The sequence below is a fragment of the Macaca fascicularis genome, chromosome 3, assembly GCF_037993035.2.
Source record: "Macaca fascicularis isolate 582-1 chromosome 3, T2T-MFA8v1.1".
Taxonomy (NCBI): domain Eukaryota; kingdom Metazoa; phylum Chordata; class Mammalia; order Primates; family Cercopithecidae; genus Macaca; species Macaca fascicularis.
This window is the reverse complement of record NC_088377.1, coordinates 23,704,379-23,776,467: the sequence shown is the minus strand read 5'-3', so window position 1 is coordinate 23,776,467 and position 72,089 is coordinate 23,704,379. Positions and strand designations below refer to the sequence as shown.

The 72,089-nt window shown below is 35.3% G+C and overlaps 1 long non-coding RNA gene and 2 pseudogenes across 1 annotated transcript; 1 reads left to right on the top strand and 2 right to left on the bottom strand.

Annotated features, from left to right (window-relative positions):
• Window positions 1-14,208: 14,208 nt before the first annotated feature.
• Window positions 14,209-32,286, bottom strand: LOC102127590 (uncharacterized). The gene is made up of 4 exons (XR_275251.3): window positions 32,142-32,286; window positions 31,315-31,436; window positions 17,122-17,277; window positions 14,209-15,336 (listed from the first exon to the last, which is right to left on the bottom strand). It is a non-coding gene; the product is annotated as an uncharacterized lncRNA (long non-coding RNA).
• Window positions 32,287-46,731: 14,445 nt separating this feature from the next.
• On the top strand, window positions 46,732-47,478 carry LOC102127224 (putative elongation factor 1-alpha-like 3; annotated as a pseudogene).
• A 21,473-nt stretch (window positions 47,479-68,951) lies between these two features.
• On the bottom strand, window positions 68,952-70,391 carry LOC102126851 (tubulin alpha-1B chain-like; annotated as a pseudogene).
• Between the last annotated feature and the right edge of the window lie 1,698 nt (window positions 70,392-72,089).

The following is a 72,089-nucleotide window of genomic DNA, read 5'->3' as shown; positions in this document are numbered from 1 at the left end:
TAAACATGAATATATTTTGTTTTCTGCAGATACTCCTACTGGCCCAACAATAATCAGAATGGCCAAAATATCACAAAGAAAGTTCACAGTTAAAAACCACAAAAATAAAACATTATTAGATCGTGAAAACAGACCACCACCCCATAGCACACTTCATGATTTAAGATTAGATTCAGCAATAGTATTTATATGTTTAATATGTTCTACACTTTGCTCTGTTAGTGTAGTGTAACACTATTCATTTGTGTGGTGTGTGTGTGTGTGTGTGTGTGTGTGCATGTGCATGATGACGGACAAAATTACTTGTTGCAAAGCCCTCATCTTTAAGAAGTCTATTATCTCAATCTCATTGCTAACTTGTGATGAGAGCATTTAAAATGTGAATATTAGGATCAACTCATTCCATTTAGTCCATGAAGTGACAGCAAGTCATATTTCAAGAGTAGAATTTTGAAGTATTTCAGTAATGAAACAAATATCCATAAGCTAAAGTACCCACTTACTTCAGAAGTTAAACCTCATGTAAAATAGATGAACATATGCACATGTAAGTACATTAATGCTTTTTCATACTTTCATACTGTTAATTGCCCCATAACCATAATTTATATAATAAAATTCAGTGTAGAGTTACTGGAGGTGGCTGAAGGAGTGAAAGTGTTTAAAATTACCTTTAAAAACTCTGCACATGGTATTGGGCTCAACAGTATACAGATCACATTCAAGGGAAATGATCTCTACATCTTGACAATGTATGATGTGAATCATGTTCTGTTACAAAAGCTGTGCCATAAGAGATTAATATTGTCTAAAAAATGGTACTTGTGACTTTCCCGTTTAACGCTGTTCAAAGTTACCTACACTAAGATCTACACTTCTTACTAGAGCATTTGGAAGCAAGTAAGCCCAGTTGGCTAATATAGCTTGGTTAATTTCCTGAGTTGTTCACTGGGTTTCAGCAACACAGATCCTTCTTCATGATATCAAAGTTTAGTTTATATCTTTCTTCCAGTGTATCAAACAAACTGCTTAACTTGCAAGAAAACACTTTTCCATCTCCTTCCCTTTGATTTTTCTCTCCTGATTCTTCAAAATAACTTCCAGCCTCAAATTACATTAGAAACTAACATTGCTTCACTGTCCAGACCAATCTCTTTAGTTTTTTTGTACAGGCCTTTTATTTATTTATTTTTTTTCATTTGTTTCTTTGGAACTTTTACTTGCAGACAAGAATATAAACTGCATGAAGGCAAGCATCATGTAAAAATAACTCATTCTTGATTTTCCAAATCCCAACATGCTATTTGATATACAATAGTAACTCACTAAGTATCTTTTGATTTAGTGAATAAATAAATGAACAAAAGTTAACATAAAATGTACAACAATAATAATACTGTGGAGATAGTCTTCTAAGATAGGCTTCTGTGATTTTCACCTCCTAAGATTCATGACCTTGTGTATTTACCACTCTCCTTCAAGCTGGCTGCACCTATTGAGTTACTTCGAATGAATAGAATATGGCAAAGATGATGGTGTTTTACTTCCATGTTCAAGCTATACATACATATATAGAGAGAGAAAGTTTAAATACAGTATTTATATGTAAAATGTAGATATATTGTTTTGTATACACGCACATATATACACACAATATATATACAAATATGTGTCTATAGAGTGTATATATATATACACACACAATATACAAAACAATATATAAATGCTCTGACACATAACAGTGTGTCAACACAGTGTATGTGTGTGCATATATATATAACCCTACATATATAGCCCTATATATATATATCATGCTGTATATATATTTGTGTGTGTATATATATATATTTATATATGCGCACCCCTTTATGTGTGTGTGTGTATACACAGGACTGACAAACTCTTTTGCTGTTTTGTTGAAGCAAACTGTCATGTTAAAACAAGCTGCTCATGTAACATAAATAAGGCTGACCTACGTTCAGCAGCCAAAAATGTTATAAATATTATTAAAAAATCAAAACTCTGATGTCCTCAGTCCAACACCTCCTGAGTAAATAAATCCTGCCAACAGACACATATGCGAACTTAGGGGTTACTTCCTCCCTAGTTGCACCTTCAGATGCAACTCCAGCCCTGACTCCCACCTTGATTGCAGCCTTGAAACAGAGGAACAGTTAAGCCACAACTGAACTCATAACCTACAGAAACTCTGAGATAATAAAAGTGTGTTATTTTTAGTCTTTAGATTTGGGGGTATTATTCTGTGCCATTTTAGATAACAGATAGATTTTGACTGTTGGAGAGTCTGCAAGGGAGCAAGTTTCACTATTATGAAGAAGGAAATATTACAGTAGAAAAGGTATGGAAAGAAAAATGAAGATTGGAGACAATGAATCTGTGCAAAAAAGGCCAGGTAATTTTTGCTTGTGATTATCCATTCCCTATGTCATGCAGCTTTATATTTCTGTAACTTGAAGATCAATAACATTTTCTAGTCTGTGACATATAAATTTCTGCTTTCTTCAGCTAGTCTTACTAGGTTATTATTTATTTAAATCAAATTTAAAAATTACAACAATGGGCATCATTATACAATTGAAAAAACAGGCAATATTTAAGTAATTAATTAAGAGAAAGAATGTAAAACGTGGATACTTAGGATGTGTGATCCTTGAGGGTTAAGATATAAGTCTGGAGAGATCCAGAAGCAGAAGATGTATTTAAGGGGAAAAAAGAAGCATGATATTGAACACATGAAATTTAGAGTGATGAGGGAGTGGTTCTTGGGGAGGAGACAAGGAAGTGAGTCTAATTATTTAACTTACAGGATAAATAAATCAATGCAGTGGTAATTTGGTTGATTAAGCATCATTTTCCATTTTAATGCTCTATGGATCTCAAATTAGCTGTGTATTAGTTAGACTCATTTGCATGAATGGGAAGAAATCTCAAATTGACTTAGCTTAAAAATAAAGGAACAAGATGTTCTAAGACATTGAACTTAGTATCAAACAATTTTACTAAAATGAAGCTGAGGGACAGAAGTGGGCATCAGCGGCACAGTAACTCGAGGCTTGAATAATCAGAACTGTATCTCAGGCATCTGTCTCTGAGTTTCTTCTCATATTAGTTTGATTTTAACTGCAGATATTCTCCATGGGGTAGGAAATGCATCTACCAACAAGATTATAATTTTGTATTCCATACCTTCTGGCATTGCTAGTAAGAATGTTATGTACTCAAATTCAAGTCAAAACACCGTGAAAGACACATATTGACCCAGACTGAGGTATATATATATATACACACACACACTCTTAATATAAATATATATTTATAATTATATAAATATATCTAATATATAATATAAATATATATCTATAATTATATAGATATATAATATTTTTATATTGTATAATATATTATATATAATATAGATTATATATTACACATAAATATATTATATATAATTATATATGATTAATATTTTATATTTTATATTATATACAATACAAAAATATAAAATATATAATATAATATATAATATATATCATATAGTATGCAATTATATATTATATAACTATATGATATATAAATATGTAATATATAATTATATATAAAATATACAATATATAATATATAAATATATAATATGTAATTATATAAATATATATATATTTTTGGGGGACAGAGTCTCACTCTGTCACTAGGCTGGAGTGCAGTGGCGATCTCGGCTCACGGCAACCTCTGCCTCCCAGGTTCAAGTGATTCTCCTGCCTCAGCCTCCTGAGTAGCTGAGACTACAGCCTCAAGCCACCATGCCCAGCTGATTTTTGTATTTTTACTAGAGATGGGGTTTCACCATGTTGGCCAAGATGGTCTCTATCTCTTGATCTCGTGATCTGTCCACCTTGACCTCCCAAAGTGCTGGGATTATAGGCATGAGCCACCACGCCTGGCCGGTTTACATATTTTGACCAGTTATCTGTCCCATTATATGAACACAACACTGGTGATGGCCATGTGAACTGAGTACATGAGCGTTCATATAAATAGGGAGTTCTGTGTTAGAAATAACACTAAAAGCATAGGCAACAAAAGGTAAAACGTAGATGCACTGGACTTCACGAAACTTTAAACTTTTATGTTTCAAGAAACATTATCAAGAAGGAGAAAAGACAACCTATACAGTGGAAGAAAATATTTGTTAATCATATTAGACTCATATATGATAAGGGTCCAGTATCTAGTATATAAAGAACTCTTACAACTCAACAACAAAAATGCAAAAATCCCAATGAAAATATGGTCTAAGGACTAGAATTAATGGTTTTCTAGAAATATACAAATAGCCAAGAAGCACATGCAAATGTGTTCAACATCATCAGTCAGAAGAGAAATACAAATGCAAATCAAAATCTTCATGAGATACCACTACACAATGGGATAGCAATAATTATTATTATTATCTTTAAAAAAATAACCAGTGTTGGCAGGAATGTGAGAAATTGGAATCCTGACATCTTCCTGATTGGAATGTAAAGTTGTTCAGCAGCTACAGAAAACAGTTTAGCAGTTTCTCTAAATGTTAGATATAGAACTGCCATGTGACTCATTAACTGTACTACTAAATATATGCACAAAATAATTAAAGCAAGTATTCAAATACTTCTATATAAAAATTCATAGTAACACTAATTACAATAGCCAGCATCCCAATCCAAGTGTTTATTTACTTTGTATTTTAAGTGTGTGCTAGGATTTTTTTGAAGAAAAGATTCTAGACAAGGATCAAATTTTAAAACTGATGCACTGATTCAATAATTCAGACCATATCTGACACATTTTTTCTGTATATTTTCAAAACTGTAATAATAATTTGGGTACCACTAAGAAAGAATATTTTCTCCAAAATGAAACACAGATATTGAAGGCAATTATTACAACTTGTTTTACAAACTATTTTGAGTTATATCATTATGATTATAATAAAATAATTACATACAACTTCACATGTAAAAGTTATTGTTAGCCAATGTTGGTGTGTCTGTATATGTGATGTTGCATTATTTGATAATCTTACCTTGTATTCAGCAATAGTAGTTTGATAATGTAGTCTAAAACTAATATGATCATTCATTTTTAATAATATATGGGTGTGTGTACACACTCACAGTTATTGCATTCGGGGGCCTAAGAATCACCATTTTTAACAAATATATTCTTATTGAAGAGTCTGTCTCCAGGCCAAAATCTTATGTGTGACTTTTCATGCCTGATGATAGGCAGTTACAAATGCTTTATCTCACACGTCTAATGGGCAAAACTGTCCTCCCATCCCACGCCTGATGCACAGCCGGTGTCTGGTAGTCTCTAAAGGGAATTGCAGTCAAGGACTCAGGCCACTTTGGTAGGCCATGCTCTTTGCATATCTGCATTCCTAGCCCAGGTGTCTCTATTCCTATGTCCATTCAGAGGCTTCTTTATTTGGAGTCTAGGGCCAAAAACTTCCCCAAGTGCCTGTACTAAGATCTTTTCATGAAACAGTGGGAAGGGACTTGAAAATATATTTCTTCACTTCCACTTAATACTCCGTACTTTGCCACACCTAACTCTTCTCCTCCTCTCTCCCTCTCAGATTCCAAGGTCCATAAAACAAAAGCCATTTGTTTTGAAGTCTTCCTTGACAGTGAGACAATTCCCCTATCGATGCTGACACATCTGACCCTAAATGATTTTGTAGGAGAAGGGGAACATTCGGGGATCTGATAACTTCTCTTCTTGCTTATACTATCACAATGATTGAAGGCTCAACTGTTACTTTCGTTTGGTTTGTGGTTTCATTCAACTACTCTTGACACAGGGCAGTTGTCCTCCATCTCAACTCAGCTCTTAATCCTCATTCCATCAGTAATTCTCATATATAATAGATGTGACACAGGACTTTCAAAAATGCAACAGATTAGCAGAACTTTGTGAAGTCATGATTAAAGTATGTAGTTATAGCAGCCACACTGTGTTCCCCAAACACCCTCTGATTATCTGTGCTGGGTACATGCTAAATACTTCAGCTGCAATGTCTTCCAGAAAATTTCTCAAACACTTAGATATGCTTGGGGTTTATGAAGGCTTCTCCTCCCAACTGTGCCTCCTCACCTATCCTCCGTGGTAGTTTTGACCAAGGATAGAGTGGTATAGAAGTAAGAAAAGACCTTGCTTGCCTGGCACTGGGACAATCTCAGGTATAGCTCATGCTGCAGAGCTCTCTATGAGAAGGATGCCAGCAGACATTTCAAGATATGCCCTTACTCAGCTCCTTTCCTCTTCCTCTGTCCTGGTTTACTCCCTTTAGAATTACTCTTGAGAACAGTTCTTTGATAAATCATTTGCACAGGAATTCTCCCCTTACCTTCTGCTCCTGAGAAATTTGACATAAGTGTATAAAGTATGGATAGAAAATTGAAGAGAATTGTTTCACAGCTTTTTCTTATTATCAAACTAAAACTACAGAATAAACAGAAACAAATCTGAAGAAAGGTTTAAAGAAAAGATAGGAATAAATTCTTATTAACCAATAAACAGTATCACTTCAGAAAGTAGATTTTCTCTAAAACGTCTTCTCTATTTTCTCTAAAATGATTTTCTCTATTTTCCTCTAAAATGTCACCAGTCCAAAATGTTTTACACAAGTATTTTATGAAACATATGAGATACATATTAAGTTACTTAAATCAGAGGTCCCCAGTCCCCAGGACCATGGACCAGTACTGGTCTATGGCCTCTTAAGAACTGGCTGCAAAGCAGGAGGTGAGTGGCAGGCAAGCTAAGAAGCTTCATCGGTATTTACAGTCTCTCCCCATTGCCACTGGCATTACCAAACTCCGCCCCCTGTCACATCAGTGGTGGCATTAGATTCTCATATGAGTGTAAACCCTCTTCTCAACTGCACATGCAAAGGATCTAGGTTGCGCGCTCCTTATGAGAATCTAATTTCTGATGATTTGCCATTGTCTCACATCACCCCTAAATGGTACCATCTAGTTACAGGAACACAGGCTCCAGGTTCCCACTGATTTTACATTATGGAGAGTTGTATAATTATTTCGTTATATATTACAATGTAGTAATAAGAGAAATAAGATGAGCAATAAGTGTACTATGCTTGAATCATCCCAAAACTATCCCCCCAACATCCATGGAAACATTGTCTTCCAGGAAACTGGTCTCTGATGCCAAAACGCATGGAGACTGCTGACTTAAACTATTAATTATACAAAAACCAATATCTCTTACAAATATTTTGAGGGGAAAAATATTCTAGTGATATCAAAATAGGATATCACAAAACACAACAGATCAATTGTATTAGGTTGATGCAAAAGTAATTGCAGTTTTTGCCGTTACTTACACTAGGCAAAGTAGAAGCCAAAATTTTAAATTAAATATTATCAAGCATATACATCTCCTTATTTCAAAAATTAGGACACTTAATAAAGTCAGGTAGTTTTTATTGTGAGAAGAAGTTATACTTATTCCATAGAAAATATATTACTGTATTTCACCAAATTACAGGACTAAAGGAGAAATTCCTGGTCACATTGATATATGAATTTAATAAATTTTACACTGATTTTAAAGAAAAACAAATATATTTTATATAACTGGAATGAACACATTTCTTAAGACTACCTGAAATTAAGAATAAATATATCATGTAGATTGGCAATTAAAACCTTCACCTAAAGTGAAAAAAACAGACAGTTATTTTTAATATATTATTATATATTAAATATAAATATATATTTTATTATATATTAATAAATTATTATATAATATAGTTCCGGGAGAAAGAGGTTGAGTAATGTGAATATATCATAAATGAGGAAAAAGTACTCCAAATAAGAAAAGTAAATTAAAATTATTTGCAAATAATTTCTACCCAGAAAATCGAAGAGAAACATCTGAAAAATATCATTAGAACTAATGAAGGAAGTTAATAATAGGAATAATAACTTTAATAAAAAATAGGAAAAAAGATGCACCAGCTTCGAAAAGTGTTATGAAAAGATCAGTACATATTAGGTAGAAGCCATTAAATATTCATAATAAGAAACATGGATAATATGACAAAATTTCAATTCACTAAACTTATAGTAGGTTTGCATATTGGAAAGAGAATATCAAATTCTTTACATTATATTTACACACTATTTCTCCAGATTAAATTTTTAAAGGATCAAATCCCAAAACTAAATATACTGGGAATTTGATTGGAAGATCACTGTAATAAAAGTTTCACTTGAAGAGAATTGATACCTTAATATATTGTCATTCAATGAATGACTCTCATGAATGAGTGTCAGGTAATATGTTCTCACTCATTCCGATTGTTTTATCTGTTTCATTTCCTAATTCATTCTTCAATAATTTTTTGTTCCATAGAGAACTTTTTCTTTTTCTTTTTCTTTTCTTTCTGAGACAGAGTCTTGCTCTGTGTCCCAGGCTGGAGTGCAGTGGCGCGATCTCAGCTCACTCCAAGCTCCGCCTCCCGGGTTCAGGCCATTCTCTGGCCTCAGCCTCCGAAGTAGCTGGGACCACAGGCGCCGCCACCACGCCAGGCTAATTTTTATATTTTTAGTAGAGACCTGGTTTCACTGTGTTAGCCAGGATGGTCTCGATCTGACCTCGTGATCTGCCCGCCTCAGCCTCCCAAAGTGCTGGAATTACAGGCGTGAGCCACCGCACCAGGCCTCCATAGAGAACTTTTATAAGACATGTAGCACTAAAACAGAATGGAAAATTGACCAATAGATGTAATAGAAAGTTTAAACAGAGGAGTTTGTATTTATTCATTCAATAACTATACTAAGCATATGACAAGTATTTTTCTAAGTATATGGAATCCTATTATTTGCCCATATAAAGTTTAAAGAAGAATTTCATAACATTATACAGATGATATACCTATCTGTGTGTGTTTTGGTATAAATTATTCACTTTACCTAAAATATATGTAATCCTCTATAATATAACATTCATGATAAAAAAAATTCTTAAATGATCTCAACTATATAAAAATCACAATTTAAAAAGCATAAGAAAAAAATTTTGACAAAAGTGGGGTTAGGAATAAAATTCCAAATGAGCTAGGAACCAAGATATGATATTAAAACTACTCTGTCAGCTGGTCATGGTGGCTCATGCCTGTAGTCCCAGCACTTCGGGAGAATCAGGCAGGAAGGCTGCTTGAGGTCAGGAGTTAGGGACTATCCTGGGCAACATAGTGAGACCCTGTCTCTAAAAAAATAAAAATAAAAATAAAATTAAAAAAATTTAAAAACCACATTGTCATTTAGTGACTTAATATGACAAATGTATACTTATTTTTTGTTGTAGCACTCCCTTTCATTTTCAATTATACCCTCTCATTAACATTAAATTGTATTATTACCTAACTTAATAATTAAGACTGAGGTTACACACACTTATTGGCAATTAATATTGAATATCAAGCCACAGGTGTGCTTGAAAAAATATATATTGCTTTCAAATTCATCAATAATAATATGTCTTATATGTTCAGGTGTTCCAGTTTTAGTTTACACTTTTATTGTTGAATATGTGTCAACAAATACCTGGTGAGAATATACTTAAATTTTCTAGTTATCCAATTTTGAAATTATTGTTTATTTCGTCTCATTACTCTAAATACAGAGTAAAAACAAAATAGGAAGTGTCACATTAAATAGTTCTAAGAAATAACTATCATTTTGATTTGCTTCTTTTTTATCCCCTTAGGATAAAACAGAAAGGACAATTTATATCTTGAATTGCCCTCAAAATAATCCTAATCTGAGAAGTAAAATGACTAAATGTTTAAGGAAAAACAAAAAGTATTGTATAGAATATTTAATTTGACCTGATAAACACTATGAAGAACATTCATATACTTTAAACTAATAAGTAATGCTTATTTGAAGCTTATAGAATCAGTAGTATTAGTGTGAGAATTGTAATGGTCATCAAAAATCTGACAAAATGTTTTATCCCTCTTTTGTAGGGTAAATAACCAAGTATATTTTAAGAATCTGAAAAAAAAGGAATGGAATCTGTGTAAAATGGCTTATGAATTGGTCTTGTACATTAAATGCCACCCAATTGCTTGCACTTCTCATTCCAAAGGCATTGAATAGTTTCATTCCTATCAGAAATAATAGAAGTTGGTGTAGCCAGGGAAGAAAATGAAACCCCAGATGATTGAGTCGGCTACAGAATAAAAGTTACAATCTGATTCTTCTTATTGTTTTCCTAGGAAGAAATTGGCACAAGTAAATTTCCAGAAATTTCTAGAAAAAGTTGGATATTTGGAGTGAAAATATATAAATGAATGCAAGTCATGATTATTTGGAGAGGAAAATAAACTATTATAAAAAATTGCAATTAAATAAATTCATATTATACATATCACAGCCTTATAATTTTGGTTCTTTATTCCTACGCTCCATACATAAAGTGTTTTAAGATGCAGAAATAATTGTTACATTACTTTTTATTTAATAACATATTGTTTTTCACTAAGATATAAATATAATCCTATTTTTGTTATGAAGGTATTTAAAATATATTTTTTTGTTTTGCTTTTTAATTTTCTCCTCTGACAAAATTAAATACTGTGGGGAAAGAAGTAATTGTTCTCCATTTTTCCGTTGTGCTTAGATATGGAGCTGGACATTATATTTCTTTGCAGTTAATAGGATGAGAAAATGTTATGGCAGTGACAACTTTTTATTTTGCCACCAAAAATTACCTACCAGCAGAAAGCTATACTGTGTCCCTAAATTATAATTTATTTTAGGAATAGGAGGATGTTGGTATGAAAAGAAATTCTAATTAGTGAATGTAATTGAATGTGATTAATCTATATTAATTTCAGCATCCAGAATAAGCTATTGTTTAATTAACTTCTTATACATATAAATTAAATTTTATTACATTAATTGTAATTACTAAAAATATACATGTAAATAACTATATAGGAATAAATTGCAATCAAAACAAAGTTGTTTTTTTTCAAAACTTGCTTTTATGAGTCACAGAAAGTCAAGACAAGCCAGTAAGATTTAAAGAAAGTCTCATGTTGAAATTGTTATTAAAAATTGACATATGGAAAGGTTGTATCTCATCACTGGTATGCTAGTAAAATTTAACTGTCTTTCTGAGGAAACAAAACCTATTATTGTAATGTTTGCTGATTTTGTGATACAGCTATTTCCACTGTTGACAATTTCAAACTCGTCACATGGCACCACTGATAAGGGAGTTGGGAAAGAATGTCTATGGAGGTCTCTTGTAAGCCAATGCACGCCAGTAGCTCCAGCACACCCTGTTACTGATGATTATTTTATTATGATGAAATGGCAGCAATTGATTCAATTAGGGATTGGCTGCATAGAGTTGTTAAATACAAGATGACCGCAAAGTAAAATAAGAATAAATCTCTGATGACCCAAGCATAACGCTAATACACAGAAAATCAGAAACACAGTATCATTAATTCCAAAGATCACTCAGAAAACAAAATGTCACTCACTGGCTTTGATTCCCAATGTATATACAGATAATTGGAGCTCAGCGTACAATTATTTGTAAAGTTGGGTACAACAATTAAATAGTCCACTGTGTACAAATAAAATACATCATCAAAATTAACTGAAGATTAGTTAGAAAAATAAGTATATTAGCAGAGTTTGAAAACACTGAACAATCTACAGAAATTATCTCTCAAAAATGGTCAATGCCTTTAAAATTATAACAAATAGATTATTTAAGTAGTTGAGAGTTTCAAAATGGAGAAATGAATGACTGCCATGATCTTTCGTTATCTGACCCTTTCCTTCCTGTCCAGACTCTCCCCTAGCAGACTCCCTTATGATCCCTCTAGCCATGTACGCTCTTGGCTTTGCCATGTACCTTTCTGGCTCTTTTTATAATGTGTTGACTTCCCTTGAATTTCAGCAACCTGAGGCTTCTTGCAGTTGTTACCAAAGTACCAGGAATTCAGTCTAGATCCTGCTGCTCACTGCACAGAAAACCAATGACTGAGAGGATGAACATTGCCAAAAAAGGAGCCTTTAATCGGGTGCTGCAGCTGAGGAGATGAGAGATCAGTCTCAAACCCATCTTCCTGACTGAATACAATTAGGGGTTTATATAGTAAGGAAGAAATGTGACTGTGTGGGGAACTCGGGGAGGATAAGGAACAATCATGATGAATGAGGGGCCTGGCATCTCATCATCTGAATGCAATAATCTGGCTAGTTTCAGGTTTTTTAATACTTTTTTAGAGGCCTGGGGAATCCTTTCCTGGGGAAGGAACTCAGATAAAACAAATGTAAGTTTCAAGCTTAAAGCCCAGAAGGGTCAATTTCTATGTTCATCCAACAGAACTGCGTATGAAAAAAATTGGGTGGGTTTAATGGTGTTCTGGTATCCACACTTCTATCATTGAGACACTATTCACCTTCTCTTACATGTCACCTATATTAATGTACTCCAAAGCACTTATGTTTCTGAAATTATATAATTAACTTTTTGCGCAGATATTCATAATGTGTCTCACTTAATACACTGTAAGTTCCATGAAAGCAAATGAATTATTTTTTTATTGTTGTATAAGGAACTATTACAGTGGCTTAAAAAAATGAAAATTTGTTATCTCACAGTTTGCTTAAGTGAGGATTCTGAACAAGATTCTCTGCTTATAGTCTCAACCAAGCTAAAATAAAAGTGACAGGCGAGCTCTGATCTCATCAGAGAGTCTCAGCATTCAGTTCTAAGCTCAGTATGTTTTAGCAGAATTCACTTCCTTATGTTAGTGAATGAACCAAGCATAGGTCGGCTTCCTTGGTGCAGCAAAACAAAATGCTGACATCCAAATTGCACCACCACAGTCAGGCATTTATTGCAGGGCACCAAGCAAGGAGAATCAGGCAGCTCATGTTTAAGACCCAGACTCCTGGCGGCTTACAAGCAAGGGTCTTCAAAGCCAGGGGAAATTTTCAGGAGTGCAGAAGTTATAGTCTAAATCAATACATGGAGTTTATACATTGGTTTGGCCTAATAAAAAAGGTGTGATCTATTGAAGGAGAAGCTTACAGGTCTTAGGCAAATTCGAAGATTTTCTGATTTGCAATTGGTTAAGGAAGAGAAGCTCTGTTTAAAACTTTGGGGTCAGCAGAGAAAAGGTTAGCTCTGGCTTGTGGATGTGATTTCTTCCAGGTTCACAAATCTCAATTCTTGTGTTCTGCACACCTACAGGATCAATAACATGTGGAAGCTGCTAAGGCTTGGGGTTGCACCCTCTGTGCAACAGCCTGAGGTGTACCTTGGCCCCTTTTAGTCATGGCTGGAGCTAAAGCCGTAGGGATGCAGGGCACCATATCTTGAGGCTGCATAGAGAAGGGGGGCCCTGGGCCTTGCCCCAAAAACCATTTTTCTCTCTAGGTCTCTGGGCTTGTGATGGAGGGGCTGCCGTAAAGTTTTCTTACACACCCTGAAAACATTTTCCCCATTGTCTTGGTGATTAACATTTGGCTCCTAGTTACTTATGCGGATTTCTGCAGCAGGCTTCAATTTCTCTCCAGAAAAGTGGGTTTTTCTTTTCTATCACATTGTCAGGCTGCGAATTTTTCAAACTCTTATGCTCTGCTTTCTCTCGAATACTTTGCTGCTTAGAAACTTATTCCACCGGAAAGCCTAAATAATCTCTCTCAAGTTCAAAGTTCCACAGATCTCCGGGGAAGGGGCAAAATGCCGCCAGTCCCTTTGCATAGCAAGAGTGACTTTTACTCCAGTTCCCAACAAGTTCCCCATCTCCATCTGAGACCACCTCAGCCTGGACTTCATCGTCCATATCACTATCACATTTTGGTCAAAGTCATTCAACAAGTCTTTAGGAAATTCCAAAGTTTCCCGCATCTTCCTGTCTTCTGAGCCCTCCAAGTCTCTGAGAATTTCCGTACATCCCCACATTTTCCTGTATTTTTCTGGGACCTCCAAACTTTTCCAGCCTCTGCCTATTACCCAGTTCCAAATTTACTTCCACATTTTTGGGTATCTTTATAGTAGCACCCCATTCTTGGTACCAGTTTACTGTATTAGGCCATTCTGTTGGTGCTAATAAAGACATATTTGAGACTGGGCAATTTATAAAGGAAAGAGGTTTAATTGACTCACACTTCCACATGGTTAGGGAAGCCTCAGAAAACTTAGACTCATGGTGGATGGGGAAGCAAACATGTCCTTCTTCACAAAGTGGCAGGAGAGAGAAGAATGAGTACCCAGTGAAGCGGGAAGCCCCTTATAAAACCATCAGATCTTGTGAGAACTAACTCGCTATTATGAGAATAGGATGGGGGAAACTGCTACAATGATTTAATTATTTTCACCTGGTCCTTCCCATGACACATGGGGATAATACAAACTACAATTAAAGATGAGATTTGGGTGGGGACACAGCCAAACCATATCACCATACTATGAAAATTATCCTTTTCTAGTTATTGTTGCACTTCAAAGACCTGATAAAGTCTATGGGTTGGAGGATGTGTCATTTTGTTTTCCTTTATAAGGTAAATCAAACAGCTACTGAGACACTATTTACCTGAAAAGGAATAGCCTTTGCATGCAGCAAGTCTCAACTTCAAAGTTAACAAATAAATATAGATAAATTTAAAAAGCCGTCAGAGATGGTTATTTAAGTATTAACTAAACATGTTTAATAGTTATCATGGGGGAGAATTAACATTATGTATTATATGTGTAATACATAAACACACACACATTATATGTAATTTCCTTTTATCATTATTTTCTGGTCAAGTAATCTACTACCCCATTTTTAAGACACCACAAGTTAATGATTGATAATTTGGGAGAGACAATACAGCTGAGTGTTTTTTGGCTTTAAACCTAAGGTATTGCTCTGAACATGTGGCCACTGACCCTGGGGCTTAACTATAACTCAAATTTTGCTGAGCTTCAAACACTAGTTCCAGTGACAAATGGAGCAAATTCTACCTGCTTCACACAAATAATGCTTTTGGATGCTTGTTGTACTCACTTGCAGAGCTGAGAGAACCATTTTTCTTCTAATCCTTATGGACAAAAAATGCATTAGTCTTTCCACTTCTAATCCAATCCATGACATTTTCCTCTCACGAGTAAATGGTTTTGTGGAGTCTCTGTTGGTCAATATAACCCCTGGCTTATGAAAACTTCTGTGCTATTCAGAGCTTCTATATTCTTCTGTAACCTTCAATACAGCACTTTGTCTGTCTGTAAATAAGAGTTAGATAGTTCAGGATAAAGGTATCTTAATCTTATCACTACTCAACTGTATACAGCTATTTAAACATAATGTAATATGTGCATAACTCTATAAAAATGTCAAGGATGTTAATAACAGATATAATATGTAAATAAATATCATTTTTAAAGAAGAAATTTAGTATATGCTTTAAAGATGGACTACTTGGCAATTTGACTCCTGCCTGTGTCCATATGCTTAACAATTATAAGATGTATACTCATTGAAAACCTTCACTCAGTACTGTATATATCAAACCCTATGTACTTTCAAAATTTATACAAATTAACACCCTACAAAATAGTTATTACTATTAATGTCATTTTACAGATGAAAAAGCTGAGGTACTGAGTGACTTTAAACATAACCTATAACCTCATAAAATTTCAATTTCTACATTTGCATAGAATATGTGTTTAACAAAACTTTTCAATATATCTATGTTTTACATGACATTTTAAAATTTGTAGAGAGCAAGTTCTAATAAATTACAGTGTGCATAATATTGCCTTGATCATGGTTTGTGCTCAAAGTAAGTGGCTGATTATTTAAGGATTTCAAGTAGAAAATGTATAGCTATTTTTAAGGACTGTGAAAGATTAGAAAGTTTTTACGCTACCAGAAATCTAAGTAGGTATCTTTTCAAAATTGTATGAATTACAGTAGAAGATACAAGACTCCTGAATCGGATACAAAGAAGAGTTTATTATTATCAACAATCACCATAGCTAGAGTATTGGCATTTCTGCACCAGTTCCTGAGACCCAGTTTTCAAAGGGTAATGTGAAGAGGGATAGTTAACAACCTGTGTAAGCGGTAGGCTTCCTTACTGCAAAAAAATCCCGAGTATATATATGCCCATTATTTTTAACTGTGCAGTTAGAATGTTTATTTTTTGCCCTTCAGAAGTGGATACTCTCTGTATCTTCCAAGGTTGTTATACAAACATTTTTAAAAACGTAATTTGGAAAAAGGTACAAATGTGTCCTCATTTGTAAGATAATGTATAAATGTAAGAAACAACCAAGAATTTTCTCCCTAACATTTTTAAAAAAAATTATTGGCCCTACACTGCACTGATTCGGGTAGTGTATATTTTTTTAGGTAGTCAAATATTTTTATTAGTTTTCAAAGTAGATGTCTCCTAGTCACTATCTGCCTGTGAACCTGTCTCTACAGCAGTAGAAGAATGAACGGTACATCTGTTCAAACAAGAGAAATGACATAAGAAACTACATTGGTTGGATATCTTGTGTGTCATTCTCCAGGTCCCATGCTTGTTTTAAGCATAACCATATCAGCTTAATATAAAACCATGGACTTCCTAAAATTAGAGAACTTAAAACAATGGAGACGAAGCTACACGAAAGAGACCCTGGATTATTAACTATGTGTAGCTTTAATGAAGGTTGGGTAGATAACAACTATTGCTAAAGGCTAAGTCAACAAGATTGATACACAGGTTGTTTACAGAAGCTATGTATACTGTATATCAATCCATTGTCTTGAAAACATTATACTCAAATGCATTTAGTTGAACAAATATAAGTATGTCACCATTAAGGAAACCAACAACAGATGGCACGACACCCAGAGACTAGTACCGGTGTTAAGCCACTACTCCCCTTAGGTCTAGAGTATCAAAATAAACGAGGTAGATAACATTGCAGCCCTATATTTTTCATCTTTCATGGTTTTACCGCCTTTTTCTATGTTACTAGGCAGTTCATCTTACTAGAAAAAATGGGGTCTACCTTCCAGGTCTTTGATTTTTGGTTTGACTATGTGATTTGCTTTGACCAGTTGTTAGCCCATGTGATGCAAGCAGAAATCTGAAAACACATTTGAGTGTTTGAACTTTCAGATTTGCTCTCCTGCCATCACTGTGAGGGTACTCCTGAGCCAGCCAGCTGGAGGGAAAAACAGGAGGAGCAGGGCTGAGCCGTGCCAGTCATACATGTGTGGCCATCTTGTATCATCTTTAATGCTATTTCATCTAAGCCTGAAAGTGGAGAAGTCTTGAGCAAAGGGAATTGTGCAAAGAGAGATAAGAAACATGGAAACTGAGGGAATCTAAAAAGGTAAACAGGAATTTTATCCCAATAGAGATTCTTAGTTAAAGACAATTTGTATATTTTTGTCCAATATTTTCTCCCATACCGTCGTTCGTGAAAAGTTCTGTATCATGTCTTAGGAATACTCAACTGTTTTTGCTTCAATCTTTCAAAAATGGCATGCCTTTAATTAGTCAATTCAAATTCTTCATTTAAGGAAAGTAGAAAACAGAGAAAGTGATTTACAACTTAGTCACAATCACGATCACCAGATGACCGAATCAATCAGCTCATTCTGTCATCTCCTCCTGGGTGGTAGCACTTTTACTGTGAGGTCACTATCTTTGAATCAACAGTATCTATTTCTGAATTTCAGAGAATAAGATAATTAAATGTACCTTCAATTCAAATAAAAGGCAAACTGCTTTTCAATCATTGTTTAGTAAACTAAGTTTCTTCAAATGAACTATGGTTTATTTTTATTGAAATATGTACAAAGGTTAAATATGTGATGTTTATATGTTAATCATCTATTATTTTGTAGCTTTTCTATTATAAGAAATAAGGTCTTACTCTTAGTTGTCTATGCATTTGAAGTCTGTGCAACTTGCTTCCTTAATATTGGACAGGCCGGGCGCTGTGGCTCACGTCTGTAATCCCAGCACTTTGGGAGGCCGAGGCGGGTGGATCTCAAGGTCAGGAGTTCAAGACTAGCCTGGCCAAGATAGTGAAACCCCATCTCTACTAAAAATACAAAAAAATTAGCTGGACGTGGTAGTGAGTATCTGTAATCCCAGGTAGCTGGGAGGCTGAGGCAGGAGAATAGCTTGAACTGAGAGGCGGAGGTTGCAGTGAGCAGAGATCGCACCACTACACTCCAGCCTCGGCAACAGTGCCAGACTCTGTCTCAAAAAACAAACGAACAAACAAAAATACTGGACAAAAGATAATGTACAATAGCAGTCCCTTGACCTTATTTTTTAAATAAAAAATGGAAGATTGTAGCTTAGCTAGAGAAGCAGTGTAAATGCAAGGTAGCAAGTGTGTCAGCTCAGCCTTCACATTCTCTGGTTATAGAATACCGATTGCCAAATTTTACTTTAATCTGGGAATGCACCTTGAACAACTGTCAATTACTATCTGGGAATGTGCCTTGCAGATAAACCCCGTTATTCAAGGGACGCTAGTCTACTGGCCTACATTGGTAATTTGATTGATTTTGCTCCTGTGTTTCTCCAGACCCACACAGATGTTCTGTTTCTTCACTATTTAAAAGTCTTTTTTGTTCGACTCCACATTTCTGTGATTGTAGTGGGAAATCTAACTGTCTTCTGGTTCAACCCCTCAGACTCTAATCATAGTTTTAATAACCGAAATATATGTAACCAAATTACATATATAGGTAACCAATGGTTACCGATATGTAACCATTATTGGTGCTACTGTGAAAATCACATGTCAAAATAATTTACTATCACTTCAAATTACTCCATAGGCAGAGTAATCTGAAAAGTAAGTCTATTTTGTTATAATGAGTCGGTCGCAAATACTGAGTTAGCTTAGTACTAAAAAATGGAATAGTCTGGATTACATTCCTTCCATAGTGTAGTGTATGCATCTGTATGTATATTGTCTGTTTTCTTCATACCTTTTTTGGTCACAAGCACAAGGGACAAGAGGAATTTGATGATTTCATGACCTGATCTAAGCCATTATGATTATATTGAGCTATGCCTTGCAAAAATTAATGTTGAAAATGAGATCATTTATGAGATGAAACTACGATGCAGCTTTGAAAATATAAAGCAATTTTATAAGTTCAGTATAGTTTTTAAAAAGTAATTTTACACTCAAGGGATCTGAATCTTTCTAATTGTAAAGCGGGTAAAGGAGGAAAAATAAAACATGTTCACATTCTTTTGAAAAAACCTCCGCCATAGACCATTGTATGTAATGATTCCATAGCCAAAGGCAAATTTCTTCAAATTTCTTCCTTTGGCCTCTACAATACACATAACACATACACATTGCCAGATTTTGAAAAAATTAGAACGGATTAAAGGAATTAAATAAGTTATTTAAATACTAAGTATATATATATATGTGTGTGTGTATATATATAGCAACAAAGGCTATCATATCATAAACTGAATATTAAAAGTTAACACAATTCCTTTTTATTTTAAAGCCATAAGACATATACCTAGACAACATGTGCATCAAAAGAAATTCAAGATCAAGTTTACAACTCTCGGAAGCGATGAAAAACATGATGGTTTATGATAAAACTATTGGCAAAAGCCAAGTTTTACTCAGTTTATAAACTAAAGTGTCTTCATAATCAAACAGAAAAATTAAAGTAGTTTTATATTCAAATTAAGATGTTAGATTAAAAAAGTCCCAATTAGCTAAAAGTAATTTAGAAAATTTAAGTGAAGATTTAAAATAAAATTAATAGATTAGAGAAATGAAGGTTAAAATATATATGGATGCCATATTTGCCATATTTTGAGCACCCAGTAATTGTTTCTGGTTCCTAATGAAACAGGAGTGTTCCCTGACGACCTTGCGGGACTTGTGACAAAGGTGTGGCTCCTTTGCTTGGCTGTCATTTACTCAAACCCCTTACAGAAGAGGGAGATTGCAGATGGGCAGTTCCCTAGCCTCTGGGCTCTGGCCCCACTATAGCATCTAGGGGTGTGTTACAGTTAATGCCCTTTTAGCAGTTGCTGTCCGAGGATGGCTAGGTATTAAACCAGCTCAGTGGAGAGTCAGGGTGACAGCCTTAACACCCTGCCCTCTTGGTACCAGAGTCCTTGCCTGGCATCCAGGAAGAATCAGATCACTTGGACTTGAAAGATGGTGAATGTGGGGATTTTATTGAGTGGTGGAGGTGGCTCTCAGTGGGATGGATGGAGAGCTGGAGAGAGGATGGAGAGCTGGAGAGAGGATGGAGAGCTGGAGAGAGGATGGAGAGCTGGAGAGAGGATGGAGAGCTGGAGAGAGGATGGAGAGCTGGAGAGAGGATGGAGAGCTGGAGAGAGGATGGAGAGCTGGAGAGAGGATGGAGAGCTGGAGAGAGGATGGAGAGCTGGAGAGAGGATGGAGAGCTGGAGAGAGGATGGAGTGGGAATGTGATCTTCCCTGGAATTCAGTCATCCCACAGCTGATCTCCTCTCCAACTGTCCCCAGCCGAATTCCTCCTGACGTTCAGATGCTCCTCCTCTTCTCTCCTGTGATGTGCCGCTCTGCGTTCTGCCGCTGCTCCTCTACTCCTCTGTTTGCGGAGCTTGGGGTTTATATAGGCAGAGGATAAGGACGTGGCAGGCTGGAATGGTCTTGGAAAAGGCAATATTTGAGCATGAAAACAGTAATGTCTGTTCCCATTTAGCGCCACAGGTTTCCAAGCTTGATGATGGGGTTTTTCCTGAGTACCACCCTTTTCTACCCAGTATTTTTCTGCTTCCTGTCTGTACCACTACCATTTCCTTTTTGTTTTCTCCTTTGTGTGAGTGTCCATATTTATTCTTTCCTTTTGTCCTAAATTTTTTCCTTTGTCTAATCATGCAAACTCCTGGAAAATTACTTAAACTTGTAATTCAAGGATGTGTCAAAATGAAAAAAAATTAACAATGTAGTTTGAGAATAAAAGTGTCAGTGATGAGAATGAAAGTTCTGTAAGCACGGAAATTATTTAAAATGAATGAGGAAATTCAAGTATAGTATGTAATTAAGATTATTGCCACCTCACTGAAAGCGTTTGTAATATGTAATTATCAAAAAATTAAGAATAGTTACTGAGAAAAAATATAGAGCATTGCAGAGAAAAAAAATGCAAGATGCACATACCCTAAACTTACACAATAGAAAAATTAAAAGAAGAAATCTACAAAATCTAAAAAGGAAAAAAAAAGTTTGTGCTTTTATTTATGGAAACAAAAGTAAATAAAAACACTTTCGTGTTGTATTAGTCTTCTAGTGTTTCATAACAGCTTGTCACAAAGCTAATGACTTAAAACAACGCATAGTTTTTAAAACTTTCATTTCCATTTCATGATCAAAAACAAGAAGTGCTCTCTGCAGCCCTCTAAATAGACTATTACATCATGGTGAGCTTACTTCCGCAAAGGTAAAAAGGAAGGGTGTCTCTGGTACAAGAGGCAGCTCTGTGTGTAGATACTGTAACCTAAGCACAGGAGTGACACCAATCTCCACAATATTCTATTGTTAGAAACAAGTCACAGATTCCTTCTACATTCGAGGGCAAGGATTTATACAGGACTCGAATACGGGGACCACTCTAAGTTCTATCAAATATACCTATTAAATAAATACCCTTGGTTTGGGTTAAACAATCCAATACTATAAAATTTTCTAAAGCTTGACAAAGAAGTAATATTTAAATAAAAGAAGAAAAACATGTTCTGATCGTATGTTGGTAAAACAGCATTAAACACAAAAAGCATAAAAAGGGGGAAAAATCACGAAGCTGGCTACACACTGTGAGACTGAACTGGTTGTTAGAAAAATAGAAGTTTTTCAGAAATAAAATAGGGTTCATTTGAACTCATGAATTTGAATCTCCATTTATATGTCACTTCCTGAATATTGTATCTTGTATCGCTTGATCCCCTAGCTTTTCTATGCTTTTTAGTTCTTCTTTTTGATATCTCCATTATACATATAATTAGTTGATTAATATTTGTATTCTAGCCTTAACTGCAGTTCCATGACAGGAGGTTCAAACAGTCACTATTATACAGAAATATATCTAGTATGTAACAAAAGCTTAATAAGTCTTTAGCAAATTAAATTAAAATAGGCTGGGAGCGGTGGCTCATGCCTATAATCCTAGCAGTTTGGGAGGCCAAGTTTTGGGAGGCCAAGGCCTTGGGAGGCCAGGCGGATCACAAGGTCAGGAGTTCAAGACAAGCCTGGCCAATATGGTGAAACCCTGTCTCTACTAAAAATACAAAAATTAGCTAGACGTGGTGGCTGGTGCCTGTAGTCCCAGCTACTTGGGAGACTGAGGGAGGAGAATCGCTTGAACCCGGGAGGCGGAGGTTGTAGCGGGCCAAGATTGTGCCACTGCGCTCCAGCCTGGGTGACAGAGGGAGACTCCATCTTGGGAAAAAAAAAAAATTAAAACAGATTACAGAATGAAATACGGTGAGAGGAAATAATTAGAATATCAAAAAGTAAGCTATTGAGACACTTTCTCTTAATAAACAGTACTAATGAAAATAAATACAGTTGCTATACATAGAATTTCAGACTTTTTAGTTTAATAAATATAAGAAAACAAAATAATTTGAACTAATATACTTCAGGAGAGTTTGAGTAAAGCTATTATATTAAAGTTAGGCTGGAAATTTCAGATGTTCAAACATGTATTTTTTCTTTAATCAAGGCTTTCTATCTGTATCTACTCTATTTATTCAATATATATTTGCACATTCTCAAGATATCTTCAATTAAGCTTATAAAAATATGAATTTACATTTGCAGCATGACTTACTTTTCACGATTGATCTTTTAAAATTTGTACAAATTTAATATCTTATAACCATTGCAATTTTTCTAACACTGCCAAAATATAATTGATATCATTAAACAGTCATTTAAATTACTCAAATATGTCAGCAGTCAAAAATACATTTAGTAACAACTACATGTATGGTGAATAAAAATTCCAGTTTAGATGTGATGTTGTACGTCAGTATGTAAACCCTTGCTTTAAACAGACCATTTTGTTGTTTAAAAAAATTATCTGTAGTTTTCTCTATGGAACCTATAATATTAGAGAGAATTTCTCATAAAAGAAAAAAGGGGAGGAAGTAAAAAGGAAGAAGTGAAAGAAGGAAGAAATTAAGGAAACAAAAGGGGAAAAAGAGATAACGAAAGAAAGAAAAAACACAAGTATCCTATACAGGTATACAGCTCCTTGTACTCTAGAGAGATGACTGAATTATAGAGACAATAACATAATAATAATTTTTGCTGTTTATTTGAAAAGCAAATGCTACCTTTCTGTATATTGGCTTATGTTGGATATCTTATTCTCCTAATCAAAAGTCAGTATAACAGAAGAGTAGAAAGGAGTACTGAAATGTGACTGAGATAAAAATTATTTAAATATAAGTAAATAATAATTAGGGTGTAGTGAATGAAGAATGAGGTGAATGAAGAAAGGAGCATTAAAAAGAATAACATATTATGGATGTAACTCGATGAAATATAACTCGATGGAATTCTCAAATAGCATTAATATAGCAAAAAAGTCAAAATACAATAGAATACATGATAATAGCTTCAAATTAAGACTAAGTTGATTGAAGACAGTGAAAGAAATGTGGAGAGCAGTAAGAGAAATTAAAGAATAAGAGAAATAAAGGATGAAGGAAATGAAAGCACAGATCATGAAGGAAGAAATGAAAAGGGAAGTAAAATACAGCAATGAAAATACAAATATTAATGAAGAAAATATGGGTATGTCATGATGGAGAAAATATTAGAAAAAACAATCTAAAAAATATTGATGCCTCTGTAAGGAAGCATGAAATGGGGAGTTAGAATAGTGTAAAGGTCTTTTTATCTCCTTCTTGTTACCTAGACTGAGTGTTGCAGAATCCTAACCGAAGGCAATTGGCTCCCAGGACAGTGAGCCATCTTGGAAAGGCTGAGTCTGACCAGCAATGACCATATATCAGTTCCATATGACAGGATGTCTCCTTCCAGTGGATGTTGATCACCTTGTCACCTGCTGCCTAAATGACCTTGTCTGTTGTTCATTATGTTGATGTATCCAGAGGGGCAACAAATCACTCTCCTAGATGCACAATCATTCTCCTGGTAACTTTATTAGGCTTACCAAAAAAAAAGTACACAATCACATCTGAGAATGGTCAGTTTTCCAAGCTGAATTACATCGTGAAGTAAACTTCAGGATCAAAAAAGTGATCGAAATTACTTTTTTTTTTTTTGAGACGGAGTCTTGCTCTGTCGCCCAGGCTGGAGTACAGTGGTGGGATCTCCGCTCACTGCAAGCTCCGCCTCCCGGGTTCACACCATTCTCCTGCCTCAGCCTCCCAACTCAGCTGATATTACCACAGGTCTTGATATAACTCAGCCTTTGGAGGCATCTCTCAGGGTGGTAATAGACATGGCTAGCCTTGGAGATATTTCTCATTTTAAAATCGCTTGCCTCTATATATTTAAATGTCTCTGAAAATTTTACTGTTAGGTCTTTCGTACATCACATATAAGATATGAAAATAACAAAAAGAACAGATATTCACATGCAACACAGCTTAATTAATTGCTTATTATCAATAACCTTGAAAAACTATGTGTGCTTGTATTGATTACTTTATTTCTCTATTTCTCTTCAGGTTAACCGTTCTTGAAAATTTATTTATTATGTTTTAGGGTTTTGTTCCTTCCTTTTTTTTTGTTCCTTCCTAGGTGCTCTGTCACCTAGCTGTAGGGCACCTACTGGAGTGTAGTGGCACAATCATGACTTATAGTAGCCTCCAATTCCTGGGCTCAAGTGATCTTCCTCCCCCGGTCTGCTAAATAGCTGAGCCTACAGGTGCATTCCCCCATGCTTGTCATTTTTTTTTTTTTCAATTTTTTTTTTGTAGAGATGGAGGGGTCTCACTATGTTGCCTAGGCTGGTCTTGAACTCCTGGGCTCAAGCAATCCTCTGTCTTGGTCTCCCAAAGTGCTGCGTTTTTCTTATAGCTTTAACACATAGAGATGTTTCATTAAAAGCATATAATATTTGGGTGTGCTTTCTATGGATAGCATTATAGTGTTTGGATACCTCTCCAACTTGGATTTTCTCGTCCTCAAAAAAATTGTGAAATTAAGGAAGCTTACATTTGTAGCTATAGTGGATTCACTTTTCTTGCTGCATTGTACTCCATTTTTTGACAAGTTTGTATTTATATAATTTATTGACTGCTATCACCAAATATCGATAGCTATCTTATTTATTTTATTTTATTTTATTTTAGGCTGAGAGGGTACATGTACAGGTTTGTTATATGGATAAATTGCATATTGCTGAGGCTTGGTGTATGAATGATCCCATTACCATTGTCGTGAGCATAGTGCCTGACTGGCAGCCTTCCAACCCATGCCACCCTCCCAACCTTCCCCGTCAAGCATTCCCCGGTTGTTCCCATCTTTGTGTCTATGTGTATTCAAAGTTAAGTTCCCACTTATAAGTGAGAACATGTGGTATTTGGTTTTCTATTTCTGCATTATTTCACTTACCGTAATGGCCTCCAGCTACATTCATGTTGCTGCAAAGGATACGATTTTATTCTTTTACATGGCTGCATAGTGTTCCATGGTGTACATGTACACCATCTTATTAATATACTATAATTTTCAACCTTTTGATAAAGATTAGGTTTTCATTTTTTATGGCCGTTAACACCACAATAAACATTTTTTAATTGTTTATGTTTTAATCTAGCAGGGCCATCAATATACCTTTACTGTTCTATCTCAGAGGTATATTGATTCTCCATCCCTATATCATAATTCAGTTTGCAGAGGTATTGATCTCCTTTTTCCTCTACCAGATATCATACTGTTCCATTACATTGTTGATGTTATTCTGATTGGAACTAATGAGTAAGATGTAGTGTTAACTCCTCTAGGTATATTAGTAGGACATGTATGTATTAGAGGGTAGAAAGTAAATCTGATAAACCTCAGGGGCCTCCTACCTCAGTAATATATTTCCAGGGGTCCAGTGGTATAAGGCATGGTGACATATTTCTTCTAAAGTGAAGGATACATTGTTGCATTTGGCCCTCCCCACAATGAAAGAAAGAGATAACAATGCCTGGTGGGCCTCTTTGGTTTTAATAAGCAAAATATTCCCCATTTGGGCTGTTCCAAGAGAACCAAAGAGTTGCCAGTTTTGATTAGCGAAAAGAGAAGGTTCTACGAGTCTAGGTTACTCTGCCACTCGGGACACGTGATTCAGCAGGTCCAGGGCTGCTTGAAGGATAAGTGGCAGATAGGGATGTGGTTTGGCTGATAACTAGAGATGAATTATAGTCAGCCCTTAAAATTTTAAAGCAGCCTACCGTCCTCTGCAGATAACTACTCTCCTTTTTTGAAACAGCTTTTGCCCCTATACTATGACTTAATAGAGACTGAACACTTAAACCATGGGCCACCAAGTTACCATCATGAACTGAGTGTTATATGGCCTACCAACCCATAGAGCTAATGTACTCAGCATCCCAGTATCAGATGGAGCATAGAAGGAGTATATATTTCATCAGCCCAGAGGAAGCTCTGAAAGCACAAGTTAAATGAAGAAACGGCCCAAATGCCCATGGCTCTCATTCCTGCTACACTACATTCTCTCTCAGCCCACACTTAAGAAGAGAAGATTCAGGCCTGCCTTACTTATAGTTCAGCCTCATATTCAGGAACCACTCAAAATTGGACAGCTGTAGCACTACAGGCCCTTTATGGGACATTCCTGAAGGACAGTGGTGAAGGAGGACTCCCCCAGTGAGCAGAACTTTAAACAGTGTACTTGATTGTTTAATTTGTTTGAGAGGAGAAATGGCCAGATGTGCAATTATATATTGATTAATGGGATGTGGTCAAAAGTTTGACCGGATAGTCAGGGACTGTGAAGAAACCTGATAGAAAAATTGATGACAAGGAAATCTGAAGAGGTAGGTTTTTCTCTGTATGGGAAAAGCCACAAATATATTTGTGCAAAATATAAATGCTCACCTAAGGGTGATTTTAGCATAGGAGGATTTTTTTTTTTTTTTTGAGGCGGAGTCTCGCTCTGTCGCCCAGGCTGGAGTGCTGTGGCCGGATCTCAGCTCACTGCAAGCTCCGCCTCCCGGGTTCCCGCCATTCTCCTGCCTCAGCCTCCCGTGTAGCTGGGACTATAGGCGCCGCCACTACGCCTGGCTAGTTTTTGTATTTTTAGTAGAGACAGGGTTTCACCGTGTTAGCCAGGATGGTCTCGATCACCTGACCTCGTGATCCGCCCGTCTCAGCCTCCCAAAGTGCTGGGATTACAGGCCTGTAGTTTTTTGTATTTTTTAGTAGAGGTGGGGTTTCACCGAGTTAGCATAGGAGGATTTTAATAATTAAATAGGATGACCAGCTCCGTGGATACCAGTCAACCTTTTCCCCTAGCCACCCAGTTATCACCTAATTGTCTCATAAACAAAGTGGTTATGATAGGAGGAATGGAGGTTATGCACAGGCTCAGTATCATGGATTTCTACTCAACAAAGACAACCTATCTGCAGCCACTGCTCTGGACCTAATATACAAACAGGAGAGACCAGCAGTAATTCCAGATATGGCATAATTTTCAAGGGGTGGTCAGCCAGCTACTGACTGACAGGTTGATTACACTGGACTGATTCTATAATGGGGCGGGGGGAGCAGCCTTTTATTATTATTGGAATAGACACTTACTCTGAATACACATTTGTCTTCCTTAAACAATGATTCTGACAAAGTTACTATCAATGTGCTTACAGAATGCCTTAGTTCAAGTCATGGTCCCAACAGCACTACCTGTGATCAAGCAGCTCACTGCACAGCAAATAAACTGTGGTCATACACTCATGCTCATGGAATATACTAGTCTTATGTTCCTTACTATCTTGAATAAGCCAGCTTGAGAGGATGGTGAAATAGACTTTTAAAGACTTAGCTACAGCGTCAAGACTTAGTTACAGTGTAAATTGCCAGGCAGCAATTTCTTGCAGGTTTGGGGCAAGATTTCAAGTAGGTTGCATATGTTCTGAATTTTAATTTAATTTATATATATATATATATATGAATTAAAGATATTTATATATCTCCTCCACAAAGGAACTAACATATGGTGTATATACATGTATGTGTATATGTATATGTATGTATACATATGTATGTGTGTACATGTATTATATATATTATGCATACACACATTTATACATAAACTCTATATATAGATGTAGATGTGTATATATAGATGTGTGTGTATATACCATCTATATATAGAGAGATGAAATATATAGGGGTCTGTGTATATATATATGGGTGTGTCTGAATGTATCTGTGTGTATATATGTACACACACACCCATATATATACACACACACCTATATATATATATACACCTGTATATACACACACACACCCATGTGTATATATGTATGCATATATATACACACACATCTATATACAACTATATATCTATATATCCCTATATATATATATATAGGGTGTGTGTGTGTGGATATGTGTATGGATATCAAGATATCTTGATATCTTGCCCCAAACCTGCAAGGTATTGCTGCCTGACAATTGACACTGTAACTAAGTCCTGATGCTGTAGCTAAGTTTTTAAAAGTCTATTTCACCATCCTCTCAAGACGACTCATTCAAGATGGTGAGAAACATAAGACTAGTATATTCCATGAGCATGAGCATATGACCACAGTTTCTTTGCTGTGCAGTGAGCTGCTTGATCACAAGCAGTGCTGTTGGGACCATGACTTGAACTAAGGCATTCTGTAAGTACATTGATAGTAACTTTGTCAGAATCATTGTTTAAGGAAGACAGTTGTGTATCCAGAGTAAGCGTCTGTTCTAGTAATAATAAAATGCTGCCCCCTCCATTATAGAATCAGTCCAATGTCATCAACCAGTCAGCAGGTAGCTGGCTGACCACCCCTTGAAAATTGTACCATATCTGGAGTTAATGCTGGTCTCTCCTGTTTGTATATTGGGTCCAGAGCAGTGTGTGTGTGTGTGTGTGTGTGTGAATGTATGTGTCTGTGTGTACACACACACACATCCATCCATCCATCCATCTATCTATCTATCTATCTATCTATCTATCTATCTATCTATCTATCTATCTATCTATCTATCTATCTAGAGAGGTATTTCTCCCATAGTTGGGATTTATGGTCCCAGAATCAAGCAGTGGAAATGGAGGTAGCACCAGTCACTGTTAGTAGTAACCCACGAACAAAAGTATTGCTTCCTGTTTCTACAACTTTATTCTCTGCTAGCCTAGAAGTCTTAGTTCCAAAGGGAGGTATGCTTCAACCAGGAGTCGCAATAATGATTCTATTAAACTAGAAGTTATGATTTCCACTTAGCTGCTTTGCACTTCTCATGCCTGTGAGTTAACAGGCAAAGCAGGAAGTTACAGTTCTGGCTGGGTGATTGATATTAACTACCAGTGGGAAATTGGATGACTACTCCACAGAGAAGATAAGAAAAAGTATATTGGAAATACAAGACATCCCTCAGGGCACCGCTTAATGTTGTCATGCCTTGTGATTAATATCAATGGAAAATTACAAGGACCCTATCCAGGAAAAATTACTACTGGTCCCCACCTTTCAACAATTAAGATTTGAGTCGGTACATCAGGTAAAAGGCCATAACCACCAAAGGTGCTTGCTGAAGGCAAAAGAAATACAATATGGGTAGTGGAAAAGGCAATTGCAAATGCCAACTATGATTGCGTAATCAGTTATAGTAATAAAGACTATCATTGTCAAGGATATTTCTCTCCTTATTTTGTTATGAATATTTTTGTGTGTATATAACAAACATCTTTGTTGTCTTCCCCTCTTATTCTCTTACCTTGTAGTGTAAGATTAATGATGTTATAGCATTGTATCTAAGTATCGCTAGCTTTACATCATAGTACTTAACTTCCAGGGTATCAAGGAAAGGCATAAACATCATTCAAGGACTTTACCTCCTTCTCTGTGGAAGGGGTTAGTGTGTTTTCAGTTATAGGCAGGATAGTTCTCTTGTGTCAGATAGAATTAAGATCTTCTTATTGACATTATTTGAAGAATAAATACAGTTTAAGGAGATGGATACAGATGCCAAGTTGGTAATGGGTCAACTTGTCATGTTAAATTTTGAGTGTCAAGTTGACTGGACCACACAGTGCCTGAACGTTTGTTCAAACATTATTCTGGGTGTATCTGCAGGGGTGTTTCAGAAAAACATTAACATTTGACTTGGTAGACTAAGCCAAACAGATTGCCCTCCCTAACATGGGTAGGCCTCATCCAATTAGCTGAAAACCTAAATGGAACAAAAATTCTAAATAAGGGTGAGGCATGGTGGCTCATGCCTGTAATCCCAGCACTTTGGGAGGCCGAGGCTGGTGGATCACCTGAGGTCAGGAGTTCGAGACCAGTCTGATCAACATGGTGAAACCCTGTCTCTACTAAAAATAAAAAATAAAAATAAAATAAAAAAGTTAGTGACACCTGCCTGTAATCCCAGCTACTTGGGAGGCTGAGGCAGGAGAATCGTTTGAACCCAGGAGGCAGAGGTTGCAGTGAGCTGAAATCACACCACTGCACTCCAGCCTGGGCAACAAGAGCAAAACTCCATCTCAAAAACAAACAAACAAACAAAAATGCTGAATAACAGAAAATTCTTTCTCTCTGACTCCATGAGCCCAGACATTGGTGTCTTCCTACCTTTAGACTGAGACTAAAACGTAGGCTTTTTTTTTTTTTTTTTTAGATTTTAGGTCTCCCAGCTTTTGCAGTGGAACTTATACCATCAGTTCTCCTGACTCTCAGGTCTTCAGACACAGACTGGAACAATATATTGTTTCTCTAGTTTATCAAGTGCAGATTCTGGGACTGCTCAGCCTCCACAGTTATATGAGCCAATGCTTTATCCCAAATATAGGCATGTGTGTGTTTGTATGTATATATATTTATTTATTTATATCCTACTAGGTATATTTCTTTGGAGAACCCTCATATATGCTAATATATTATGGATCCAAAAGACTTCTTTAAAGGCATGTTGTATTCAAATATAAATAAAAATCTTTAAATATACCTTTACCTTTGATATTTGGGAAAGTTCCTTAGATCAGAAGACGTTTTCTTGAAAGTCAAAGTAATTACACATCTTGCAAATGCTAGATCATGGTTAACACGTCAGTCTGGATAAAGAAACTTGCTTGTCTGTTATTACCAAAACTAAATACATAAAAAAAACCCTCAGCATCTTCTGTCAGGTTATAAATGTCACCTTGTGATAATATTTTATACTGTATATAGTTAATATAATATATTAATAACTAACATTTCTTTTGTTTCTTTTTTCTTTGTCGCATTATTGTGCTGAATGATTAAAAATATTATTATTATTTTTTTTTTTTTTTTTTTTTTGAGACGGAGTCTCGCTCTGTCACCCAGGCTGGAGTGCAGTGGCCGGATCTCAGCTCACTGCAAGCTCCGCCTCCCGGGTTCACGCCATTCTCCTGCCTCAGCCTCCCGAGTAGCTGAGACTACAGGCGCCTGCCACCTCGCCTGGCTAAGTTTTTGTATTTTTAGTAGAGACGGGGTTTCACTGTGTTACCCAGGATGGTCTCGATCTCCTGACCTCGTGATCCGCCCGTCTCGGCCTCCCAAAGTGCTGGGATTACAGGCATGAGCCACAGTGCCCGGCCTAAAAATATTATTATTATGTGTCATCAACTTTATAAGAATTACTTATAAGCCTAGGCCTCAAATGATCATTTTCTGTGTCACAATTTCCATGTAAAAATCCCAAATATAATTGTAGGACTAACTTCATTAAACAATACAATACATATTCATAGTAAATTAACAGTCAAATATCATAAAAACACAGAAACTTTATCATATATTTTACCTCTGACTTACATAATTCACATTGATAACAACACCACATATCATTGGAACAGCTGAACTAGAACACAGAAAATGCTTCTTTTAGTGTAAAAATGCCCTTTGGGTTTTCTCTTGCACCATGTTAATCTGTTCGGTTCATTAAGTTAGTTAGAAGCTTATAAAAAGAGGTTGGGGTAAGTTATTCCAGAAGGAGGGAGTAACATCAGTTCCCTGCAATCCCACATTCACTAATTATCAATGGTCACTACTATCTAATGTAGAACTGACTCAATAAAGTAAATATGGTCATAATGAGTGCTGATATAAAGGCCTGGAAAACCATGAATGAAATTGCTAATGGGATTTCTCAATTGCTGTCATTGTGCCCTAACGTAGAAATCAATAATTGATTTATTGTATCATCTTACTTTTTATAACCTTTAGTGATACCTCACAGAATTCTGGTTAGATAAATCTTATTCTAGACTTAAATAATGTATCTGAAATTTGAGTAAGATTTTAAATGTTCTTTCTAATTTTCATTTCACATATAGAACATAAATTTAACAATTTCTCAAAATCCTTAAGAAAATTTTAACACATCATAATATTAGTTATAATAAATTATGTAATTACTTCTAATATCTCATTTATTCAAATGAAAAGTTTACCCTAAATGTGGTCAGTAGGATCATGGTTCTGTGATTATGCATTTCTGAAAAGGAAAAAAAAAGTTTTTCTAATTCCATGTTTTGAAGAATTATTCATGGATGCCACAATATAATATTTGAAATTTGATTTGAAATAATCATTGAGGCATTGAAGTGATATAAAGCCCAATTTCAATAAGTTGATACTTTCTTTTTGTATTATTATTATTATACTTTAAGTTCTAGGGTACATGTGCATCACCTGCAGGTTTGTTACATATGTATACTTGTGCCATGTTGGTGTGCTGCACCCATCAACTCGTCATTTACATCAGGTATAACTCCCAATGCAATCCCTCCCCCCTCCCCCCTCCCCCCTCCCCATGATAGGCCCCGGTGTGTGATGTTCCCCTTCCCGAGTCCAAGTGATCTCATTGTTCAGTTCCCACCTATGAGTGAGAACATGCGGTGTTTGGTTTTCTGTTCTTGCGATAGTTTGCTAAGAATGATGGTTTCCAGCTGCATCCATGTCCCTACAAAGGACACAAACTCATCCTTTTTTATGGCTGCATAGTATTCCATGGTGTATATATGCCACATTTTCTTAATCCAGTCTGTCACTGATGCACATTTGGGTTGATTCCAAGTCTTTGCTATTGAGAATAGTGCTGCAATAAACATACGTGTGCATGTGTCTTTATAGCAGCATGATTTATAATCCTTTGGGTATATACCCAGTAATGGGATGGCTGGGTCATATGGTACATCTAGTTCTAGATCCTTGAGGAATCGCCATACTGTTTTCCATAATGGTTGAACTAGTTTACAATCCCACCAACAGTGTAAAAGTGTTCTTATTTCTCCACATCCTCTCCAGCACCTGTTGTTTCCTGACTTTTTAATGGTGTGAGATGGTATCTCATTGTGGTTTTGATTTGCATTTCTCTGATGGCCAGTGATGATGAGCATTTTTTCATGTGTTTGTTGGCTGTATGAATGTCCTCTTTTGAGAAATGTCTGTTCATATCCTTTGCCCACTTTTTGATGGGGTTGTTTGTTTTATTCTTGTAAATTTGTTTGAGTTATTTGTAGGTTCTGGATATTAGTCCTTTGTCTAATGAGTAGATTGCAAAAATTTTCTCCCATTCTGTAGGTTGCCTGTTCACTCTGATGGGTTTCTTTGCTGTGCAGAAGCTCTTTAGTTTAATTAGATCCCATTTGTCAATTTTGGCTTTTGTTGCCGTTGCTTTTGGTGTTTTAGACATGAAGTCCTTGCCCATGCCTATGTCCTGAATGGTATTACCTAGGTTTTCTTCTAGGGTTTTTATGGTATTAGGTCTAACATTTAAGTCTCTAATCCATCTTGAATTAATTTTCATATAAGGAGTAAGGAAAAGATCCAGTTTCAGCTTTCTACTTATGGCTGGCCAATTTTCCCAGCACCATTTATTAAATAGGGAATCCTTTCCCCATTTCTTGTTTTTCTCAGGTTTATCCAAGATCAGATGGCTGTAGATGTGTGGTATTATTTCTGAGGACTCTGTTCTGTTCCATTGGTCTATATCTCTGTTTTGGTACCGGTACCATGCTGTTTTGGTTACTGTAGCCTTGTAGTATAGTTTGAAGTCAGGTAGCGTGATGCCTCCAGCTTTGTTCTTTTGACTTAGGATTGTCTTGGCAATGTGGGCTCTTTTTTGGTTCCATATGAACTTTAAAGCAGTTTTTTCCAATTCTGTGAAGAAAGTCATTGGTAGCTTGATGGGGATGGCATTGAATCTATAAATTACCTTGGGCAGTATGACCATTTTCACGATGTTGATTCTTCCTATCCATGAGCATGGTATGTTCTTCCATTTGTTTATGTCCTCTTTTATTTCACTGAGCAGTGGTTTGTAGTTCTTGAAGAGGTCCTTTACATCCCTTGTAAGTTAGATTCCTAGGTATTTTATTCTCTTTGAAGCAATTGTGAATGGAAGTTCATTCCTGATTTGGCTCTCTGTTTGTCTGTTACTGGTGTATACGAATGCTTGTGATTTTTGCACATTAATTTTGTATCCTGAGACTTTGCTGATACTTTCTGAAGGAGATAAAGAGGTTCACATATAATTTACCTGTTTTATAGATATTTTGCCATCACTTCTTCTTCATAATAAAAGCAAAAACAAACAAAACAAAAATGATGTGGTTAGTTTACTATTCAGTAAAGAAACATTAAATCTCACCTAATGTCTCAAACTATAAAATATTGACATTAAATAATAAAATTGTATACATCTATTTTTCCATTTTATTAGTAGCAAACTTTGTGTTAAAAATCTTAAACAAAGCAAGGTAAGCAAGTACATAAATATATATGTTCTCCATGTAGCTATTTGCCACTAACATGTATCTTAGTAGATTATATGTTCAAAATTAGAATACTCTTTTGATTTTACCTTTTTAACCCTGTTTTGAAAATGAGTTATATAAAGGTAACTGAAATGGCTAAACTGTGTCCCCCAGCATTTATATGTTGAGGTCCTCACCTCTAGTATATTAGAATGTGACTATATTTGAAGATATGGCCTGTAAAGAAGTAATTAAGTTATAATAGAGTCATTAGAGTGGGCTCTAATGTAGTAAGTCCAGTTTCCATACAAGAGGAGGAGATGAGGACACAGAGAAATATCAGAAGTGCACACACAGATTATCTGATTACACAGTGAAGTCTGCCTTCTGCAAGCCATGGAGAGAGGTCTCAGGTAAAACCAAATCTGTCACCATCTTGGTCTTAGACTTGCAGCCTCCAGAACAATGAGAAAATCAATTTCTATTGTTTAAGCCACACTACCTGGGGTATTTTATTATGACATTTTTAGCAAACAAATACAGTAACTTTTCCTAATTTTTTTTTCTCCTTCACGTAATCACCTTTTCTTTTAATATGTGTAGTAGTCTGCTAGGACTGCCATAACAAAATACCTGAGACTACATGAAGTAAATAACAGAAATCTATTTTTTTACAGTTCTTGAGGCTGGAAGTCAAAGTTAAGGTCTTGGCAGGTTTATTTTCTCCTGAGGTCTCTCTCCTTGACTTGCAGAAAGCATCTGCTAGATGTGTCCTCAGAGGGTCTTTTGTTTGTATGCACATCCCTGGTGTCTCTTTCTCTTATAAAAAGACTAGTAATATTGAATTAGGGCCTCACCCTTAGGACCTCATTTAAGTTTAGTTACCTTGTTAAAGGCCACATATCTAAATATAGTCACTTTAGGTTAGGGCTTCAACTTATAAATTTGGGAGTCAGCACAATTGAATCCACAAAATATGCATATGAAATGGGCACTTTATATGTTTATTTGATTATAGACATGCATTTTTGTATTCAGGAAATGAGAGATGGTTAAAGATTTGCATAAAAATGCCTGATTATCACTATTCCTCCAAAATCTTTTTACTGTGTTATGAATAACCATTCCGTAGATAGGCTTCATTCTACTGTCATTTCAAAATGCAGTGCCAGCTTTTTTAACTCTCAACATAATATCTGCCTTTTATAAAATTCAAGACCATTAATCTCATGTCTTTATTATATGATGGATTATTCTGTAGCCCCTCTTTCTGAAATACCCCTCCACCCACTATCGACATTTTTGTTTTTTAACTGTAAAAAAAAAGAAAATCAAGCATGAATTTTATTGAAAAGTGCCTCCCACTTGAGTCTCATGAGCTGTGAAATATAGTTTGGATACAAGGACGAAGATAAATAGTTTTCATTTTTAGCCTACAGAAAATAATTTGTTCTGCTCTGGGAACTAGTAAATCTAAAAACCATCCTGACATAAATTCTCTCTTCTTTTAATAACAACGAGCATTTAAGTGGATGGGTGAATTCCTTTGGACTCCATGTGATTTATCAGAACAAATCTTATTAAAACTGTAATGCTTCAGACAATATTTAATATTAGTCATTCATTTAGGATTAAGCACTGTATCTAGGACAGACTTTTAAAACTAAAACGAAATTTAAAGATCATTCACAAAAAATTGCTGAATCTTGAAAATCTTGAAAATCTTGAAAATTTATTCTCTCAATTATTATTATGTATATTTCTTTGTTCTTTAATTTGAAACTGAGAGAACATGTTTAATTACTCTGTGGAAAAGTAGGCCTATAAAGTTTTAGTGTTGAACGTTTCTTATTATACCCTATAATTGGCTTGTTTACCTTAAAATTGATGTGAAAATTAAGATGTTGCCATGACAGGTGTGTAGAAATGACTAGTATCCTTGCATTATTAACATTAACTATACTGATATAATCATACTACTAATTCTTACACATATTTTTACTTATTTATTTTACAACAATATGTTCAAATCATAAAGATGTAGTTAATATGACTATATTTAGGAAAGTATAGTAATATACCTTTTAATCATAAAGTTTTGAATTTTTAATGACTTTAGTTAATGCTTCCATCATCTCTCAATTTGGCCACTGCAAAACTTTATGAGATCCACATATATGTCAGTAATCAACTTTGCAGCCAGAACATATTTTTAAATAAACATCTGATTATGTTGCTTTCTAATTTAAAACATACTTTTTACTATTCTTAAAATAATAAAAATGAGCTTGATCTGCCTACCCTTCATTAGGCATTCCCTCTGCCTTTCTACACTTCTCTTTAACCTGCCTGTTTAAGTTACTCCCATTAACCTCAGTGCCTTTGCACAGCTGATTACTAACAGAACATCTACATGTACTTTTTCCATTCATATCTTAATATTTTCATCCCAGATATAATCTGTACAGATTGTATATTGTAATTTAAATGTCAATTATTCAGAGACATTTTGTTTCTTTCCCCCAAACTTCCAAGAACCTCATAGTTCTCTCTTCCTTTATAATAATATATTCAAATAAATGCTTAATGTCTATATCTTCCCTAGCTTTTAATTGTTATGAACATAAGGAGTTAGTCTTTTTGTTCATATTATATTCCACATACATAAAACTTCTAAAAATGGAAGGTCAAGGCAGGTGGATCGTTTGAGCTCAGGAGTCCCAGACCAGTCTGGACAACATAATAAAACCCTGTCTCTGCAAAAATACAAAAGAAATTAGCCAGGCTTGTTGGTGTGCACCTGTAATCCCACCTACTTTAGGAGCTGAGTTGGGAGCCTGGGAGCTCAAGGCTGAGGTGAGCTGAGCCATAATCATGCCACTAAGATCTTGTCTAAAAAAAATCTTAAAATGTTAGTTACTCAGTGAATGTTTATTAAACAAATGAATAAAAGCAAGAGAAGAGGATACTTTGGGAACAGTAGACTAAGTGTTTCCAAGATCAGCTGCTCCATTAAAATAATGTAATGAGAACATTAGCAAAACATTGAAAACAAATTTAAAATAAACTGTTTTCAAGACTCTAAAATTAACCAAAAATTTGCAAAATTTCAGGAACATTTATTCAAGAAAAATAGTGAATCTCAATGAAAACAGTGAGCGTTTTGTACCTTACATTGCCTCATTTCCATCCCACTTTTCATAGTGGTACCCTCAAAAATCAATAACTTCACCCTGGCGCAGAGGCTCGTGCCTGTAATCCCAACACTCTGGGAGGTAGAGGCGGGAGAATCACGAGGTGAGGACATGGATACCATCCTGGCTAACATGGTGAAACCTTGTCTCTACTAAAAACACAAAAATTAGCTGGGTGTGGGGGCGCACACCTGTAATCTCAGCTACTCAGGAAGCTGCGACAGGAGAATCTCTTGAACACAGGAGGCAGAGGTTGCAGTGAGCTAAGATCATGCTTCTGCAATCCAGCCTGGCATCAGAGTGAGACTCCATATCAAAAAAAATTAATTACCTCACAACCAATGTACCTGTAAAAACCACCACTGTAGTACCACTTAGAGGGGTCTGACAAGTTTGGAGCTCCTAAAAGTCCCATGTCCAGAAAATTCTCGTTATCTGACTAGACTCACAGTCCTATCAATACAAATATCCATAAACCCAGACTGATGTGGTTTGGCTTTGTGTCCCCACCCAAATCTCACCTTGAATTGTAATAATCCCCAGGTGGCAAGTGCAGGACCAGGTTGAGATAATTGAATCATGGGGGCCGTTTCCCCCATGCTGATCTCATGATAGTGAATGAGTTCCTATGAGATCTGATGGTTTTATAAGGGGCTAGCCCCCTCACTCAGCATTCATTCTCTCTCCTGCCTCCCTGTGAAGAGGTGCCTTCTGCCATGATTATAAGTCTCCTGAGACCTTCCCAGCCATGCAAAGCTGTGAGTCAATTAAATCTCATTTCTTTGTAAATTACCCAGTCTTGGGCAATTCTTTATAGCAGTGTGAGCACAGACTAATACAGTAAATTGGTACCAAGGGAGTAGGGCACTACTATAAGGATACCTGAAAATGAGGAACCAACTTTGCAACTACACAACGGACAGAGGCTGGAACAATTTGGAGGGCTCAGAAGAAGACAAGAAAATGTGGGAAGATTTGGAATGTTTTGAACATTTGAAGAACATTTGAAGAAATATTGATTGAAAACTTTCTAATCTTGATGAAAATGTTAATTTATAAGTACATGAAGCTTAAGAAATTTTAAGTAGTATAAACTTAAAGATATGTAACACCTATTATCCACACCTATTAAATAAGTGAAAGCCAAGAAAGAGAGAATCTTGGAAGTATTAAGTGGGTAGTGACTTATCCTACACAATTTTCCCTTGACAATATTTGTAGCAGACCTCGCGAAAGAAATCAAGAAAGCCAGAAGATTATATTCAAAGTGATAAAAAAACAAGACTGCCAATCAAGAGTTCTATATGCAACACATAACCCTTCCTAAGTGAATAGGTAATAAAAAAACAGAGAATCTGTCATTAGGACACCTGACCTGCAAGGAGTACTAAAAGAAGTCTTTCAGTATGAAATAAAAGGTACTAGACAGCAACTCAAATTTGTATAAAAAACAGTAAGAACTGATAAAGATATCATTTTTATGGGGTTGTATACAAATGAAATTTTCTTGATAAATCACAAAGGAGAGGGTGATAATGATATTATATTGGAATACAATTTAGTATACTATTACAATTAAGTTGATATTTATCCAAGCTAGATTGCTTTAAATTAAGATGTTAATCCCCAGGATCACATCTAAGAAAATTACTAAAACAAATATAGTAAACAACATCCTAATAAAATTTAAGTGATACCTTAGAAAATAACTATTTAATCCAAAGAAGGCAATGACAGAGAAATACAGGAATATAAAACACCTAAGTCATATAAGAATCTAATAGCAAAATGTCAGGCATAAATTTTGCATTACTGGTAATTATGTTACATGTAAACAAAGTGAATGTACATATTGTCTGCAAGACAAACACTTTAGATTTAAAGACACAATAAGTAGAAGGTACTTATGTACTTTCTAATGGAAAAAAAAACCAACTTGTCATGTAACCAGTAATCAGAACAGTGATTGAGCAGTTACAACAATGAGAAAAAGACTTTCAGACAAAAATTGTTGTCAGAGAAAAAAATTGGACATTGTTTACTTATAAAAGTGTACAACTATTAGAAGAATGTAACAATTATAAACATATATGCAACTAACAACAGTGTTCCAAATTACATTTAAAAACCTACAGAATTAATGAGAGAAATATACTATCTCAACCATAATATTGAGACTTAAATATCCTACTATTGACAATACATAGAACAAGGAAACAGAAAATCAACAAAAATTGGAGGCTTGAATGACACAAAAAAATCTACCAATTCTAACCAATATCTATGGAATATACTATGCAACAACAGCAGAATACACATTTTGTTCCATTGCATATAAAATATTTTCTTGGAGAGACTATATGTTCAGCTATAAAATAACCTCAAAATATTTGAATGGCTTAAATCATACAAAATATATTATCTATACATAATGGAATAAAATTAACAATAACAAAAGTACATTTGGAAAATTGAACAATATGTGCAAATAGTGTGGTGCGCTCCTAAATAACCAATTTAAAAAAGAAAGAAATCACAAGGGAGATCATCAGATGAATAAATACAAAATCACAATATACCAAAAGTGAAGGGATGCAGCTATAGGAGTACCAATGGAAAAAAATATATTGCTGTAAATAACCATATTAAATGAAAGAAGAAAAGATCTCAAATCAATAACCTGAATGGCCACCTTAATAAACTAGAAAAAGTACAAACAATGTAACCCAAAGCAGGCTGAAGAGGAAAATAGTAAAGCTTACAGTGGAAATACATTATTGATAAAGGATAGGAGAAATTAGCAATATCAAAAGTTTGTTTCCTGAAAAGGTCAACCAGGATGACAAGACTTTATCTGGACTGATCAGATAGAGTGTATGATGGAAAAAGTACACAAAACATTTAAATAAGCAATAAGAAAATTATAAGAAAATACTATTAAAAAACTATATCCCACTATATTAAAGTAGACAAATTCCTAATAAAACATAAACTATCAAAAGTCATTTAAGAAGTAATAGAAAATCCAAATAAATATGCAATAAGTAAGAATACTGAATTAGTAATCAATTTTCAACCAGTGGGATCCCATGCCTAGCCAGCTTCAAAGATGAATTCTATTGAACTTTTAAACAGAAATAAACATCAATTCTTCACAAACTTAACTGAATATAGAAGAGAATTGACTACTTTCTAACTCATTTTATGAGGCCAAAATTACTCTGTTGCCTAAACCAGACAGGCTTCACAAGAAATGAAAATTTTACAATATATTTATGGATACACACTCCCAAATTATCAAGAAAATACCAGCATTGTGATATCATCCAGACCCAAGTAGAATATTGGGAAGGTTCTGTCTCAGAACTAATTTTCTGAGGAGTTTTATTGACTAACTGGATCATCCATTGCTTTGTTCCCTTACTGGAATGGACAAAAAGGTATAAAGCATCATTTTCCTAGGAAATTGTTGGAAATGAATTGATCTGTTGCTTCTAGACAAGAAAATCATGTTAATCTAAACCAAAATGTGCTTTTCAATGGAGATGATCCAAAGAGAAATTAAGATGATTAATTCAAGACAAGAACAAGTCTGATGGCTGATTAAACTCATGGCTGAGTGTAATGAAAACCTTCTTGATGATAATCATTAAGTGATAGGAGCCACAAGGACCATATTTGGTCACAGAAATATAAAAGAAGGCATCAGAAGCTACCAGGATACTTACTATCCCTTGTTCACTCCAGTATCTGGCTTGTCTATCAAGATTTTGTACAAATGTTCTGTTAGAGTACCTACTTAAACACTTATAAAATGGCAAGAGTCATCACTAGCAACTAGAATCTAGATAGTTTCATTTGGTAATTTATTTATAAGGATTTCAGAATCAGTTCATTCTAACCTTTGTACTGACAAATTGGAGTGATTCTCAAACCAAGTACCAGGAAACTGAGATGACATAAAATTTTTCTAGAAAGTGAAAGTTACTGCTGATTCTAAAAATTTCACCTATTCCAATTCTGAGCATATATGGCAGCCACAGTTTCCAGTTTTTTCTAGATCAGGTGAGATACGTTTTACTCTCAGCAACTTCAGAACGGAAAACTTCCTATGATTCATCACATAGGTAATATACATTAGCACTGTTTCATCTGACCATATCATACATCAACTAAAATAATAGGCAAAATTACATACTGAATGATTTAAATGATAGTCTTTTTTTATGTTTTATGTTCATGTTTTTATGTTGATATTTTCATTTTGTATTGTAATATTTTTCCTAGTTAGAAACAATGGTTTTAACTTTTATTTTTAAAAATTCAAATTTTCAATCAATAGTAGGTAAATTCCAATTGAAAAGCCAAGCAATTAATGCCTAACCTTTATTTCATGTATATTCCTAATAGAATATTAAGTATTGATAATTAGTATCAATAAGTATTGATAACTAGGAGCTGTGGTATTAACATGGCCACAACGATGCCGTTGTCCTGCATGTTAATTTATTCGTGAAGAAACAAAACCTGCTAGTAATGTCAAAAATTTTCAGCTTTTTTTCCCCTGTGGTCATGGGGCAATCTACATTCTTGAGTTTGGTGATATGACTTCTCAAACGAAAGCTAGTTGAATAAAAGTTTATTTCAAATGAAAATTTTCTAATAAATATGGCTGATGGGACAATGGAAGTAAAGAACATTCTCACAAAGAGAGATGAGAACTGCTCCATAACTTGTAATGAGAACTATGTGGGTGTTATAAATTGAATTCGAGTCATGGGAATTTTTGTCTGACATTGAAAATAATCTGAAGTTAAACAGGAGAATAAAAATATGCAATATCCCTATAAAATCATGCATATCATAAATATATACTATAAGCCAGTATGTTTTCTAAGCAGATTTTGGCAACTATTTCAGCAGCGCTTATTTCTGGGCAGCATTTGTGGGTCATTTGGCAATAACATTCTCTATAGGTTTTCAATGAATTGCTCTTAGTAAATTAGATGTCAGTGATTTTATTTTGGAAAACTTCTTTATAATTCAATTGTGCTTTGAACTTTTAATTTATGACCCTATTGTATAATAGGAGGTAGTCAAAGCAGAGTATTACTAGGAAAAGCTATTTCCAATAATACAGTTGAGAAGATATTCTGAAAAAATCCTTCTGTTATGAAACATTACAAATTTGCTATTAAATAATGATTTACACCATGTTAAATATATGTCCTTGATGGAAGCAAACTAAACAGAATATTCAAAGCTAAAAATAAAACAGGCAAAATCAAGGAAGCTAAGCAGTCTCTGATGCTAATAAATGCCCTGAGAATCCAAAGACCTTAAAATGTTTAAGGCAGGCTTAAGAAGATAAGGGAAAGCCTTGCATAAACACACAATGAGGAGTAGAGTCTAAAACTTCTACATATATTCTGCCTAAAATGGTTTACGTATTCACTGAGATAAAGAAGGAGGAAAATAAAATTCACCTCTTAAAAGATAATAACAAGGAAATGTCTCTGCTTCTCCACGGTTTAAAGTGTCGGAAAAAACTCTCTCCAAAATCTCACAAGTATAATGAGCTCCTCAGGGAGCGCTGTGGCCACTAGTTACATCATTATATACTCCCCAAATAAAAGATACATATTTAATTCTCTATCATTAAAAACTTTATATTTTAAACTCTCTCCAGATAAATTTGTATTTCTATATGCTTTCACCATTAAATTCTGCCCAAATTTGAAAAAACAATAAACATTACAGGAACTTCTCCCAAAAACCAGGAAAAAGAACTCTTCCCAACTTATTACTGTATAAAGCCTTAATACCAAAATTTAATAAGGAACAGAAAGTAAAGTGATAATCCATTTTTTTCAATGAACATAAAAGCAAAATCCTAAACAAAAATTTTTAGAAAATCAACTCCTACGACATACAAAACCTACAGAGAAACCAAACAAAAATATTATATTCACCAAGATTTATGTAGGACTGCAGTGGTAGATAAACTTTCAATACATTATCAAAAAAGTAACAAAAAAAGTATGATCTTGATAGATGCAGAAAATAATCTAAAATATAAAATATAAGAATGTAGCATCTGTCCATTAATATAAATCTTCTGAAACAGGAAAAGAGCAGGGATACTTTGTCCTAACAAAGGCTATTTACAGATGGGGAGACACAAACAGTGTGTGGAGTAAATAAAACACATTAATAAAAAATATTGAATGCTTATCTTTTGAGATCCTAGCTTAAACAAAGATGACTGCTAAACGCTTTTATTTATTATTGTACTGAAACTCAAAACCATTGCATTATATCAAGAAAATGTAAAGTTAAGTATTATTATATAAGGAGGAAATATTAAAATTTTGATAGAAAAAAAAACTTTTATTTTTTGAAATAATTCTATTACCTGCATAGAGCACAAAAGGTTTTCTGTAAAACAGCAGTGCAAATAAACAAGATATTTAAGTTCAATTCGCTTAGTTTAGGCCTGAAAAAAGAACCTCAATTATATTTTTATGTCTATCAGTAAAATGAAAAAGTATAATTAAAATATATTAAAGTAAACCATATAAATAAAAGCAAGGATATTTAGATAGGAATACAACAATGATGTAAAATTTACCCAGAGAAAATTTTAATTCTCAATGAAGATTATTAGAAAAGACCTAATTATGTAAAGATAATTTGCTTATGGGTATGAAAGATGCATTACTGTAAAGGCAACAATTGGCTGTTAATTGATAAATTGAATGCAATTTAAAAATTTTTACATGGTGTTTTCTTACAAAGAACATTGACAAGCTGAACCTGAATGTTATAGAAAAGCAAAATAGTATTACTCCCAAGACACTCCTGAGGAAGAGTAAGCAGGGTGACTGTCATTTGAGTTATCAATCCATTATAAAAACTACACTGATTGAGCTGAGATCCGGCCACTGCACTCCAGCCTGGGTGACAGAGCAAGACTCCGTCTCAAAAAAAAAAAAAAAAAAAAAAAAAACACTACACTGATTAAAATACTGTGTCATGGACATCATCATTTTAAAAAAGATCTATGATAGCTATTAGTGAACCCAGAAATTCAATATCACTTAGGTTATGTAAGAAGTAGAGTGTGTTTCAAAAGTCTAATTCTAACACTGGCATAATAAATTCATATTCCAATGTGGCAGTAAGGAGTTGATGCCATCTTTCCGCTGCTGGAACAATGTCAGAGGATGCCTGCTAAAATGCAAATCTTAAATAAGGTCAAATGTCTCACCACATACTATCAAAATGTCAAGATTTTAATTGAAAGTCACTCGTTATAGCAAGAATCTATAAGATCTCATGTTCAATAAAATGAGAAAATCAGCAGATACTAAAACTAAGATGACAGAAACATTTAAATGATCACAAAAGAAATTTAACACAGCTACCATTAACTGTTTCAACAAGTAATTAAAAATACATTTGAGACAAGTGGAAAGAAAAAGTATAACACAGAAATAGAAAGGCACATGAAAAAACTAGAAGATTAAAAATGTGGAAACTTTAAAACCGAAAAATTCAATAGACAAAATAAAAATATATGTAAGTGTGCTTTTATACTGAATATTGCAATATTAAAGAAAATCTAAATAAATAGCACCACAGAGTTTATACATTGGAAGGATTATGGTGAAGATGTAAATTCTCCCCAAATTGAGAGAAATGTTCATTGCAATTCCTCTGAAAATCCCCATAAGACTTTTCTAGACAAGTGTATTCTAAAAGTTGTATTGTAAAATTTATATAGAAATAAGAGGAAATAGGCTGGGCGTGGTGGCTCAAGCCTGTAATGCCAGCACTTTGGGAGGCCGGGACGGGTGGATCACGAGGTCAGGAGATCGAGACCTTCCTGGCTAACACGGTGAAAACCCGTCTCTACTAAAAAATACAAAAAACTAGCCCGGCGAGGTGGCGGCGCCTGTAGTCCCAGCTACTCAGGAGGCTGAGGCAGGAGAATGGCGGGAACCCGGGAGGCGGAGCTTGCAGTAAGCTGAGATCACAACACTGCACTCCAGCCTGGGCGACAGAGCGAGACTCCATCTCAACAACAACAACAACAAAAAGAAATAAGAGGAAATAAAAGTAGCTAAAGCAATACTTTAGATAATAAAATGGGTACACTCACTCTAGTCAATAAGAAAACTTAACTATATAGCTACTGTATTCATGACATTATGATTTTGAGAGGTAGAGATACAACAAAGATAAACAAAACAGAATGGAGTACCCAGAAATAACTTCCAAGCAAGGATGGCCAACTGAGTTTTCACAAAGGTACAAAGCAATTCCTGGAGTAAGGATGGTACTTTTAATAAATGATGCTGAAGTCATTGGCTATTCGTCAGGGAAATTAAAAAAACACATCCTACATTAATATTAAATAAAAATCAACCATGGACTTAAATATTAAATATGCCTTGGTTCAAGGGATGGAAAGTCACCAGTAAGGATGGCAATGCCAGTGGAACCATGTTGCTTGAGGCTCTGGACTGCATCCTACCACGAACTTGTCCAACTGACAAGCCCTTGGTGATATTGGTACTTTTCCTGTTGGCCAAGTGGAGACTGGTGTTCTCAAACCTGGTATGGTGGTCACCTTTGCTCTGGTCAATGTTACAACTGAAGTAAAATCTGTTGAAATGCACCATGAAGCTTTGAGTGAAGCTCTTCCTAGGGACAATGTGGGCCTCAATGTCAAGAACGTGTCTGTCAAGGATGCTCGTCGTCGCAACGTTGCTGGTGACAACAAAAACGACCCACCAATGGAAGCAGCTGGCTTCACTGCTCTGATGATTATCCTGAACCATCCAGGTCAAATCAGCACTGGCTATGCCCCTGTACTGGATTGCCACATGGCTCACATTGCATGCAAGTTTGCTGAGCTGAAGGAAAAGACTGATATCTGTTCTGGTAAAAAACTGGAAGATGGCCCTAAATTCTTGATATCTGGTGATGCTGCCATCGTTGATATGGTTCCTGGCGAGCGCATGTGTGTTGAGAGCTTCTCAGACTATCCACCTCTAGGTCACTTTGCTGTTCGTGATATGAGACAGACAGTTGCCGTGGGTGTCATCAAAGCATTGGACAAGAAGGCTGCTGGAGCTGGCAAGGTCACCAAGTCTGCACAGAAAGCTCAGAAGGATAAATGAATATTATGCCTAATACTGCCACCCTGGTCTTAACCGGTGGTGGAAGAATGGCCTGAGAACTGTTTCAACTGGCCATTTAAGTTTAGTAGTAAAAGACTGGTTAATGATAACAATGCATCGTGAAACTTTCAGAAGGAAAGGAGAATGTTTTGTGGACCACTTTGGTTTTCTTTTTGGAGTGTGGCAGTTTTAAATTATTAGTTTTTAAAATCAGTACTTTTTAATGGAAACAACATGACCAAAAATTTGTCACAGAATTTTGAGACCCATTGAAAAAGTTTAATGAGAAAAAATTTACTATTAGACTTTTAGGATATCACATAGGTTTATAAATCTACGGTTTATAAAAGTTTTTATATATAACACCAGGAACAAGATCAATTAATAAAAAGAGATAAATTGACTTCATCAAAATTAAAATTATTTTGTGTGTGCATTATTTTGTAAACAGAATGAAACAGCTTTCTCAAGCTACAGACAGAGAGAAAGTATTATAAAAGCACATATCTGAAAAAGGACTTATATCTGGAATACATAAAGAACTCTCAAAATGCAACAATAAAAAATCCAATTATAAAATGTCAAAAGATACATAGAGACAATTCACTGAAAACCACATTCTGATGATAAATAAGCACACCAAAAGATATCCAACATCACTAGCCACTAGGGATATGCAAATTAAGACTACAAAGTGATATTACTACACAACCATTAGAACAGCAAAAATTTTAAAAATTTGAAGTGACAGTACCAAAAGTTGGTGAGGATACAAAGAAACTGAATCTCTCCTACACTGTTGGTAGAAATGTAAAATGGAACAGCCACTTTTAGAAGTAGCTTAAAAAGTGGTTTGGAAATTTTGTAAAAAAAAAAACTAAACATATGCTTATCATATGATCCAGCAATTGCACTCCTAGCCATTTAAGCCAGGGAGCTGGAAATGTGTGTCTATGCAAATATCTCTACACAAATATTTATAGCACCTTTATTTATAACATCCCCAAACTGGAAACAACCGAAGTGCTCCCTTATGGACAAGTGGTTAAATAAACTTGGTACATCCAGATAATAGAGTATGATTTAGCAATAAATAGTAACAGATGGCTGATGCAATCGGCAGCTTGAATGAATCTTGAGGCCATCAGGCCGACTGAAAACAGCTAATCTTAAAAAGGTCACATAGTATGTGAAACTTTTTACATAACAATAAAAAGTGGCCAAATTATAGAAGAGAAAAAACAAATTAGTGGTTGCTGAAAGATAGAGTTAGGGACTATGAGAAGATGGTGAACGGCACTGTAAAGGAATAGCACAAGGGGGATATTTATGATAATGAAAGAGTTCTATGGCTTGATCGTGGTCATGCTGACACCAACCTACACGTGTGATTGCACAACGTAGAGCTACACTCATACGTTGTACCAATGTTCGCTGATAGCCATGGTTGATTTTATTATTTTTTATACTTGAGATGCCATCTATACATTATTTTGTTTGCCTTCCAAGCAACAACATGGTCAAATAAACGTTGTGGATACAATTTATAGAAATATAATTTAGGTTACTACTTTTACAATTCTATAGTTACCACTGCTATTGGACCAAAGGCCTAGTAAAAAAAAAATAAATAAGGTGAAGAATTATACAACTATGATATACGAAGAACCTTCTTAACTGGTAGAAGGTGGGCTATTGATTGCTGACATGGTCTTCTACAAGTCTAATGTAACTTAAGGCAGCAGCTCCTTCTCTGATTGAGTATTCTTCGCTGTCTGAACTAATTCTGTTCAAATGTGGGCAGGTTTGTATAAGAATGGCAACAGAAATCCAGATAAAGTCACATGTTGTGTTTTAAGTTGTATGTCCTCCTTTGCACTGCTTTTTGGCTAATGAGGCTATAAACCAAATGAGAGTAACCTTGAAATATGTCTTCATCATCCTTGCCAGTTTTAACCTTTGGAATCTAGTCTATCTACATGGAAAGATTTAGCTAAAGGTACAGTCTGGCTAAAAACATTCTGAGATGCATATTTTCTTGGCAATTTTTTATTTAGGTGAAACTGACAATATAAAATTTAACCACGTCAAGTGAACAATTAAATGGCATTTAGTACCAATCAAATTAAACAATTAAATGGCATTTGCTCTGTTGTAAAACTACCTCTTCTATCTGGTTTCAAAAAATCTTCATCATTACAAAATAAACCTTCATATTCATGAAATAGTTGCTTCCCCGCCTCCTCCAGCTCCTTTAAACCACCAATCTGCATTTTGTGCTGTTGTAAACATATCTGTAAAGGTATTTGTTTGAATACCTGATTTTAATTTTGTGGGGATATATATGAAGGCTTGGAATTTGGGGGTTATTTAGTAATTCGGTGTTCAACATTTTGTTTCGTTTTGTTTGATTTTAGAGAGGAGGTCTTGATCTGTCACCCAGGCTGGAGCAAGCTCTACAGTGTAATCATAGCTCACTGCACCCTCAAACTTCCGGGCTCAAGTGATCCTCCCATTTCAGCCTTCCAAATAGGTGGGACTAAAGGCATGTGCCACCATGGCCAACTAATTTTTGTTTTTGATTATGTTTTGTAGAGACGAGGCTCTTGCTTTGTTGCCCAGGCTGGTCTCTAACTCCTGGGCTCAAGTGATCCTTCTGCCTGGGACTCCCAAAGTATTGTAATTACAGGTGTAAGCCACTGCTCCCAGCTGTGTTTAACTTTTTGAGGACCAACTTTATCAAATAAGGGTGGCACCATTTTACATTCCCATCAACAATGCATAAGATGTCCAACTGTTCCATATCCTCCTCAGACTATTATTCTGAGGGGTTTTTTTTGTTTGTCTCTTTTTTTTTTTTTTGATAGGTATCTCAGTGGATTGAAGTGACACCTTATTTTAGTTCTGATTTACATTTCCCTAATGTCTAATGATGCTGAACATCTTTTTATGTGCTTGTTGGTCATTTGTACAGCTTCTTTGGAGAGACACTTATTCAAATTCTTTGCCTTTTTTTTAAATGGACTTTTTGTGAGTTGTTATGAGTTCTATATATACGCCGAATACCTTATCAGATATAAGTTTTTCTAAAGTTTTTTCCATAATACAGCTTTTCTTTGTACTTTCTTGTTTCTTTAAATGAACAACAGTTTTCAAATTTCATGAAGTCTAAATTTTCTTTTTTTTTATTGTTGTTTGTGCTTTTGTTGTCTGAGTTCTAATTGTGAAATAACTGCTTTAAAGAAATCTCTTCCTGCTGTCATGAAATAATTAAGAGTTCAATATATTTTAAGGTTCAATTTCATGTGAGCTTCTGTAATTTTACAGGTAAAATTTTAGCTACCTTTTTGTATCATAAACATGTCATGGTCCATTTTCAAATATAATATGTCAAAAGGTTTATGAGTGCAAATAAATTATTAATACAATTCTTATGCTCATTAAGTATGGTTACTTTGTACCTAGAATATTCTGGAATATTTCCATTTAGACCATCAATCTGTGGTTTTGAGAATTAATTTAAAGTATTTTCAAAAGCCTTTGAATCTATAAAAGAAAACTTCAGATTGGAAGGTGCATGAGGTAGCTGAAAGATCGAGGAGCAGATGATCAGAATTCTTCATTCGAAGCGTCTTTCAGTGATTTGCTATTTGATCTCAGGCAATTTACTTATTTACACTGAGTTATTTTTCTAAATCGATAACTGCTATTTGGAAATTTTACCTAATTATCTTAAAGAGAGCTTTTTTCACAATAAGAAGACACATTAAAAAGTTTAAAAAGAGTAATCATTAGCATTGGTTAAATCAACGGAAGGTTTGCTGTCATTTGTTTGATATTGAAACGGCACGAGATAAAAAGTGGGTATCAAAATACAAAGAAAAAAGTTAATACCAATAATTTTGAGTTATCTTTTCAAATTTGGTTAATTCGAAAGGAAGAATTCTAACGGTATCTTGATTATTTCGTTAATTTTACAAACAAATTCAACTTGCTCCCATATCAGTTGCTATTTATGGTCCTAGACAAAAGTGTGAAATATTATTTTGCAGGTGAAGAAAGGAGCACTTTAATGTGGTTCCATGACATTGTATTCTCGTTGCTGAAAGCCTGCATGACAATTTGATGATGTTAAATTGTTACCTTCTTAGTCTAGCTATTAACTTGAATTGATATTTGATCTCTTTATAAAGAAGAAAATAAAGTATAACTTTAAAATCTTGTTTTGTTTTGAAATCTAACACACTCATTGAAATCTAGCACACTCACACAACAGAACTAAATAGATTAATCAGTGACATGCATTATTCAGCTATCAAACAATCACCAACAATCATCTCACGGTAAGCTTCATAGGTCATTGCAGTTACCTTTATAGTATTAGAAACATTTAGTAAAGAATATTAACTAGGTTACCCAAAATATACTGTCTTTTTTGGTTTCTTTCTTCTGCAATAGATGACTAATTCATTGTAACGTTATCTTATCATGGCAATAATTTTTTATGCATGCCCCTTAGTCATATTCCTGATACTATTTAAAATTAATACTTTTCTTTCTTGTCTATAGAATATTCAGTTTTTCATTGTTCACTTAAAATTTAATTTCGTTTTTCTCCAGAAGAACCGGAAACCTATTTTGGGAAAATAAATATTTCTTATTGCATTTGATTTAGCTTCAGAATTAAAGAATATGTTATAATCAAAGTGATTTCAAAGGCTAAGGAGGTATTATGGAAAGTGCTCAGGAAAGCTTACTAGGAACAAATGTTCTCAATGAACTAAAGATGAAGAGGATGGATGATCCCATACCAGCACACTGTGGTAATTTATAACGTACTTTGGGAGCATTCTGACCCACACATAAAAGAAAAAAATACAGCATTTTGTTCCCTACTTTTGCCATTCCTCAGTTAATGCTTTTTACAGAGAGAAAACACAAATCAAGGTTATTAAAGTTTTTTTGTATTAAAGCTGTCTTTAAATTAATTTTTTAAAGTATCTTCACACACTTACCTATAAAACCATAGAAAAATAATAGGGTTAGATAGATAATGGGTAAATGAGATAATTATAAATTATCTGTAATAATGAACCAATACTGCCATCTATCGCTTCCAACACAAGTCCATCACACATAAAATTAATGTGCAATGAAATGAGGATATATGCCTCTGAGTCATTTTATATCGCTGAAATACCACAAATTTAATAGGCTAATGTTACACTTCAGAATGTATTAGGTTATATACAGCAGATATTTGTTACATTACATTGATTATATTTATTATCTTTTAGGAGATAGTTTCCATTTATCAGAATTTATACCCTTTCTACAAAGTTTTATATCCTCTGCGCAAGGTGTGAATGTAGAGTCATACTAAGTGTCAGATGTTTGAATCCTGAGTAGAAACCATGGGTGTTGCATGTAAATGGTATTCACCTAAAAAATTAAAACAATCTGCAGATATGTAATTTATGCAACCATACTGAGAATTTCCATGCTCAGTTTTATACAAAACTTGCTGTAGGAAATAAAGGAGAAAAAAAAAGTCCAAAATCCTTCTGCCAAGAAGATATCCTTTCAGCAGTTCTCAAACTTGCAGTATTGTGCTGAGCTTCATTTTGCCTTATATTTTAGTTAACCAGAAGCAAGTGATTATATGTAAAGTGAATCTGGCTTTCAGATATCTCATTACCTGCCTGGACCCATTCATAGTAAAGTCATAGATACAGGAAAATAATCGAATAACATCCTGAATATGTTAAAATAAACAACAACAAAAATCAATGAAAACATCAATCCAGAATTCTATACCAGCAAAAATCTTCTTTTTTTAAAAAAAAAAAAGTGAATTTGAGACATTTTTGAAAAATATGGTGGCTCACACCTATAATCCCAGCACTTTGGAAGGTCAAGGCAAGAGGATCATTTGAGGTCAGGAGCACAAGACCAGCCTGGGCAACAATGGGAGACTTAATCTCTATAAATAATTTTTAAAAATAGCCAGGTGTGGTGATGCACACTTGTGATCCTACTATTGGAGATGCTGAGGCAGGAGAATCACCTGAACCAGGGAGTTTGAGGCTGCAGTGAACCATGATTGCACCACTGCACTCCAGCCTGGCAACCAGGGTAAGACCTCATCTCAAAGACAAGAAGAAAAACAAAAAGAAACACGTAGAAGATTTACTCTACAGGAAATACTAAGGAAGGAAAATGATCTAGATTGAAATATGTTACAGCAAGAAGGAAGTGCATCTGAAAGGAAAATTTTAACAGATGACTGTTTATATACCAATTGTAACTATATCATGTAGGAATTTTTCCAGTGGTGTTATTATGGTATAATTTATATCCAATAAATTTCACCAGTTTTAGTTTACAGTTTCACGAGTTTTGGCAAATGAGTACAGTCAGATAATCGCCACGAAAATTAACATATACACCAATTCCATCATTGGAGAGATTTCTCTAAATGTCCTTTGTGGCTGTAGCCAGCCTTTTCATTAACCGAGCATTCACTGTTTCAGGCCCCAATAATTTTACAGAGACCATATAAATAAAGCCACATGCTATAAACGATTTGGGTATCACTTATTTCATGTGGCATAATGCATTTAAAATACATTTAAAATGCATTATGATGTTGTGTATATCAATAATTTTTGTCATTTAGTAATATTCTGTTGTAAGCAAATATCATTTTTTTGTTTGTCTTTTTATTTATCAGTTGAGGTACATTTGTTTTGCTTCCAGTTTTGGTATATTAAAAATAAAGCTGGTATAAATATTCTTATATAGGTTTCTCAGTAAACTTAGCATTTTGTTTCACTTGGAGAGGTATCTAGGGTGGGATTACAGAGTCATATCGCAAGTGTATGCTTGATGCTCTAAGAAGACTCCCAAATTACTTTCCAAAATAACTGTAACATTTTGCATATTCAGTAATAGTGCATGAGAATTTCTTAACTTGTGTTCTTATCAACACTTCATGTTGTCTGTTTGTTTAGATGTTTTAATAGGGGTCTTTTGATACATTTGTCCAGTTTTTCATTTGCGATACCTTATGACGAATGATGTTGAACATCTGTTCTTGTGCTTATTTGTCATCTGTGTATCTTATCGGATGAAGTACTTGTTCAGATTTTTTTTTTTTTTTTTTTTTTTTGAGACGGAGTCTCACACTGTCCCCCAGGCTGGAGTGCAATGCCGTGATCTCAGCTCACTGCAACCTCTGTCTTCCAGGTTCAAGTGATCCTCTTGCCTCAGCCTTCTGAGTAGCTGGGACTACAGGCATGTGCTCCCAACCCTAGTTATTTTTTTGTATTTTTAGTAGAGATGGAGTTTCACTATGTTGGCCAGACTGGTCTCAAACTCCTGACCTTGTGATCCACATGCCTCAGCCTCCCAAAGTGCCGGGATAACAGGTGTGAGTCACTGTGCCAGGCCCAGATTTTTATCCATTTTTTAAACGGGTTGTTTGTTTTTACATTGCTTGCAGTTTTTAGTTTTTGTTTTTTATTCTGGATGCAGATCCTTTATATAATTTGCAAATACTTCCTCCCAAAATGTAACTTCCCCCTCCTTTCTCTTAATACTATATTTCAGATAGCAGAAGTTTTAAATTTTTATAAAGACCAATTTATCTATTATTTTATTATAGAATATGTTATATATGACTTATTGTATATGTTGTATATTTATATAACTTTTATAATATATTTAAATAACTTTTATGTAATTATATGTTATTTGTTTATATAGTTATATATAATTATATAAAAGTTATATAAATATATAACTATTCATATACATACAACATATGCAATATGTCAAATATAACATATATTCTATAATAAAAATATCCCTTTTTATAAATGGTTATCCAATAGTTCCAGCACAGTTTATTGATGTATTTTGTTTTTTATACTTAATTATTTTTGTGTATTTGTTGAAAATCACTGACTATATTTAGCGTTTCCATTGCTTGACTCTCTATTTTCTTCTACAAATTTACATGTCCATAAATATGTCTTGGTTTAAATTTACATGTCTTGGTTACTGTAGTTTTGAAATCTGATAATGATTTGTCTTGAAGTCAGAAAAGATAAGAAATCTAACTTTGTTCTCATTTATTGTCAAAATATGTTGGCTATTCTAATTCATCTGTATTTGTACCTGAAATTTAAAATCAGCTTCTCCAACACTAAAAATATCCTTCTAGTACTTTTTTTGTTGGTTTTGTAGTTGTGGTGATTTTGTAGATGACATTGAGAATTGACATCTTAATAGTAATGATGTCTGCTAATCAATGAACATGAAATATTTTGTTTTATAGTTTATAACATAGACATTGCACATATGTTGGAAGACTTACACCTAAAACTGTTTTATGAGTTTTGTAGTGCAATTGTTATGTGCTACTTAATTTTTCAATTTGTTCAAGCTTCTCCTCCTGAAAATGGTCTCTGTTTTTCTGTCTCTTTCTGTGTTATTTGTCATAAAGAGGAGAACTATAAAACACAGACCTAAAACCCTTAGAAGCACATTGCTCAAGTTGGGCCTAGGGACTGGTGAGTTTTGGATTCACATCACACAGGTGTTGGTTTTGACAAACTGTGCCATGAGTCCCTGAGAAACAATAGTGGATGAAGTTCCTTGTCCTGTTGTATGCCTTGAGAGCCTGGATTTTGTGACTAAGTGAGAACACCTTCTCTTAGTCCCTGCCAGTAAGACGGGTTATTGTCAGATTACATGATATGGCCAGTCTAAAAGGACTGAGAATTCAAGACACACAGATTATTAAGACCCACTCTCTTTGCTCCAAATATGCCAAATTCTCAGGGGAGTTTGTCTTAATAAGAAGTCCCCTCCTTCTTGAGGGGATGAGGTGCTTTTGTCATCTCAACCTTTGCTGCCTGGTTAGTGCTGGGAAAGCCAGTCCCACAAGTGCCTGCCTGGTGTCTCAGGTGGATGGGCCTGGGACTGGCAGCAACTCCGTGTGTCCACATACTCATGTGTTCACAATTTCATGAGGAGGTAGGAGACACCACTCAAAAACATCATCCTTAATGGCCCTTGGCAGCAAAAATCTTTTGCTATCGTAGCCTATCTCTGGGAGTAAATTTTGGAGGGATAATTCAGGTGGCATCTTCTGCTGTCATTTTAAAAACATCAATTACATCCATGGTATTCCACACCTGGAAAGTTATCTTTGAGACTTTCTAGGAAGAAAGTTTTTTGCCTTGAGTCACCTATGCAATAAATAATTTGGCAGTATTTAAAAAGAAAACTTCTCAAAAAGCTCTTGTCTTAAACAGCTATCTTATTGATAACTATGAAAAGATACAAACTAAGTATAGCAACCAATCTCAGAGACTCCTTTAACAAGATTAAAAGGCAGAAATCAAATTTAAAACAAAATTATAATCCTATAAACCAGAAGACTTTTTGAATCTCTGGACCTCTAATATAAAACCATCTTCTGAGTTCAGCTCCATTTCCTCAATCTAAAAATTTAGTTTTATACTCAGAAAGAAAAACTGAAAATCCATCACCTGATATAAAAAAGGAAATTGAAGACAATGCAGTTGAACGAATGGGTCATTTTCTTGATATCATTCACGCTGTAACCCCATTTAAAAGGGAGTTAAAAGCAACGATCATTGTCTTCCAAATTGAACCTCTACAAAACCAGGGATGTACATCTGAAAGCAACTCAAAGGCCTGCCATTGTTTTTGCCAACCTTAGAACCTTCCCAGTTTGCCTCTGGGTGTTTATGGATACTGTGTAAAGTCCAGACGTTGGAAACTGAACTGTTAATAAAAGCTGTATCATATGCTTTCTGTACCTCAATCAAGCATCCTATACGAAACTGCTAGGGGTACATACAACCCATTCTGGAGACTACTGTCATATATGTCATATAAAAATATTTTCAACCTATATTCATTCTCATCTTATACCAGCAACATGAAGATAGAAATAAATGTTTTTTCTAGACATTATATATATTTTATATTACACATTTATTATATTTACTTATGTATGTTATATGTTATGAAGGGGTGGCCTGCCCCTCCACACCTGTGGGCGTTTCTTGTTAGGTGGAACGAGAGACTCGAGAAAAGAAATGAGACACAGAGACAAAGAATAGAGAAAGAAAAAGTGGGCCCAGGGGACCAGCGCTCAGCATACAGAGGACCCACGCCGGGACCGGTCTCTGAGTTCCATTAGTATTTATTGATAATTATCTTTACCATCTTAAAGATAAGGGAGTGGCAGGACAATAGGATCATTGTAGGGAGAAAATTAGCAGTAAGACATATGGATAAAGATCTCTGTGACATGGATAAGTTCAAAGGAAAATGCTGTGCCTAGATAGGCATATGCAAACATCTCCATAAACCTTTTAGCAGCGTTGTTTCAGCAAGTCCCACCTTTTGCCGTAAGGCGGTTTTCTCCTGTCTCCGTAAACAAAGCATACAATCGGGTCTCACACCGAGATGTTCCATTGCCCAGGGACGGGCGGGAGACAGATGCTTTTCTCTATCCCAACTGCCAACATCGGCCAAAAGGCCTTCTTTCTTCTTGTACTAGTCCTCCTCAGCACAGACCCTTCACGGGTGTCAGGCTGGGGGACGATCAGGTCCTTCTCTTCCCACGAGGCCATATTTCATACTGTCACATGGGGAGAAACCTTTGACAATACCTAGCTTTCCTAGGCAGAGGTCCCTGCGACCTTTGGCCGTGTACGTGTCCCTGGGTACTTGAGATTAAGAGAATGGTGATGACCTTTAACCAGCAAGCTGCCTTCAGGCATTTGTTTAACAAAGCACACCCTGCACAGCCCAAAATCCATTAAGCCTTGAGTCGCCACAGCACATGTCTCTTGCAAGGACAAGGTTGGGGGTAGGGTCACAGATTAACAGCATCTCAAATACAGAACAAAATGGAATCTCTTATGTCTACTTCTTTCTATATAGACACAGTAACAGTCTGATCTCTCTTTCTTTTCCCCACAATATTATATGAATGGATAATAGATAATATATTTATGTACTACATATAATTATATATAATATAGAGAGTTTAACATATACTATACTGTATGTAATATATATACTATATATTATATATGATTTCTAGAAAAAACAAAGTACATTTATATATAATATATAATGTACATAAATATATAATATACATGTACATATATAATGTATATATAATTTTATAACATATATAATATATATTAAAATACATATACTGTATATAACTATACATTATATTACATGTTATACTAAATATAATAGTATATACTATATACTATATAACAGTATATATTTTATATTATTGTATATTTCATTTATATAATTTCTAGAAGAAACATTTCTATCTTCACATTTGCTGGGGCAAGATGAGAATGAATATAGGCTGGGCATATTTTTATTTATGCCATATTTATTTCTATCTCCACATATATATATATTTATTCATTAGGGAAAGAATGTGACAGGAAAAATCCTTGAGATATTCATTTGAGTTTTGGTCTTTCTATGGTGGACTACTCCGTCTGCTTAAGAGCCAGTACGCAAAACGTATTTATATTCCCTTGTGTTAGAAAAGGTTTAGGTTGCAAGATGCAAAGAAGAATGCATCGGAAGAAAATTTCTTTATTCCTTTCTTTGAATGCATGGACTTGGAAACTTCATAATAGATTATGCCATAAAGGGAGGTTGAGGAAACGTCCTGGAGTCCTACAAGTCTAGAAATGAGTGTATCTCAACAGGTTCCTTGGGCGATGTATTTTATTACATGCAGAATGCGACTATGTCTCGTCAGCTCAATAGCTATAACCCTGAAGTCAGATTTACTCCACTCAATCTTGTTTATTGCAGGACCTCCCTATATGCTCTCATTGTTTGCTCCTGGATTTGACAGTCTACTTGAACCATAGGCAGGGGTGGGTCTTCTGAAACATAAGGTAGTGAAACAGAGTGTTTCCCTGATCCCTTCTCAGGACTCACAACAGGGATGCCTTGCTTACTGGACCTGCTGCTCTCAACTCCCAACAGGAGGGAGTGTGTGAGCGAAAGAGGTGGGAACTGGTGTGCAGGAGCGCTGGAACAGGCTGGCTGCCTCTGCACCAGTGGGATCAAACTCCACTCACTCGGACCCGCTATGTTCCACCCATCGTGGGAGGGAGTGTGCAGGTGAGTGGGTGCAGGAGCCGGAGTGAGTGCTTGTGGGTGCAGGCAGGAGCAAACTCTGCCAAGCAGCAGCATCGGGCGGGGTGCCTGTTACTCCCAAAGCCCCGGGGGCCTGTTACAGTGCTGTTTTAGCTCTGTCTGAGAGTAACAGTGCTGTTTTAGCTCTGTCGTCCGCAGATGGCTTAAGTGTTCAGTGGGTCTCTGCCTTTTCGCGTTCAGTGGCTGCCTTCTTCCAGCAAGGAAAAAGGGCCGGTGTGACAGCCTTTTGCATCCACACCCATGACTCTTCAGCTCTTGTCTGGCATCCAGGAAAAATGAGGTCGCACAAAACGAATTGAAGGATGGCGAATGTGGGGGTGTTATTGCCAAGGAAAGTGAATATCAGCAGGAAGGGGAGCTGAAAACGGGAGGAGGAGGGGGTGTAGGTAATCTTCCCCCAAAGTCCAGCGTCTCTGGTCAGACTTTTCTCCGAAGTTACATCATCAAGCTGTCCCTCTGAGGTCAAGCCTTTTCTCTCCATCATCCGGCCATATTCCCCAGTGTCCAATTGCTTCTGCCCTGTGCCAGCTGAGTCTGTGGTCTTTATAGGCACAACATAGGGTGAGGTGGGGCCATAGGTGGGTTAGGAAAAGGCAACATTTGAGCAGGAAAACTGGGATAGAAGTTCTCACTTTGGGCTGTGGTCTCAGACTTTTTAGCTTGAGTGTGGGGCTTTGTCAGGGAACTGTCCCTGTTTGCCTAGAACTTCTCTGCCCCCTATCCCTATCAGCAGGTTATAAATTACTTCGTTAAAAACCTTCCAAAAATGTTATACCTAATTCAGAGCAAAATTATCCCCCTGGTTCCCTTTCTGATTTCATTTCCCATCACTGCCACCCCCTGCTCTCTCCACACCTCCCATGCTGGCCTCATCCTTTTGGCTTTTCCACAATAAGGGTAATTAGTTTTAGGTGCTTCCACCTCCTCATCTGTCTGGCTCCAACATTCTCCCCTTAGATCCTGTACCATATGCTGTCTTATTTCCTCATGGCCACTATTCAAATGTCACTGCATCAGATAATCTTTCCTTGATTACTCCACTTGAAGCACATTCTCACCCCAGTGGCTCTGTTTCCTGCTTTAAAGCACCCATCCAAGATGACATAGATATTTAACAACTGCAACCTACTTCTAGAATACAAGTCCCATGAAGAAATAATTTTGTTTTGTTCACCAATTTACCTCCAACACCAATGTCTTGTACATTTGTGGTCCAGGTAAAGACTTAAGCATTCAGTTAGACTAATTCAGCTGTAAAATAGTTTCAGTGGTAATATGTAATGATTTACTATGCACTTCTAAAATCTATAGTGATAGCAAAATACTATTTTGACAATCCAACATTAAAATTTTGCAAGACTATTCAGAACATATTAATTGCATAAACATGAGAATTAATTTACTTATTACATTTAATATTTTATACTTTTAGTTGCAGTACTGTTTCAGTGTCTTTTTTGCTTACAATATATTAATACATAATTTTAAGTAGGATTTTCATAATATATTTTTAAACACATATTTTGTTTTACTATTTAAGAGAAAAATAAAAAAAAAAGACAAAACAAAACAAGCCTGGCATATATTTACTATTTGTTTTCTTTCAACTCCCTAATACATTTGCATTGTATTAAATGAAACACATGATTTCTAGAAAACCATCTGATATATTATAGGGGGGAGCTAGATGATAAGAGACAAGTACTTAATGTTTTACAATCATGCAAAATATTCATTCAATGACCATTATGTATAACACTATCGACCTGGATATTTAGACCATTCGCCCCACATACCCTGTTTATCTCTGCTTAGTGTCTTGTTCCCTAAACTGAGATAGTTAAGTGCTACATAATAAGTACACCTTTGCAAGAGCTGTTAAAAGGAGCATAAAACCAAAATCAAACCCCAAATTTAGTGGGAGACACTAGTACTGGAAAAGCAGAAAACATGGATTTTATTATTGAATACACAGAGACCTATTAGGACTACATCAGAACTTTGAATTTCAAGAGGAGAGAAATTACCTTCTTTTGCGTAATTTGTTTCTGCATATATTAGGTTGTTATCATGCTGTTAATAAAGACATATCCTGAGACTGAGTAATTTACAGAGGAAAAAGGTTTAATTGACTAAGTTCCACAAAGCTAGGGAGGCCTTACAATTATGACAGAAGATAATTGAGGAGCAAAATCACATCTTACATGGTGGCAGGCAAGAGAGCTTGTGTAGGAGAACACTCCTTTATGAAACCACCAGATTTCATAACACTTATTCACTATCATGAGAACAGCACAGGAAAGACCCAACCCCATGATTCAGTTACTGCCCACAGCATCCCTCCATGACACCTGGGAATTACAGGAGCTACAATTCAAGATGAGATTTGGATTGAGGACACAGTCAAACCATATCACTGCAGAAATCCAATTTCTATTTTTTTCCATGTATTCTATTTTTCTCATATGGTTGGGTTTGGAATAGTAATAAAAACTATATATATATATCTATGTCTGGATCATAAAATATCTATATAAAATTATTTATAGACTCATAAGGCATGCAAAAATTTTAACCCACATACAAAAGACACAAATATGGTGATTCAGTCACCACTAGAAATATATTTATGTAAGCATGGTTATGATAGATATGTAGATAGAATAATAAAAGGTAAATTGGAGTATAGAAATCATTAACAGAGGCCAGGCTTGGTGGCTCATGCTTGTAATCCCAGCATTTTGGGAGGCTGAGGCAGGCAGATCATGATGAGGTCAGGAGACTGCAACCATCCTGGCTAACATGGTAAAACCCAGTCTCTACTAAAATTACAAAAAATTAGCCGGATGTGGTGGCACGTGCCTGTAGTCCCAGCTACTTGGGAGGCTGAGGCAGGAGAATTGCTTGAACCTGAGAGGTGGAGGTTGCAGTGAGCCAAGATCACGCCACTGCACTCCAGCCTGGGTGACAGATCATGACTCTGTCTCAAAAAAGAAAAGAAAAGAACGAAAAGAAAGGAAAAGAAAATATAACTTATTAGACAAATATAAGAAAATTATAATTAATAAAATGTACTTTTTATTTACAAGGTTTTAGAATTCATTGCCTAAGAGTTTAGTATTTGTTAATCTGGTAAAATAAATAATTGGGTATGGGTGAAGAAGCTATAAAAGAGACTCCCCAAACACAGTATTTTAAAGTAGTTTTATCTCTCACGTAACAATATGGCTGATCTGGTGGGCTGGATGGTGTCAGAAACCAAGTCTCCAACCATTTTTGAAACCAAGTTACCATTCATTTTTTAGTTTTGCCATTCCCACATGCTGTTGCTTGGTGATATCCAGCCAGCAGGTTAAAAAAAAAAAAAAAAAAAAAAAAAAAGGAAAGGAAAGAGAGGGAAAGCTCCTCGTATTCTTTGAAGTAAATTATTCTGCAAATATTCTGCTTATATTTCATTGGCCCAAACTTAGTCACATCATACCACGTTGAGGTCATCTGAAGTACTAGGCTGAGAAGAAAATAATTTGCATGACATAGTATTGGTTGGCTCCCACACCTGACCCAGAAATCTTAATACAAGGTGTTGGGGAAAGGATCAGAGAGCCAACCTTGGCTTCCATTCGTCTATAGAGCATCATTTTTATAACCAGTGTGAATGCATCTATGGCAGAACATTGATTACAGAAGCAATGAACACAATCACACAATATTTGTTCTCGTGTTGTTGCCTTTTCCATCCAGTTCTAGTAAATTTTCAAGCTCAATTTGCCCATGATTTGTCTCTCAAAATATCCCAGGGAACATTCTTATCATAATTTAACAAGGGTCTGAGTAGTATCTATGTCCTTTTTCCTACCTAATCTTTAATCTACTAGTGGGGATGTCGTTTAGATTTTGGATTGTTGATTGTTTTTTGGTTTTGTTTTTGTAGTATGTTAACATATGTTTATACCAATATTTCTCTTGGATATAACAAATAATAGGTGACTTTAGCAAGGAACTCCAAAATTAGAGTTCATGTTTTTCCTTCTGTAATAATCTAAATAGTTTTTTTAAGGGAAACATCAACATTTTATGGTGTTGAAGACCCAGGTTTCCCCTATGTCGTGCTGTACTATCCCTCGTATGGATTACCTGTTTAGACGAAGATACCTAGCCACTAAGCCAACATTCCAGCTTTTAATAAAGGAGAAAAAGAGAAGATGACACATCTTTCTTACTAAGGGTTAGCCTACAGTGACATACATCTCCTCTCCTCAATCATTGCCTAGATGCTAGCAGTATATCCACCCTAACTGTAATAAACATTGGACAGCTGTGAACAGCTATGAAACATGAGAAAAATCATATTGTTATGATTTAAGGGAGTATAGGTATTAAAGTTACAACAAAAAGCTAAGGAATGTACAGAGTTTTAATAAGTCAAAAGTTAAATAAGAGACTAACTTGAAGAATCAAAATGAATTTTAAATCCAATAGGCTATATTGTTAGTCTTCACCATAGGAACAAGGACACCACTAAGAAACTACAGATCCCTTTAACTTTATTGAAAACCATTTGCAAATTAAATTCAGAGGAAAATGGTTACTTAAATATATAATTGACTTGTATTTTAGGAAATCAGATTTGGCATTTAACTATGTATGTGCACAAACATAAAGTATGGCGCACAACAAAAGAGTATGATAAAAATCTGAACTGAAACAAATGAACTGCTGTATCTATAATTCAGTTTGCCTAAGAAATCTTCCACTCACTCTTCTTCTTTAGGAAGGCCTTTTTTAATATCCTGCAACAGCTGATTGCCTGATTAATGTCCCATAAAATGCATAACTTGCTATTATAAATGACCTGAATTTTGGCAGGAAAAAGAATAGACAATATTATAAGTGAAACACCAGCTATAAATTATCTTTTGCTAGCATTGACTGCAATTTTGACTTGCAAACATCCATAACCCAAAAAACCTTTCCCTTTCGAATGTTTCAAAAAGATTTTTTTCATAGTTTAAACATGGATCAGAATGTGCTGTTTATAATGGACTCTGAAAGATTACATTTGCTTGATACAACAGTAACACAATAGAAATTGTTTCACTTTTCTCTTACTGAAACAAGTGCTTGACACAGGGTAAACATTCTATAAGCATTAGCTATTGTATCTTACAATATCTGTTAAACAGAATCAGGTTATTTTCTAAAAGGATAGAATTAGCTCCTACTTCCTACTTGACATGAATTACTCACAAAATAATTTTAATGTCTATCTTGCCACAGTTCTAAAAGTATTATTTATTTAAGCAAATTAAGCAAAGAAAGCTTACCTTCTGCTACGTAGCTTTCAGTGTAATTAACATAGTCATTGACCCACAATAGTGAATTTAGAACTTTCAAAAAAGACATTTCCTATAGTGAGAAGTAATACAGCTTCTCTGGAACCTGACTACCTCAGTTGGAATTCTGGCTCATCCTCTCACTAATGGTGTGACCTTGGTCACGTTAATATGCCTTTCTGTGACTTGGTTTCCTTGTTGGGAAAATGGGAATATAATTAGTAAATACCTCCCTGTGATAGGGCATATCATGTATTTAGAAGAGATTTTTGTACAAAATAAGAGTTCAATTAAGTGATGCCAACTATTACTGTTACTTATTGTTGTTTCTGTTACTATTATTTCCTTAAAGATTTATCAAAACAATAAAGAAAAGGAAAACATGAAAACATGCCTCTTTAAGTCTAGTAACAGCTTATGTAATTTATTCTTACTTCCAAGAAAATAAAATATTGTCCCTAAATGCAGTTCTTATTAGTCAAAGGCTATCTGTTTAAAATCAAAGTCTTGGTAAACTTGATGTGACAGTTGCCTAACGTGTCAAAACTATTTTCTTTCCTTTTCTGTTTCCTTTTTTTTTTTGTATTGAGCATATAAATGTGACAGAGGGAGCAAGCATGGGAAAGTAGATCATATATCATTTCCTAAAAAGAGGAGTAATCATTAAATAACAACATTCCCTACAAAAAGAAAAAGGGCTATTGGTATCACGACAGGCCAATGGAGATTATAAGAAAAACCATTTCTTGGCCGGCCACAGTGCCTCGCACCTGCAATGCTAGCACTTTGGGAGGCCGAGGTGGGCAGATTGCCTGAGCTCAGGAGTTCAAGACCAGTCTGGGCAACATGGTGAAACCCCATCTCTACCAAAATACAATAAATTAGCCGGGCGTAGTGGCACATGCCTATAGTCCCAGTTACTTGAGAGGCTGAGGCTGGACAACCACTTGAACCCAGGAGGCAGAGGTTGCTGTGAGCTGAGATCACGTCACCGCACTCCAGCCTGGGTGACAGAGCGAGACTCTGTCTCAAAAAAAAAAAAGCCATTTCTCCATTCAGTATATAAACATATCACCCCGAGTCTCCTTTCTCACTTGTGAAAACTGACATTCAGGTCTCTGTGAACTTTTCACACAGTATGTCACAGTGGTAGATGCAGTTGTACTGCCAAATTGGCCAAAGAGTTTTTTTTTTTTTTCCTTTTGACAGATTCTTGCTCTGTCACTGAAGTGCAGTGTGCCGTCTCAGCTTCCGTAACTTGTGCCTCTGGAGTTCAAGCAATTCTCATGTCTCAGCCTCCCAAGTAGCTGGGATTACAGGCGCATGCCACCACACCTGGCTAATTTTCCCGTATTTTTAGTAGAGATGGGGGGTTTCACCATGTTGGGCAGGCTGGTCTCAAACTCCTGGCCAAATGATTCACCTGCCAGAGCCTCCCAAAGGGCAGTAATTACAGGTGTGAGCCACTGTGCCTGGCTCCAAAGAGAGTTTTAACAACAGTAGTAAAATATCTGCTTACATTTTTAAGAAGTGAGGCAATACTTTTTTTTTATTATTCCGCTTAAGTATTAGGAGTACATTACAAAATCTTTTTGTTGCATTACGATACTTAGCCAGATAATTATTTAATAATAATAGCCATGGTTTCTTGAAGAAAAAAGATTCTATTCCCTTCACTTTAGCTGTCTCTTTATATTTTAACAACAAATAACAAGTGTATAAAGCTTACCAACTTCTCTATATGAAATAATGAAAAACACATTTTTATCCTAGTTATTCTACTTAATACGTAAGATTATTCATTGCAATATGGAGAAAATAGAAATCTAATATTTATAACAGTCACATCACATAAAGTCAACTGTAATCCATGAGTTGTCAACATGATGATCAAAATTACATTAATATATTATTGTAGAATATTGCAACTAAATAAGAAATTATAAGTGCATTGATTTTCTTTCTTACAAGGGAAAGATGAGGACACTATCAATCAACAGTTCTTACTTTTTGTATTATTTTCACCCTTACAATTTATCTAAGACTCAACATTTTTCTGAGCTAAATGGAGTCAAAATATTACTAAACTCATTTATATAAACCCTTCATATTAGACATTTTTGTGTGTGAAAATACATGTTAACTTTAGCATTCAGGCATAAAAATATAGAAAGTAAAAAAGACACTCAAAATATATATTTACTTATCCCATTTCAATAGGTTACTACAAATATTTTCCTTTATTACTGAAAATGTAAAAATGTTAATTTTCACAATTAAATTATATGTCTCCTTATATTGTCATAGATTTTTTCCTATTACATAAAGTGAACTTCAGTTTATTGTAAATTTGTTGATTGATAAAGCCCTTAGGAAATATGCTTTATAAGGCATTCTGTATTAAAGCTCAAATCTTCAAAATAACAGAGATTATATTTCTATGGTCAACTTGACTGTGATCCGTACATCTACAGAAGAATATAAGAAGGAAATTATTCTTGTGTTCTTTTGAATGTGCTTTAATTTACCACATTTTCTAATTAGAACAATGTAGCTCATTATTTTGTCTATTGTCATATCTGCCAGAAATCTCAGACCAAAAGAATGCTCAAATTGAATGATTCATTAGATTTAAAATATTGCTCTTTTTGGTTTTTGTTATTTTTCCTGTTGTCTTGCTTCTATTTTGTAGGGTTGTATCTTATTTCTGTTTCAAATATGTGTATCATCAGAAACTCTTTTTGGAAGAATGAATATATTCAGAAAAATATATACATATGTATATATACATTCAGACACACGTATATATGTATGCATACAAATCTGTGTATGTATGTGAACATATATTAAGAGATTAGATAAATGATTCGATATATATATTAATACTGATGTTACAGATTAGATATAAGAAAACTTCTTCCTGCAAAGGACAATATGTATTTTATTTTATTATTTATTTATTTATTCATGCGAGACAGAGTCTCAGTCTCTCACTCAGGCTGGAGTGAAGTGGTGTTATCTTAGCTCACTGCAGACTCCACCTTCCAGGCTCAAGTGATTCTCTTGCTTCAGCCTCCTGAGTACCTGGGATTACAGGTGCATGCCTGGCTGTAATTACACAACTGGCTAATTTTTGTACAGTTTTAGTAGAGATGGGATTTTGCCATGTCGGTCAGTCTGGTCTCAAATTCCTGGCCTCAGGTGATCTGCCTGCCTTGGCCTCCTGAAGTGGTGAGATTACAGGCATGGGTCACCACTCTCGGCCAGCTATATGTATTTTAAATGGCTCGTGGGTTTGTCATAACCGCTCAACTTTGCCTCTGTAATAGATAAGCAGTCATGGATAATATGTAAACAAAAGAGCATGGCTGTGTTTCAGTAAAGCTTTATTTCTGAAAACAAGCAGCAAGCCAGTTTTGGCCTACAGGATGTTGTTTGCAGACCCTGGATATAGATGATAGATTAACTTACATAATGGATAGGGATATATAACAGATCCTGTGTACTCATAAAATACTGTCCTTATTAATATACATTCATCTTCTATTCTGATCTTTCTCGTATTTTATGTTTGCCAAAACGTAAAATAACTATGTATCCAAATCCAGTGAATAGTGGTGTGAATTATCATTACTTATAGGGGCTACATTAATCTCTTCATGAAATTAAAACGTATCCTGTGTAATTGAATAACATTCATATTTATTTATTTTATTCATTTTTTATTCTAAAGCCTTTATTTTGAGACATGATGAAAAAATCTTACAGGTACACATGGAAAGACATGATCACCACTGAGTGAAAACAATCTAACCAAAAAGCCTGAATGCTTGTCAGCTGATGTTGAAGCTGAAATTCTGGGGGTATGACATGCTGCAGGGCTGAAGGGAATGGATAATTAGTATTCCTCTCCTTCCTTCTCACCCTCTCCTTCAACAGAATCCACACTAATCACTTCATAATCCTTCTTAAGGGCAACCATGTCCTCGTGGGCCTCACAAAACTCTCCTTCCTCCATTCCTTCACCTACGGAATAGTGAACAAAGGAACTTGGCATACATCAGGTAAAACTTGTGGTCCAGGTCAGCCCCCACCTCAACAATGGCTGTGATGTTGCTCAGTGTGCACACAGCCCTCTGTCCTTTGGCCAGGTCTCCACCAGGTACCACAGTGGGAAGCTGGTAACTAATGTCAACCTTGAAGCCAGTGGGACAGCAATCCACAAACTGAATGCTGCATTTGGTTTTGATAGTGGCAGTGGCAGTGGCAGCACTGATGTCTTTGGGAACCATATCACCAGGGTGCAAGAGGCAGCAAGTTATGCATTTACCATAGTATGGGTCACATCTTAACATCTGACTGACTGGCTCAGAATAAGCATTTATGATCTCCACTACAGAAAACTGTTCACGGTAGGCTTTCTCAGCAGAGATGACAGGGACACACGTGGCCAGAAGGAAGTGGATGTGGGCGTATGGCACTAGATTGGTCTGGAATTCTGTTAGGTCAATATTCAGGGCTCCATCAAATCTGAAGGAAGCAGTGATAGAGGACACAGTCTGGCTAATGAGATGGTTAACGTTAGTGTAGTTTGGACATTCAATATTGAGCTTTCCAAAAGTGGTCCAAGTCACTTTTGGAAAACTGATTAAATGATAAAAAGGGTTGAGGTGATTTTTCCACCTTTCCTGTATGAACTGTATTATTGGCTAACCAAATGGTAGATGTCATAGATGGCCTCATTGTCTACTGTGAAGGCACAATCTTAGTGCTCTAGGGTGGTGTGGGTGGTGAGGATGGAGTTGTAGAGCTCAACTACTGCCGTGGAAACCTGGAGGATGGGGGTTGCTGGGTAAATGGAGAACTGCAGCTTGGACTTCTTGTTATAAGCAACAGAAAGACATACCATCAGCAGGGAGTTGAACCTAGAACCAGTCTGTTCAACAAAACTGTGTAAAACTAAGAAGCCCTAAAGACCTGTGCACTGGTCAGCCAGCTTGTGAACTCAGTCCAAGATGAGGTCAATGATCTCCTTGTCAATGATGTAGTGGCCTCATGCATAGCCATTGGCAGCATCTTCCTTGTCTGGGATGAGCTTCTCAGGGTGGAAGAGGTGGCTCGTAGGTGTCGGAGTAAACCGTTAATAACTGTGGGTTCCAGGTCTACAAACACGGCCCTGGGCACATGCTTTTCAGTGGTCATCGCTCCCTCGAATTGTCTTGTCACTTGGCATCTGGCCATGGAGCTGGATGCCATGTTCCAGGCAGTAGAGGTACCAGCTGGCATTGCCAGTCTGGACACCAGGCTGGCCAGTGTGGATGGAGATGCACTCACACATAGTGGCTAAGAGTTAGGAGGCTAAGGCGACAGGAGCAGATAACGGGTCCGATGACCGATCCCAACAAGCTAAGAGTTAAGGAAAGTAATGTGCTCAGTAATACTTATAGTTAAACATCTCCTTTAGAATTTGCACATAAAAATGATCAAGGTAAAACTAATGTAAAGTTAAATAGGTCTAGCTATAAAAGATTATGATTAAGACAAAATGTTGAAATCATGAAAAGTGTATGAAAAATAAAACTGTAGTTGGAAATAATAAAACTTTCTGGTGGTTTTGAAGGGGACCACAAGGAAATCTGCATCAACTGTCATGAAGCTTGAACTATTACTTATTGCTAGCCTTTCAATTGCTCCAAGAAGCCTCTGACACATCATTTTAACCTTTACATAATGGTGGCAAAATGTGGATATTAAGTTTCAAAATGTCATCTTAAACTAATTAATTTATGAGTGTCAGTAGCAGCGGACACATGATATAAAATACTGTTTAAATGTAGTAAAAAGATGAAAATGAATAGGTGTTTCTCTTTCACAAATACAATGAAAATATATAAACTTCCATACTTTGGAAATTTAATTTATTATTAACTTTATTTCCAAACATTACACTGTATGGTACATTATAGTTTCTTAATACCTATTTTTGTATCAGAGTTTTCTTTTTTTCATAAATGATCCTTTCCTTCAACTCTGTCTCTGTATTTTTTGATAACCTTTTCTTTCTTATCATTGTCTCAATTTTAAAAGGTCAAACATTGGACTTATTTGATTTTTTATTATATCAAACTTTTTAGTTTCACTTTTAAAAGAAAAATATTTTGAGTTCTAACTTGGAAAACACTTTCAAAATTCCTGTATAGTTTCATGAAACATGAAATTATTATTTTAAAAAATAATCATTATGAAATTATTTCTTTAAAAAATAATCATTATGAAATTATTTCTTTCTAATATAGCTAATTCTCAGCTTCTACATGGATCCCTTGGGGTTACAATGGGGGACCATATTAGCATAAATCCCAATCTCATAGATTTCTTTTAACAATAATTTCAAATGGTTGTCTATTTTATTCTGTTAACTTGGAAATGTTTTCTAAGCAAAATCTATCACATACCTATTATTTTCAGCGACTGTAGTATAAAACTGGCTTGGAAGTCACATTCATGAAAACTTTACAATTACTTCATCTGAGTTATTTATTTCCAAAAAAAATTTACAATACACATGACAAGCATTTCACAAACAGCATCGCATACATAGGCATTTTTAGTTTAAAAAAGATGAAAATTATATTGGCTAACATTTCTTGATCTCCTACCATGTACTAGGCACTGTTCTAAAGCATTAATTATATTGTTACATTTCAAGAATATAACTAAATCTTTTTTAATGAACCATTGGTAAACTTACCTATTTAAAGCTATCTGTTGAGAAACATTCAAGCCATATTTAATTTCACTAGGCAATTAACTTGTAGTCTTAAGTGAGTAAAATCTTTTAAAATAAGGAATATATTTTATTTTAAAACAACCTTAAAAATACATGGGAAGACATTGAGGATAAATTTTTGTTTGACCTTTAATGGATGAATAGCTGAAAGCCTAGAAAATAAAAATAAAATAAAGTCAGCAAGGTTGGCAGGAAAGCATGAGAGAAAGCCGCACTGATCTACCTGTCACACTGAGAATGCTCGAC